The sequence below is a fragment of the Topomyia yanbarensis genome, chromosome 1 (genome assembly GCF_030247195.1).
Source record: "Topomyia yanbarensis strain Yona2022 chromosome 1, ASM3024719v1, whole genome shotgun sequence".
Classification (NCBI taxonomy): domain Eukaryota; kingdom Metazoa; phylum Arthropoda; class Insecta; order Diptera; family Culicidae; genus Topomyia; species Topomyia yanbarensis.
In genome coordinates, this window is record NC_080670.1 from 75,319,561 (window position 1) to 75,391,649 (window position 72,089).

The 72,089-nt window shown below is 39.2% G+C and overlaps 3 protein-coding genes and 3 long non-coding RNA genes across 10 annotated transcripts in view; 1 reads left to right on the forward strand and 5 right to left on the reverse strand.

Moving 5' to 3' along the window:
* LOC131676332 (uncharacterized) overlaps positions 1-60 on the reverse strand; it is a 2,363-nt gene extending 2,303 nt beyond the window's left edge. Inside the window, exon 1 of the long non-coding RNA XR_009303132.1 lies at positions 1-60. This exon is cut by the window's left edge and continues 62 nt beyond it. This is a non-coding gene — a long non-coding RNA (uncharacterized LOC131676332).
* A 17,446-nt stretch (positions 61-17,506) lies between these two features.
* Positions 17,507-19,068, reverse strand: LOC131677960 (SAGA-associated factor 11 homolog). The gene is made up of 2 exons (XM_058958063.1): positions 18,376-19,068; positions 17,507-18,306 (listed from the first exon to the last, which is right to left on the reverse strand). The coding sequence occupies exons 1-2, from the start codon at positions 18,734-18,736 to the stop codon at positions 18,125-18,127; spliced, it is 543 nt and encodes a 180-aa protein (XP_058814046.1). The 5' UTR covers positions 18,737-19,068; the 3' UTR covers positions 17,507-18,124.
* A 9,674-nt stretch (positions 19,069-28,742) lies between these two features.
* Positions 28,743-31,858, reverse strand: LOC131677961 (PAN2-PAN3 deadenylation complex catalytic subunit PAN2-like). 5 transcript variants are annotated; one of them, XR_009303502.1, is made up of 7 exons: positions 31,430-31,858; positions 31,299-31,367; positions 31,175-31,239; positions 30,902-31,114; positions 30,375-30,841; positions 30,083-30,243; positions 28,743-30,028 (listed from the first exon to the last, which is right to left on the reverse strand). XR_009303502.1 is itself a non-coding variant. In XM_058958064.1 (7 exons), the coding sequence occupies exons 5-7, from the start codon at positions 30,795-30,797 to the stop codon at positions 29,946-29,948; spliced, it is 663 nt and encodes a 220-aa protein (XP_058814047.1). In that variant the 5' UTR covers positions 30,798-30,841; positions 30,902-31,114; positions 31,175-31,239; positions 31,299-31,367; positions 31,430-31,858; the 3' UTR covers positions 28,743-29,945. The 5 variants fall into 5 exon arrangements, 4 of the variants coding, with proteins under 4 accessions (XP_058814047.1, XP_058814049.1, XP_058814048.1 ...); XM_058958064.1 differs by having other exon boundaries at positions 30,379-30,841; XM_058958066.1 differs by lacking the exon at positions 31,299-31,367 and having other exon boundaries at positions 30,379-30,841.
* Positions 31,859-32,038: 180 nt separating this feature from the next.
* LOC131696266 (uncharacterized) lies at positions 32,039-34,631 on the reverse strand. The gene is made up of 2 exons (XM_058984816.1): positions 32,110-34,631; positions 32,039-32,051 (listed from the first exon to the last, which is right to left on the reverse strand). The coding sequence occupies exons 1-2, from the start codon at positions 34,629-34,631 to the stop codon at positions 32,039-32,041; spliced, it is 2,535 nt and encodes an 844-aa protein (XP_058840799.1).
* Positions 34,632-38,485: 3,854 nt separating this feature from the next.
* LOC131677963 (uncharacterized) lies at positions 38,486-41,768 on the forward strand. Its single transcript, XR_009303503.1, has 2 exons — positions 38,486-39,065; positions 39,120-41,768. It is a non-coding gene; the product is annotated as an uncharacterized LOC131677963 (long non-coding RNA).
* Positions 41,632-42,131, reverse strand: LOC131677964 (uncharacterized). The gene is made up of 3 exons (XR_009303504.1): positions 41,956-42,131; positions 41,825-41,893; positions 41,632-41,765 (listed from the first exon to the last, which is right to left on the reverse strand). It is a non-coding gene; the product is annotated as an uncharacterized LOC131677964 (long non-coding RNA).
* Positions 42,132-72,089: the final 29,958 nt, after the last annotated feature.

Consider the following 72,089-nt stretch of genomic DNA (forward strand, 5'->3'; position numbering starts at 1 on the left):
GACTATAATTTAATACTAATCAAAAACAATATTAAGTTTTAACAATTTTAATATTTCGCGAATATCAATAAAACAGCATGAACATGAAGTATTGCAGTTTTATGCTGCACAAGATCTCTAGATCATGGTGGGAAAGAATCTGCAGTCATAACGGCTGATAGTCTATAGCCAGTAAAGTTCAGCCAGAAATGAGCCGGAACTCTGGCTGGTTCTAGTTAGTACTCCGACTCCTGTGACACTACCGAATCGGTTATGTCACTAGAGCCAAAGTACCCACTGAGACGTCCAAAAAATTGTTTCAAAATCGTTCAACACGGGTCCAACGATGGACGTTCGTTGAACGGTTATTTGGACGATGCCCAAATTGGTCCAACGAACGTCCTTCATTGGACGATTTTGAAACCAACCGTTCTTAGAGGGTACTGACTAGAACAAGAGGGTGACATGACGTCACATTATCGTACTCAACCAGCGATGCCACATGTTTTTGTGAAATGTCTGTATCAGAATAATTAAAATGTCTGTAAAAGTCTGTAGATGGTTGTGTAAACCCTATTTACACTAGGTTATTACTTTAAAAGTAGCTTGAAATTAGAAAACTATTGTGAAGGAATCGCTCGAATCCGGATACAATTGTTCTAGTACAATTTTGTTAAACACTATTACTCTTTTAAAAGTCTGTAGATTTCTGATTACGTCTGTAGGAGGCCATCAAAAGTCTGTAAAATACAGACATATCTGTAAATCTGGCATCGCTGTACTCAACATAAGAGTATTGATTTGGGATTTTCGATTGATTGACACTGGTGTAGTGGATTGCACTGGTTTTGCACTTTCTAGCAGAAGTGTCAATGGAACATACCCAGTTTTCTGCACTTCTGCTAGAAAGTGCAGTTTCAGTGCACTCTACTACACCGGTGTCAATTAATCGAAAACCCCAATTGTAACGAAATTTCTCGACAAACATATGATTACGGCTTAACAACCAACTGTCAGAATTCTCTTTGAAAGGAAATTCCGGACAAACGGCCAGTAACGGCTAAACACAGTTTGCAGCAGTTAATGAAAGAAAAAACTTTTCTCTTTTGTTTACTACCAACAACTGTGATTGATGAGTAACGGTTTGTCCGGAATTTCCTTTCAAAGAGAATTTTGACAGTTGGCGTTCAAGCCGTAATCATATGTTTGTCGAGATTTATTCTAAATGCGAACGAGGAGCACTTTTGTTTGCATCAAATCAAAGAAAATGTGCATTGTTTTCTATTGTTTACTGCAACAGCTGATTGTTAACGACATTTCAACCGATTTTGACGTTGTCAAACTGACCCCCATCGGGTATTTTCCCTAATAAACATCGTATGATTTAAGAGTCTAACGACCCGTTCAGGGTATCATCCAAACAATATATGGAGTAGTTGCACTATATGGGTTAAAGTTCGTGTATAATTTTTTATTAGGGTTTTTATAACTTTTAATTATTTTTTAGTAAAATTATGCAATGTCTATCCTAGAACATTTAAAATAGAACAACCATCCTATGTCATCAATGTAAGAAAATCATCATTTGTCTGGTACCAACAATGAAATCTAGTTGGCGCATCAAGCGGATATGTTTAAGAGCCAATTCTCGACAAACATATGATTACGGCCTAAAAGCCAACTGTCAAAATCCACTTTTAATGGAAATTCCGGACAAACCGTTACTAGCTGAACACAGTTCACAACAGTTTATGAAAGAGAAAACTTTTCTCTTTCGTTTACTACCAACACATCTATCTGTGATTGGCATGTAACGGTTTATCCGGAATTTCCATTCAAAGTGGATTATGACAGTTGGCTTTTAGGCCGTAATCATATGTTTGTCGAGAATTGACCTTTCTACTCCCGTTACAAAAATAAACGGTGCCGAATTATTTCGTGAGGAAAACAAAAATTGCGCTGCAAAAACCGGTTGAGGTTAGGTATTTCGTGAGGCAAACAAACCAAACTCCTTTGGTTTGACTTTGCATCTGTAGTTGTAAATGAGCTGTCAGAAATCTTAATTGTAGTGTTGTACCTTCAGCAAACTTGATGCTTAATATCTTGGTCAGTTTTTTGCCATCAAAGTAGCAGCTTGGGCAGATTTGGTCATATCTACTTAAACTTTTAAACGGGGCATTTTAGAAGGATGTTTTTATAGATATTGAGAAGTGGCAGGGTCATTAGAAAAAATCTCGACAAACATATGATTACGGCCTAAAAGCCAACTGTCAAAATCCACTTTTAATGGAAATTCCGGACAAACCGTTATTAGCTGAACACAGTTCACAGCAGTTTATGAAAGAGAAAACTTTTCTCTTTCGTTTACTACCAACATCCTTGATTGGCATGTAACGGTTTGTCCAGAATTTCCATTCAAAGTGGATTTTGACAGTTGGCTTTTAGGCCGTAATCATATGTTTGTCGAGAAATACATAATGAATTTCCGTTTAAGTGGAAAGGAATGCATTTAATTTCACTGATTTTAAAAATGCATACCAAGTGATCTGCCCCTAGCCTTCAATCCAACTTTATTTTTCCATTGCTCTATCAATACATTTGTCAATATTTTTTAGAATATTGCCACAAATATTGAACGTAGAAGCAGCGATGCCAGATTTACAGACATGTCTATATTTTACAGACGTTTGATAGCCTCCTACAGACGTAGCCAGAGATCTATAGACTTTTCAAAGAGTAACAGTGTTTAGCAAAATTGCACTAGAATAACTGTATTCGAATACGAGTGATTCCTTTTTAATAGAATTCTATTTTCAATCTACTTTTAAAGTAATATTCTAGTGTATCTAGGATTTACAAAACCATCTACAGACTTTTACAGACATTTTAATTATTCTTCTACAAACATTTAAAAAACATGTGGCATCACTGCGTAGAAGGGCCGCCGCATTTGTTGTATACAAGGTTGTATGAAATAAATCCACTTGGTTGCATAATATCAATATCAATTCTTCAAAAGGGCTAATAAGATTTTTATAAACAAACTTATTTCGCTCATTACTCCGCTGTCGAGTCGAATTTCATGAAAGATACACATGATTCAACATCTTTACCCTTGGTAGAATCAATTTCAAATGTCTTCTGGGTTGAAAATATAACAAATTAAGAGAAATCAGCAAAACAAAAGTTTGTTTACAAATCTTATTAGCCCTATTCTAATGTTGATATGTTATGTCCCCGGTTTCCTTTCCTACTATATTTGTAGCAGTATATAGAGATCTTGTGCAGCATAAACTGCAATCTTTTGTGCTGGTTTGTTTATTTTTAATCAGTATGTGTCTTCATTTTCTACGGCACTTTTTGATGATTTATTAAAATAAAATTAATTTTTTTCATATTTAGTACCTAATTTTGTTTTCTTATACAGTATTTTTCTTTTATGCTTCTCCTAATCAATCAAAAAGAAAAGAATTATTGCTTTTTTGTAATTCAAAGCAAGTGAGTACAGCCTTTCAACGAAGTACAATAAATAATACCATTTTTTTACAGTTTGTTCCGTTGTCTTGCTCCCGGTCAACGTAAAATGATTTGACGAATATCACCAGCAATTACGATAATTTGATGTATCGTTTTATGTCAGTCATGTTTTGAATGAATGCGCAGTTTAGTATTCCTACCCTCTAAGAACGGTTGGTTTCAAAATCGTCCAATGAAGGACGTTCGTTGGACCAATTTGGGCATCGTCCAAATAACCGTTCAACGAACGTCCATCGTTGGACCCGTGTTGAACGATTTTGAAACAATTTTTTGGACGTCTCAGTGGGTAATATAAGCGGATCACCACCTGAAAATTCTCCGACTTTTCCTGAGTGCTGTGGTAGGGAAAGGCAGGCTGCAAAAGGTGGGTCCGGCTCGTTTAATCGATGCGTTGACTTCAAATATGCTACACTGGATTTTAAAATCTGCATAATGTTTCAGTTATTTATCGGATTTTTGATCGATGTGCACTGGTTTTGTACTTTCTAGCAGAAGTGTCAATGAAACATACCCTGTTTTCTGCCCTTCTGCTAGAAAGTGCAAAACCAGTGCACTCCTCTACACCGGTATCAATTAATCGAAAATCCCATAAATTTTAAGCAAAATGCTATGCCACTGGTGGAACATCATAAGTTCGCTTGAAACGTTTAAAACGTATTCCAAAACACCATCTATCTAGTGTTAATTTTGCTTTGCAATGATTTGCTACAGTCCAACTTACTATATTATAGCCGCTCTTTGTAAATTGATAATAGTAGTGCGAAAGAACTTGTTAGTTTTGAAAAGAAATTCTCAGTATGTGGGATTACATTTGTGTTGATAATACCGTAAGAAAACACGAAGTATTTCTGTAGGTAGGTTTGAGATAACTTTATTTGATTCTTGTTCGTCAAGTTATATAATGCTAACATAGTTCGATATCGATTGATATTTCATGCACTGTTTATCACAGTCCCTTATTGACTGCCATACCCTGTCATACCCTCTGCCTATAGTAAACAACACATCCATGCGCGGCGTCCATATGCAAAAGCTCAAGTTACCCACTTGAAGCTTTTGTCACATGACGTTCTGTCAGATGACATCTCAGAGCTTTTTATAGCACGTTCCGTATGACAGTTCTTACTGTCAACTGCCGTCCCGTGAATGGCAAATTGTTTATATACAAAGAATATTTCGTACGTATATCACTGCGAAATATTCTTTTTCAACACTTCCCCACAATTTGTACATTCAATACACCGAATAACTTTCTGTGTATATTTTTAGGTAACCCCTTAGTGAAGGCATCTGCAGGTTGATCGACGCTTGGGATGAACTGTAGTTTTACTCTACCATTTTTGATGAGATCCCGGATGAAAAGGTATTTGATATCCAAGTGTTTCATCCGTTGATGTGATCTTGGCTCCTGTGCTATGTTGATACATGGGATGCTATCTTCCATTATGATGAATGGTGTTATGCTTACATCCAATTCATTGAGAAGTTGTGTTAACCACACTCCTTCTTTCGTAGCAGCGCAAAGTGCTATCAGTTCTGCTTCACTTGTTGATAAGCTTACAGTCGGTTGTCGTTTCGTTGACCACGAAATAAGATTACCGTATAGTAGAAATGCGTATCCTGAAACTGATTTCCTATCATCAGGATCATTTGCAAAATCTGCATCGGCAAATCCTACTAAAGCTGGATATTCGGTATTTGATGAATAAATTATTTTTGTATTGCTCGTTCCCCTCAAATATCGCAATATTCGTTTTAATCCTGACCAGTGCCAATCGGTGGCGCAGTTAGCATATTTGCTTAGGGTGTTTACCGCAGAGCAAATATCAGGTCTAGAAGTTAGTGAAAGATATTGTAAGCATCCCAGCAGTTCTCTGTATGGCTCTTCAGTGATTTTTGCCTCAGATTTTGACCATTTCGTGTTGATATCCAATGGTGTCCCCACTGGTTTACAATCAGCCATCCCAAATCTACTAAGAAGTTTCTCCACGTATATTGTTTGAGAAATTTCAATAGTCTGGCTTTCCAAATCACGATTTATCTCCATTCCCAGGAAGTGCTTAATCTCTAACATGTCTTTCATTTGGAATAACCTTCCAAGTTTCTTTTTAATCCACGTAATTGCTTCGATGTTTTTGGCAAGTAGTAAAATGTCGTCTACATATAGTATTACTATAATGCCTCTAGATTTTGACTTATAGATGCAGTTGTCATTTTTGAGAGGGACAAAACCTAATGTTTTCATTGCATCATCAAAATGTTTATTCCAAGATCTGCTTGCCTGTTTCAATCCATACAAACATTTGTGTAGACGAACAGTTTGTCTTTGCCCATTTACATTTGGTGGAAGTTTCATGTATATTTCTTCTTCTAACTTCCCATGTAGAAATGCAGTTTTGACATCCATTTGATGTACTAACAATTTATGCTCGTTAGCAAGGGCTAGTGCTAACCGAACACTCTCTAGTTTGGCGACTGGTGCAAATGTTTCACAGTAATCGAATCCAGGACGCTGTGAACACCCTTTTGCCACTAATCGTGCTTTATATCTTCCATCTTCTTTCATTGAGAAAACCCATTTTGAGTTAATTGGTTTAACTCCTTTTGGCAAACAGTTAACCACTGTCCAAGTGCCATTTTGATGTAATGCATCAAACTCTTCTTGAATAGCATGCTTCCATTCTTGCCAATCAGAAACTTTCTTCAATTCCTCAATAGTTTGCGGAATCTCTTCGTTGAAAATCATTGCTGTTTTCGCTGTATAATCGGAATACCAACCCGGTATCTTTCTCTCCCTCTTGCTGCGACGCAATGATTGACCATCATCGACGTCCTCTCTTTCGTCTGTTGGATTTTCATTTGTACTTTCATAGTCAGTTTCGCCAACTGATTCTTCAAGTGAATCTAGATTATCTTGCTCTGTTTCGATGAGTGTGCATTCTTCATGCTGTTCTTCATCAGAAGGAAGGATAGCATCATCCTCGTCTTCGTTCTGTTCTCCTTGGTTTAAGCGTGTACATCTAATTAAATCTTGACCAGATGATTCTACGAAATCCATGTTTGTGTGGTCAATATCTTGATTGGCTCTGGTAGATTCATTGAATACTACATTTCTGCCAATTTCTATTGAACGCGTATCCTTGTTCCATAATCTAAAACCATTATTTGCGTACCCCACAAATATCAAAGGTTTTGTTTTGAAATCTAATTTCTGACGCCTCTCTTTAGGTATTTGTTTAAATGCTTTACACCCAAAAACTCTTAAATGATTCAAGTTTGGTCGCTTTTTGAACCATTTTTCATACGGAGTTTTGTCCTCTTCTATCCCACTTGTTGGAGATCTATTGATTAGATATGTTGCTGCATATAATGCTTCTCCCCACATATCTTTCGCTAATCCACTTTCGTAAAGCAAAGCTCTGACCTTTTCCATTAAAGATCTGTTCATACGTTCACTTACACCATTTTGCTGCGGTGTGTATGGAACAGTGAACGTCATTCTAACACCATTTCTTTTGCAATGAGCTTGAAATTCGTTACTTGTATATTCCCCTCCATTATCACACCTTAGCATTGAAATACGTCTTTCGAAGAATGCTGTCGCCATTGCTTCGAATTCTTTAAATTTCTCGAAAACCTCCGATTTCTGTTTCATGAGGTAAACCACGAGAAAGTGCGTATAATCATCTATAAAGGTTACAAAGTAACGATAGCCATCATAGGTTTCCTGCTCCATGCTTCCACAAACATCCGAATGTATGAGTTCCAGTGGTCGTTTTGATCTTGGCAGCTGCAAGTGTTTAAATTTGGATGCAGCCTGCTTCCCCGCCATACAACCATCACATACATTTGTTTCACTAATATTTCCAGAAGTTAGATTGATACCCTCAACCATTCCCTTCTTAATTAGTTTCTCCAAACTCGTATCACTGATATGGCCAAGTCTTTTATGCCATGTTTCCAAACTCACCTTCTTTCCGAACAATGCTAAGTTTGTTCCATCTTCCGCCGACTTTTCTTCCCGAAATAGATCAAGGTGGAATAAACCATCAACGAAGATTCCTGAAGCAATTACTTCATCTTCAAATTCAAAGATAACCTCTTCATCCGTAAAAGTAACCCTTTTACCATTTTTGCTAACCCTTCTAACCGAAAGGAGATTTTCTTCAAGACCCGGAGTAAAAAGAACGTTGTACAATTTCAATTCTTTTATTGTATTGTTACCCACAACACTCTTTAATCGCATTTTTCCAACTTTTGTTGCCCGTAAATTCTGGCCCGCTTTCGCCGTCGAAATGGTGATTGGCTTCTCTAATTCTTGGACATCTTCCAGCAGCTTCTCGTCATTAACCATATGGTCGCTTGCTCCTGAGTCAATTACGAATCTGACTCTCCTACCACGATCCACTTTGGTCATCATTGCAAAGCTCTTTTTAGGCTCCATCTTTTGCTGCTTCTTGAACTTATCTTTCTCCTTCGCGTTAAACTTTTTCATTAGTGGGCATTTATTTTTAAAATGCCCAGTTTCGTTGCAACCGAAGCATCGGGTTACCTCTCTCCTTGGCTTGTACTTTGAAGACAGCGCAACGTTTTTCGTTTCTGTCTGCTTCTCTTCCCCAGCTTCAGCATCAATAAACATTCGTTTGATCTCCATGATCGGCTTGGCACACAGTTCTTCATTCGTCAGTACCATCAGAGCGCCTTTGACGTGTCGGTACTTGTCTGGCATGGAGATCAGTAGAGCATGAACTTTTTCCGATGCTGTCATTTTTGAACCCATACGATCTAGCTCGCGAATAATCAGATCGTACTCATCAAAAATCATGGACAATTTGTCGTGATGTCTTTGTTTGATGGTATACAACCGGTCCCGCATATTAACCATAGCGGCTGTACCGCCCTTTTGGTACGTTCTGACCAGAGTATCCATGGCTTCTTTCGCATAGTTGAGCCCAATGAGTTTATTCAAAACATCATTGTTGACCATCATGACAATCTCGTCCAATGCTTCGACGTCGTCATCAAGCCGTTTTCTGAGCTTAGCCTTCCTGGCTGTTTCTAGCTCTTCCGAGGCACCTACTACTGGTTCGTAGAAGTCCTCTTCTTCGGGCGTTCGTAGCAACGTGTGCTGGAGTTTCATCTTTATAAGATGATGTTCCATTCGCCATTTCCAGGCTGGGAACCGCAACTCCGAACCGTCGAATATCGATTCGCGGTTGACGCTACCGAAGTATGCCGTCGTCGGCACGGTGCGCTCGAGAGTTCCCCTCTCGTAGCCACCACCTCTTCTGTCCTCGAGAGTAACCCTCTCGGCAGATCCTCCAGCTTGCTGCTGGGTTGCCATCCTCTCGGCAGATCCTCCAGCTTGCTGCTGGGTCGCCATCCTCTGCTTGCTCCCGAAACGCTGGTGCTCGCTGGATGCCGTTTCTTCCCGAAACGCTGGTCCTCGCCGGATGTCGCTTCTGTCCGAAACGATGGTTCTCGCTGGCCGTTTCTACCCGAAACGCTGGTCCTCGCCGGATGCCGTTTCTGCCCGAAACGCTGGTCGTCGCTGGATGCCGCTGCTACCGGAACGATGGTTCTCGCCGGCCGTTTCTACCCGAAACGTGTATCTTCCAAAACAACTATTTTACAATAGTCCAGGTGGCTAGTTCCAGTTAACTACTGGGCCCATAACCTGTTGATAATACCGTAAGAAAACACGAAGTATTTCTGTAGGTAGGTTTGAGATAACTTTATTTGATTCTTGTTCGTCAAGTTATATAATGCTAACATAGTTCGATATCGATTGATATTTCATGCACTGTTTATCACAGTCCCTTATTGACTGCCATACCCTGTCATACCCTCTGCCTATAGTAAACAACACATCCATGCGCGGCGTCCATATGCAAAAGCTCAAGTTACCCACTTGAAGCTTTTGTCACATGACGTTCTGTCAGATGACATCTCAGAGCTTTTTATAGCACGTTCCGTATGACAGTTCTTACTGTCAACTGCCGTCCCGTGAATGGCAAATTGTTTATATACAAAGAATATTTCGTACGTATATCACTGCGAAATATTCTTTTTCAACAATTTGTGATAGTATCACGTACATAATTAAAATGTTTGCGGTTGCTAACCCTATATTTTACAAGAAAATTAGAGCTTTTAATCGAAACCACATATCTACAATGAGTAACACTCTTTGTTTACTTTCTCTTTCGACTATTACGATGTCACTATAGCACTTCTTATTTTACAGTACAGATCGAAAGACGGTGGTTTTGACTAGCATATTATGCAGAGTTGAGGGATAACTGTTAAAGCGGTCGAGTTATTGTAGATATGTCTTTTTGAAAAAACGCTCAAGAAATGTATTTGAGGTATATACCAAGCAGTAGAAGTTGGAGAAAAATTTTGATTTAAATATTTCATTGACTTTGGTAATATTTAATAGATTAAAATTACAACTATTAATTAATCTTTATAATAACTATAACTCATCTTTCTTCTACCATCAATATTGCTTCTTACGACATAATGAGATAAACATCGTAATATGTTCATAAATTGTTTACGAACGTCCCGTCATGTCACCCTAAACTTTGAATATTCTGGATTTTTTAGCTATTTATGAACTTCCAACTATAAGAGCACGGTGATATTTTTAGAAAGTGTTAATAAATCTGTTTGTACTGAATCACCGCAAATGGACATAAGATATATCCATAGGAAAGCCTAGCTGATTAATATTTGAAATGATATTTACTGGAGGTTTTTTTTCGAGCACAAGTCGCAGGCAGAAAATATTATCTGCCAAACGAATTGAACACATATACTTTAATAAATTTACATATATACTTACCTCGCTAAACAAACTCATCAAACGTAGTCTTTGGAACATCACTTCGAGGTAATATAACTGAAGATTAATTCGAAGCCTAACATAAAATGTTACCTCTGTTTTTTAGAAAATAAACATGGCGAGCTATCTGACGTATCCTTTTCAACTAACGAGATAGTTAAATTTGCAATTCAATTTTTATTTTCCTTTTTGCTGTCTTTATTTTTGGTCAACTGACAGCTTTTGAAAACAACAATTTTTTCAACCAACTGGTGATGCAAAAATCAACAAAAGCGCTAGTTGTATTAGCCATTTTTAGTTGAAACAGCTAAGACGAAAAACAACAACCGCAATATTATAATTTTGTGATTGCGGGGTTTTCCGTGTTTCATAAACAAAAATTAAACATGACGATTCTAGTTCGAATATGAACATAAACTTACCGAGCACACATTTTCATATGGAATATCGCGGCAGTTGTGGTCTCCTTGCCAATAGCAACTCCTTAACTTTATACAGATGCGTAGTTTTCCAGCAACAGATCATCGAATGCCTTCTGTTCCACTACATCACCACAAACGGCACCCTTAACTTTTATATTCGCCCCTCGTATAGCCGCCTTCAGCATCAATTCTTGTATGTACTGTCTAACCCGGATCCTACAGTCACAGATACCGACAGTGCACAGTGGTCCAAAACGCGAAAAACGTGATCGTTTTGAATAACTTCGAAATAGTTGTAGCGATATACTATCTTCGGAAGAATTTATGACAATAAGACGCCCCATCTTTATAAGTCAAAAGTTTGATGATGATGCAGTGGTGTTAATCGTGCATCAGACAGCAGACCGCTTCCGCCATCTGAACAAGCAAATGTTTTGTCTCGATGTCCAGTCTTCGTAGGCCCAGGCGTTACCGATATTCCAGCTTAAGTCGCCGGGTGAGGGAACCATTCGGTGAAAAACGGTGGAATCTGTTCTAGGACTTACTTGATGACTTTCAGATCCTAAGCACATTAATTAATCAAATTTTGAAAATACTGCCGAACTTCGACCAACAATCCAAGAAAAAATCGCTTTTTCTTTGTTAAGCAATAAAGCGTAACCAATGGTTCCAACGGTAACTAAAGGCTATTTCAAATAATAACAACAGATTCATCAGTGTTGCTAGGTTCGTGCATTTTCTAATCAAATGTCAATTTTGACATTACCAGTTACCAGAGTCACTGAGGGGTAGTCCGATTTGTGATACACTTTCTGAATGCAAGTGTCTAGTCGTGTCGTTGGAGTTACCCTGCCCGTTTACTCATTTTTGGGAACACTGCGGATATTTGCCACAGGGGATTTGTCGGAGTATCCACTGAACCGAACGACAGCATCGAGCAACATAATTCCGCCATCAATCCCTGGGAACTATAAAATGCCGCTTGGAATGTCATCGCGCTCTTTTACACCAAGGGATAGGCATCGAAGAAACGTCAAGATTCTGAAGAAAGCAGTGAAATGAAATATTTAAGTTTAGTTGAAAGATAGAAGAAGTTATTATAGAATTAAATATAGATGAAGTTAAAAGTGAATTAATTATAATATTATAACACTATAATTATAATATTATAATTATAATATTATAACACTTGAAGTATGTGACATATGTATTGTATACTTGAAAGTTATTGGTACCTTATTTGAAAGTTATCATTGTAGGTATGAATTTTAATTGCTGCACATGAATCTAATATGATTAATCGTTTTTAACATTTATGTGCTTTTCCACTTGAAATATATGTGATTTTTTGGATCAGTGAGTATTCATCGATGTACCTTTCACGTCCATAGTCCCACTCTAGTAGCTCAAAGTTCCTTTCTTTTGTAATCTATTGCTTTTCTTCTAAACATTCACCTTGCCATCGATTACCTTCACTAAGCCACTCATATACTAACATTTTCACCACATTTAGCGAGTGCAGTCTCTCACTGTAAATCTCATGTACTCAACAGCTCCGACAGCATTATTCCCAACCTCACCAGATGCATCCCGGAAAGCTGCTGGGCATTTTGAATCACAGAACACAGTGGTCACATATTCCGAACGGATCGTTCAGCGCAGAAGAGTTTTTTTGCTCGTTTGGTGTCTCGTGCTCCACACAATAGTTTTTTTGTCCGAACTAAGGGACCATTCATAAATTACGTAACGCAAAAATTGCTCAAAATTGACTCCCCCCTCCCCCTATGTAAGAAATTGTCACAAATTTTTCGAAACCCCCCCCCCTCCCCTGTTACGTAACAAATTCCAAGAAAAAAAATTTTTTTCTTCGATGAAAACATGTTACGTAACGATCTAGTTAACACCCCCTTCCCCCTATGTCACAACTTGTCGTACCCCCCCCCCTCCCTAAAAGCGTAATGTAATTTATGAATGGTCCCTAAGCAGCTGCGTTCACCATATCACAAACTAAAAGAAAAAATAGAAACAAACGATGAAAATAAACCGGTTGATTAGCGCGCTTTCTCGATGGGCGAATTTTGTGTGTCATTTTAAGATTTGACATCTAAGTGGAAACGTCACCGAATCGGGCCTGGTAACCGTGAGGTGGCCATGAGGCAGCCTTTGTTTCAGGCAGCCCTCCCGGGGTGCGTGTAGCATTTCACTGTAGATGTGAATTGGTTTAGTGGAATAATTCGGAAGTTTAGGTTTTTTGGTAAAATACTTTGCCCGCCTAGAGGCGTTGGGTACTTGAGCGAAAAAAAAATTTCAGACTTTAGTGATTACTTATCGTACCGAAACTAGTATTATGTGCAATTTTAGCTGAAAAAACTGATGTTTTAAAAACTTTGGGTGAATGTTGCAGTTAGAATATGGATATTCTTATCATTTAATAATATTTAGGGGAGTCTGGGGCTAGTTGGCAGAATCTTTTTTTCTCCTTTTGTATTAGACATATGGCGCTATCTCTAGTTCTGCACTTCAAGTACTGTTTAATCCATTCTCCAATGTGTTTATGTTGCATTAACCCTTTCATGCCCAACTTTTTTCTAGTGCATGTAAGGTTTCAAAATGTTTTTTCCTTGAAAATGGTGGGGTCAAGAAACATGAATAGCCCTTTTTCATAAAGATAGGTGCTTCTCCCGCAGTGCTGGAAGCTGGTCAATTTTTACCTTCCAATGCTCAATACAATTCTCCTAGAATATTAACAATAGTCCAATTGCGTGGAAAACGTAGCCAAAGACAGCCTACATTGATAAATTTTATCAGTTTTGAATAATATTGCAACATAACGAAGATATATGAAAAATTAATTACCGTCGTCAACGTAAACTGTTCCTGACAGCACTGCTTCATCGGAATCCAATTAGAATAATTACAACAACTTCAGTTCAAGAGCTGATCCTCGTAACTGTTAATACTCAAAATAAAGGCAATAGTCACATTTATTAGCCTTACTTGTTTTTGTGAGAAAATCTTGCCTCAATCAACAGTTATAGCTGTTTAAAAACGTTGTTGTCCACAAACAATATGGGCATGAATGGGTTAAATTCTGTTTCGTACACGTTGTAAGTGATATTGAGTTTTCGAGCGTATTAGAGTCAAGAGCCTACTTTAGTCGCATTAGGAAGGGTGCCTCACAATTTCATTAATTACTCGGAATACAATTGATGCAATGCGTATGAATTGGCATCAATATCTTTGCTTTCTTCTTATGAACCATTATGATATAAAAAATCGCCATTTAAACCAATACGTTGAACAAAGATGGCTAACGCCGCTCTAACCAACAGTTTTACATGGTTAAGACGAAAATAGGCTCATTACCCTAGGTAAAGTTTTTAAATTTCAGCATTTTTGTTATTTATGGCGAGTTCAAAGCTATTCCACGAATGACTAGATTTTCTATAGCGCGCGAAAAGAACTTTCCTTGGCCGTATATGTAATATACGTAACCACAAGTAGAATTTGTTTTTTTTTGTTTGTTTACTTCGGAATTTCACCTGAAAATTTTTGAAAATTTAGCTTTTGAATACAAAGTGTGCGCCGAAATTAAAATGCAGAAGCATTGAAGCTGAAAAATAACAACTATCATTGATTTGCAGTTTTATTAAAAAAAAAACATCTCACGCGATCCATACTTTATCATCAAAAGTGGCCAGGTGGCATCACTGTGCGTATAGTCGTAAATTGGCGAGATTTCCGCGTCACATATTTAAAATTCTGTAATGCAGACAACAGTCCGCTCTTTTATGCAACGCATTCACTTTTACACGATCTTCTTAAATTAAAAACATAAAACATGATAACCATCGCCAGCAGACCCTTGACTCCCCTACTATAAATTAGAAGTCAATAATTACACAACCTAAGCACTAGAGAAATACAAAGAGAATAGGAAAAGACACGAATAGTGTGAAGCCAAAAATACCTTATTGAGCAAACCAATCGTGCAATGTAAATAAACATTACTCATGCCTGAGTTGGAGGAGATAAGTATTGTAAATCTATCAAAAAAAATTTTGAATTTTCGTCAGAATTTAGTGCAATCGTGATTGTAAAGTGCATTCTAGAGTCTATGTATGAGTAAAAACAAGTTTTAGAATTATTTCATCTCTTTGTTTCGAAATGCACATCGTTTGATAAACAAATCCAACGATCGACAAAAGGTTTGTTTTCAAAATATAATAGGAGTCATTTAAAGTGCTGCCTTTGGAAACGGTTGCCAAATTCTAGTGTTGAAATCATCGTAAAGGGAGTGTTGCCGTTTTGACTGATTTTCACTCTGCGTCTCTTTCACTATTCTCTTTGGAGAAATACTCCTTACAGTTTAGGTATTTTGCGTTCTGATGGAGTCCAAAATATAAGAAACCATCTGTATTCGCTTATGTTGAAGTAACTAGAAGAAAAAAATTTTTTGTTTTTTATTCGGCCATGTGCCCAACACCGCCTCTAGGCGGCCTACTTATTTTAAGGTCTTAATGAAAAATCCATTACTTCCAAAAATTTTCAACATTATTTTCATTTTTCTCATCACGAGGCCCACCTCCAAAAGTTTTTTCAAGCCAAAAAAATTTGAGCACTAGAGGGTTAACCGAAAGGGCTAAATTAGTTTATATTATATTTATATATTTTGAAAAGATAAGTAGGTTTTTTATGCCTTTTTGAGAAGAGATTACAAAAGCAAATTTCACCCAAATTTCAAGTAATGAATAATAAATAGATACTTTCCAAACAGATATTTTCAGTATAGTTTTTACAGTTGCTACCCGTCATTCTTTGCCGCTTAACGAATGCGCTACCGAAGGATGTGCTCCTTTGTCTTTGGTGATTTCGTTTTATCTGCCATTCTCATGTCGATGCGAACAGAACGATATTCTATAATGCGCCGTGTGCATTGACCCAGTTAAGCTCAGCCGGAAATGAACCGGAATTCTGGCTGGTTCCAGTTCGTATTCCGGCTCCAGTGACACGACCGATTCTAGTTAGAATCGGTTGTGTCACTGGAGCCCGTGGACGAACTGGAACCAGCCAGAATTCCAGTTCATTTCCGGCTGAACATTACTGGGGAAGCGAAGAACAGAAAAAATAGGGGGTGTCACTCCTGTCATCTGTCATGAGATATAGACTTTGACAGTAGCGAAGACTCCATATCAAGAAGACTGGCAACTCTGTCCAGAATCCGGAGACAGTAACAGCAACGCCACTTGCGGGTAAAGGTGGTACTTTCCATAGTGATGCACACACACATATACATTTTTACACAAAGCTTCCTCCCTTCTTCCAATAGAGGCGCTGTAACCTCTGTCGCTTCTCGTTTGTATGGGGGAAGGAAAGAGATATCAGTCTTCTTGATATGGAGTCTTCGACAGTAGTCAACATATGTGGGCCTAGCCGGCTCTAGGCCCATGTCGCCCGTGCAATATCATTGGGTTGTTTTGATTTCAACAAAGGCAGATGTTGGCTAGGACAAAATGGCTGCCTAGCAGCGGCCTGGAAAAAAATGATAGCTCTCGCATATGCGCGAGCCTTGCGATACAGTCGTAATTCGTTGGGTTGGCCACAGTCTATGTCCAACTAACGAATTTAATTCGCTAGTTGATCCAGCCTCCTGCTAGACAGCCATTTTGTCCTAGCCAACATCTGCCTTTTTTAAAATCAAAACAACCCAATGCTATTGCACGGGCGACATGGGCCTAGATGCAGCTAGGCCCATCATATGTTGACTACTGTCAAAGTCCGTATATCTCCATATCGGATGACAGGAGTGACACCCTCCTGTGTTGAACCGACTGAAAAATGTCAAAAATTCTCCAATAAAGACATTAGTAGTGTTAAAGATTGTTAGGGTGCTTACAGAGTGGCGGCGAGAAGCTGAGCTGGGGCTGGTACTGACATTAGAGTGCGAGATGCGAGAAACCTGCTTGCAGCATATTAAATGGAGCCTGTCAGAGTGAAAGCGGGTAGTCGGCGCCGATCCGCTCGGCTTTCACTCTGACATCACCCATTTGGTTTGCAGCAAGCAGGTTTCTCGCATTCTAATGTCAGTACCAGCCCTAGCTCAGCTTCTCGCCGCCACTCTGTAAGCACCCTTAGATAGATTGTCAAAGTCAATTTGACATGAGATTTTGACGTTCAGATGCTTTTTAGTTGGACAATGGTCTAACTAGCGGAGGTTCAACTAAAAAGCGGCCCGGTTAAAAAGTGTCCAACCAGCGAATCACAACTTTACTCTGCTGTAGTATGAAATGAGCAGATGATTAGTTCTATGTGAACTCGTTCGATGGCGTTACTGAACTGAAGACTGAATTTTGTCAAAGTGAATAGGGTCTGCATATATGCACCCCCACTGAGAAGTCCAAAAAATTGTTTCAAAATCGTTCAATACGGGTCCAATGATGGACGTTCGTTGAACGGTTATTTGGACGATGTTCAAATTGGTCCAACGAACGTTCTTCATTGGACGATTTTGAAACCAACCGTTCTTAGAGGGCCATAGTAACCAAATAGAAAATTAGAGGTAACTGTACCGATTCTCGGTCTATGTAATAAAACTCAAGCTTATTATTATACTCTATTATGTACTATATCTGGCTACTACAGAGTTGTGTGAGTTTCAATTAAAAATATATGCATAAGGACAATTCGGATCAAATAAAGTTTTTTTCCTATAAAAAAATAGTTTTATAATAGCATTATTATATATTAATGTGTCAATTTGTTTGGTTCCTAGTTAATTGAGATAATCAGTACATTATATCCCAGTAGGTTCAACCGGAATTCTGGATAGTTCTAATCACTATACCGGCTCCAGTGACAATCGATTCCAATTAGAATCGGTTGCCACTGGAGCCGGAATACTGATTGCAACCAGCCAGATTTCCGGCTCATTTTCCGCCTGAGCTTGTCTGGGATTGAGAGTCTATGCTCTTCACAATGTATGAATTTCGTACTATTTGATAGTTATTACAATAAGATTCTTAAATTCTAATTTAAATACACGCTGCGCACAATACTTTGACAAAATTTCAGCCAGCCTGGAGTTGTTTTTATTAATATTTTCTAGTGGCCAGATGATAGCGAAAAAATCTGATCCGATCAGGAACTGTGAGTGGAATTTATTTAAACGAAAACCCTTCATCGCAAAAGCTATCTCCTTGGGTATTTTTTAATCAATGGCTCTCGTACCTTGCGAACACCGAACACACTACTTACCCGTCTGTCCCTCATGCACACTTCTCGATCTAAGTCGACGCTTCCAAGGATTAACCACGTTTCGAATAACCGTCAATTATTTTCATGACGTCTTACCATTCTTCTTGCTTCCGTTGGTTCTAATTGGTGGAATTTTCTTCTTCCGTTTCTCACCAGACCAGTCTGCATCATCTTCATCATCCTCGTCAGCTCCAAAGTAGTTACTACCGTCTCTTGTATTGGCAAGTCGACGACTTGCAATGCGGGATGAATTACGACCCATCCCTGTCAGCAAAAAAATCTCAATTTTGTGCAAATCTATCATGACAAAATAACATCGAAACTTAAACTTACCCATACATTTCTCGAGATGTGGTGCAAACCTGGATGCGGCTACAATTCTGTTACAATTGGGACAATTGCAATCAATTGCTTTCTTGCTATTGGAAGACCCAAAGACGTCCATATCGGGTAAATCAACGATGGTATAAGGTTTGCAATCTTCCGGTTGACCCTCAATTGCTACGTTGGAGCCAGTCTTACTTGCGTGATGCATTTCAAACACTACACCTAAAATAGTTTCATCGATCAAGGATTCTAGTAGGTAAATCGCGGCTTTATCCCGAATGTCGGGATCGCTCATGAAACTTCTAAATTCACTCAACAACTCAGTTTCATCTGCATATTCGATGTGCAGTTGTTCGTTTTCGCTCATAGTTATTGCTAGATAAAAGTTATACAATGATACTAGAAATTATTCTCTGCAAATTCGAAAGTAAACAACCACGACCCGCAAACTCCGATCGGGTTCGAATTGTTTACTGATTGAAAACATTGAAGGCTGGATGTTGTTGGCTCGAATCAAAACTTGTCGAAAGTAAACAAAGTTCATTTCATATCGTCAACCTGGCGCCCAGGTGGTGAAATCAACGGAGTGCTGGAGCGTTGCCAAAAAAAAATCATTTCCAGATTCAATTTTACTAAACTTCCCAGTTTAACTCAGCCGGAATTCTGGCTGGTTCTAAATCGTATTCCGGCTCCGGTGACACAACCGATTCAAGTTAGAATGCACGCAGCGAAATTTCAAACGCTTAAACCAACAAAATTCATTTTTGATTTAATTGGTCAATCAATTATTGATTCAAAACTCATTGATTGTTGAATGTACACTGTTTTATTATTGAACTAACAATATTATTGTTACTTCAACTAAAATTTATTTTATGCTGGTCTTGCATAGTAGCAAACCAGCGTGTATTGTGTATTTTGTGTGTGTGTTCTATGCACGTATTTTTCTTCTACATACATGTAAGTAAGAAAACTAAAGTAAAACGACGTAAAGTAAATTTATTTACCGAAAACATAATTTTTGTTTTCACAAACTTCGCTACTCAGTCACAGGACAGTTGCGATGCTATTGCAACAATCATATTGGCGTACAGGATGCTCTCTGGGTAAGTGCTAATATTAAAATAATTCAAATATATTGAAAGTAACATCTTTCTATCTTTCAGAACAACCCTGAAATGAGAAAAGTTTTATCTGGCAAATGAACCTGTAAGATTTTCAAACGTTTCATTATAAATAAATTTTAAACCATTAAAACATATTTTGGTTTATTTTTATTGAAAAGAAACAAACATTTCAATAGTAATTGTTTGCTGTATTATTTGTTGCTTCAACAACAGAATATTGTTGAACTAATCGTGTTCACATCATTCGATCAATAACACAATGTCGATCGTTTCAACAATTTTATTGTTGATCCAACCCATAATGCGATTTGAATCTAGAAACGTCAAAACCAGAATTTATTGTAGAAATGACAATATTATGGATTGAATCAATTAGTGAATATTATTTGCCCTGAGAACTTCGAAAGAAACTCGATGGTAAATCGTGGAAAGGTATTTTTGTCGGATACTCGAATAACGGTTATCGAGTTTTGGATCCAAGACGGAAGCAAGTTGTAGTGGCACGAGATGTAGTTTTTGTCGAGGAAAAAGGCAAAAATAGTGATTCTGAATGCAGTGTAAGATATAATGAAATTACAGCGTGTTCCGGAGAATTAGAGCATGGTGATGAAGAGAATGAAGATGTAAATGTTTTCGAAGAAGAGGAAGAGGATAACGATGGAGAGTATGAAAGTTGTGCCGATGAGACGCTTCGTGAAGCAGGAACTCAAGAAGAGGTGGAAGCAACTGGAAGTGGTCGGAAATCACAACGAAATCGGAACGCTCCTTCTTGGCATCGTGATTTTGATATGGATGTCACTGGATATGCGTTAAATGCTATGAGCTATGTGAATAATTTACCAAGTTCGCTACGTGAGATGCAAAAACGAGAGGATTGGCCAAAGTGGAAGGCAGCTGTTGACGAAGAATTCGATGCACTGAGGCGGAACCAAACATGGATATTGATGAAACTTCCTGAAGGACGTTCCCAAATATCCTGTAAGTGGGTATTCAGTGTGAAGAAAAGTGAAAACGGAGAGGAAGATCGCGGCAAGGCTTGTGGCACGGGGATTTACACAGCGTCATGGATTTGACTATTCCGAAACGTATTCCCCTGTGGCAAAATTAGATGCACTACGTGCAGTTTTGGCCATCGCAAACCAAAAGAAGATGACTGTTCACCAAATGGATGTTAAGTCAGCTTTTCTGAATGGGACGATATCGGAAGACATCTACATGACCCAACCGGAAGGCTATGAAAAAGGAAGGCACCTAGTGTGTAAATTGAATAAATCGCTCTATGGGTTAAAGCAGTCCTCAAGAGCATGGAATAAGCGTTTCCTGTGTAAGCAAAATCGGATTTCGACGAAGTGCTAGCGATCAGTGTCTGTACATAAAGGGTACGGGAGAGAATCAACTTTTTCTAGTTCTATATGTGGATGATGTTTTACTTATTGGGCGACATTTGAAATTAGTGGAAGATGTGAAGAAGCACCTTTCGGCGGAATTTGAGATGACTGATGGAGGGGAAGTGAACTGTTTTCTCGGCATGAAAATTGAACGGAACGTTGAGGACAGGATTCTGCGAATTACTCAGCGCAGTTTCCTCGAAAGATTGTTAAAACGATTCGATATGAGCGACTGCAAACAGATATCAACGCCGATAGAGTGCAGATTGCGGCTGAATAAAGGAGAAGAATCGAAACGAACTAATAAACCGTATCGAGAGCTGATTGGTTGTTTAACATACGTAACATTAACATCGCGTCCTGACCTATGTGCGGCTGTGAATTACTTCAGCCAATTTCAGAGTTGTCCCACGGAAGAGCACTGGGTGCATCTGAAGCGTATTTTGAGGTACATCCGTGGCTCTGTTAATCTTGGACTAGAGTTTCATGGAGATGATGATGTGGCAACTATGGAAGCATACTCGGACGCAGACTGGGCTAATGACCTGGTAGATCGGCGGTCGCTGACAGGATTTGTTTTTCGAGTACACGGATGTACTGTCAGCTGGTTAACAAGGAAGCAACCAACGGTTTCCCTATCATCAACTGAAGCGGAGCTGGTTGCTTTATGCGTTACTGTGTGCCATGGAATATGGATGACTCGGTTGTTGAAGGAGCTAGGATTAAAATTGGAAGAACCAATAGTCTACTTTGAAGATAACCAGTCGACCATTCGAGTGGTGGAGGAAGAACGAGATGTCGGAAGATTAAAACATATTGATGTGAAATTTCGTTTTGTGCGGGAGCTTATTCAGCAAGGACAGATAAATGTGCGGTATACTCCAAGTGCAAATCAGCTTGCAGACGTTATGACAAAAGGATTACCAGTTAAAGCATTTCTGCAACATCGAGCCAATTTGGGAATGGCAGAGTATAAAATTGAGCGAGGGTGTTGAGGTACCAATTTCCTACCCCTTATTTTGTCTTGTAGTGTTACCCCTACCTTGTACGCAGCCTCTGCTATAATATAATAAAGTTACCCCATGAATAAACTTAATACTTTATCCTCGTATTATTTATTCCGGTTGAATGTTCCGTTTTCCCATAAGTGCTGCTGTGAAATGTTACTGAAGAACGCTGAAATTGTGGTTGTTTGCTGCTGTTGCGGTTGGGATGGCTGAATTATTATCGGCGTTAAGACAGACCTGTTTTGAGGTAAAGAACTTGTAGAAACCAAGACTGGGATTTGACAAAGCTGCGTTTTTGTGTATGGCTCCGATTTTACTAAACCAGGAGAACCCCCGAAGGTAAGTCCAGCCAGCAAATGAGCCCGTAATTTTTGCTGATTCTAGTTAGTGCCCAGCTCCAGTGACACAACCTATTCTAATTAGGATCGATTGTGTCACTGGAGCTGGATACTAACTAGAAACACCCAGAATTATATAAAATATTTGAGTACTTACCATTTCTTGTTTATGCAAAACCATTTTTTCATTGTTTATAATCACTCGCGGTAACTAGGCTACTTTGGTAATGGGTGTTCGAATTTTTTTTCGAACTTTCTACGATTCGAGTACAGTTATAACTTTTATAGATAATTATAAATAAATATAGGGAGTTATAAAAAGTATAAAACCAGGTGAAATATTTTTACAAAAGAGTGTCACGCCCTCGGCCACACCTCATATCTACACTCTCGGTTGCAATACAGCACATGAAATATATCACAACTACCCAGTCAAACTCATTCCGGGACCTGTTCGGATTTCTGAATGGAGTCAGTATGGATTCCAAATCCAATGCAATAACCGATTCCGACTCAGAATCGGTCGTTGCATTTGATTTGGAATCCATACTCACTCCATTCAAGATTCCGAATCAAATCCCGAATGGTTTGACCGGGCTGGATGTTGTTGGCTCGAATCAAAACTTGTCGAAAGTAAACAAAGTTCATTTCATATCGTCAACCTGGTGCCCAGGTGGTGAAATCAACGGAGTGCTGGAGCGTTGCCATAAAAAATCATTTCCAGATTCAATTTTACTAAACTTCCCAGTTTAACTCAGCCGGAATTCTGGCTGGTTCTAATTCGTATTCCGGCTCCGGTGACACAACCGATTCAAGTTAGAATGCACGCAGCAAAATTTCAAACGCTTAAACCAACAAAATTCATTTTTGATTTAATTGGTCAATCAATTATTGATTCAAAACTCATTGATTGTTGAATGTACACTGTTTTATTATTGAACTAACAATATTATTGTTACTTCAACTAAAATTTATTTTATGCTGGTCTTGCATAGTAGCAAACCAGCGTGTATTGTGTATTTTGTGTGTGTGTTCTATGCACGTATTTTTCTTCTACATACATGTAAGTAAGAAAACTAAAGTAAAACGACGTAAAGTAAATTTATTTACCAAAAACATAATTTTTGTTTTCACAAACTTCGCTACTCAGTCACAGGACAGTTGCGATGCTATTGCAACAATCATATTGGCGTACAGGATGCTCTCTGGGTAAGTGCTAATATTAAAATAATTCAAATATATTGAAAGTAACATCTTTCTATCTTTCAGAACAACCCTGAAATGAGAAAAGTTTTATCTGGCAAATGAACCTGTAAGATTTTCAAACGTTTCATTATAAATAAATTTTAAACCATTCAAACATATTTTGGTTTATTTTTATTGAAAAGAAACAAACATTTCAATAGTAATTGTTTGCTGTATTATTTGTTGCTTCAACAACAGAATATTGTTGAACTAATCGTGTTCACATCATTCGATCAATAACACAATGTCGATCGTTTCAACAATTTTATTGTTGATCCAACCCATAATGCGATTTGAATCTAGAAACGTCAAAACCAGAATTTATTGTAGAAATGACAATATTATGGATTGAATCAATTAGTGAATATTATTAGCCCTGAGATAATAATAATTATTATTGAGTTTGAACCAGAATATTGTTATATCTACAATATATTTTTCTGCGTGTGGGGATGTGAATGTTTCAGTTCCAGTTCTAGTTTGAAACTCCTATACAAAATAAAACGCTCCTGAACATGCCCTAAAACTGGAAATTTTAAAACTGGAACTTTCTGTCCCCAGCAGCAGTTTTAGCGGGTGTTCTATTCAGTTTAAAATTCATGTCTCGCCATGCCTTCAGCGTTACTGCATTCAAATTTATTTTTTCCCAGTCTATCGGTTCTAAGTGTCTCTGCTGAAAACTTTGCATGTAATTGAAACACAGTTCTAAACGTGTTTTAAATTCAGCAACAAATGGAACGGCGTCGTATAACAGTTTTAAATTTTGAAACAAAACTGTTCGAAATAATAAAACAAAACGCTCTGCTGGGGATGTGAATGTTTCAGTTTTAGTTCTACCACAGAGAACAGACGTCCATCTTCAGCATTCAACTTGTGTAAAATCTCTAACGGTTTCGAAGGTAGTTTGGATATCTAAACCAGGTGCGCTACTGTCGTCATGTTTTTTTGTGGCTGAGTGCGACAGAATTGACAGCGGTTATTCCTCTACCCAGTCAAACTAGTCCGGAACCGATTCGAACTTCCAGCATGAATTCCACCTCAAATGCGTCAACCGGTAGAGTCGGAATCGGTTGTTTTCTTTGAGCTAGATTCCATGCAGAATTCATCCAGAATTTCGAACCGGTTCCGGAATCGATTTGACGGATAGTTGGGATAGGTTGGTGTGGCGGCGCTAGTGTTTTTAGTATATTAATTCAAATGGTTACACACGTTTTTTAAATTGAAATGTTTGTTTCATTTCAATAAAAATAAACCAAAATATGTTTTAATGGTTTAAAATTTATAATGAAACGTTTGAAAATCTTACAGGTTCATTTGCCAGATAAAACTTTTCTCATTTCAGGGTTGTTCTGAAAGATAGAAAGATGTTACTTTCAATATATTTGAATTATTTTAATATTAGCACTTACCCAGAGAGCATCCTGTACGCCAATATGATTGTTGCAATAGCATCGCAACTGTCCTGTGACTGAGTAGCGAAGCACAGAGAACAGACATCCATGATCGAACAAAAATATTTAAAAAACGTGTGTAAACATTTGAATTAATATATGAAAAACACTAGCGCCGCCACACCAACCTATCCCAACTATCCGTCAAATCGATTCTGGAACCGGTTCGATGGATTCAGCATGGAATCTAGCTCAAAGAAAACAACCGATTCCGACTCTATCGGTTGACGAATTTGAGCTGGAATTCATGCTGGAAGTCCGAATCGGTTCCGGACTAGTTTGACTGGGTAGAGACATAACCGCCCTCTAAGAACGGTTGGTTTCAAAATCGTCCAATGAAGGACGTTCGTTGGACCAATTTGGACAACGTCCAAATAACCGTTCAACAAACGTCCATCGTTGGACCCGTGTTGAACGATTTTGAAACAATTTTTTGGACGTCTCAGTGGGCGCTGTCAATTCTGTCGCACTCAGCCACAAAAAAACATGACGACAGTAGCGCACCTGGTTTAGATATCCAAACTACCTTCGAAACCGTTGGAGATTTTACACAAGTTGAATGCTGAAGATGGACGTCTGTTCTCTGTGAGCGAAGTTTGTGAAAACAAAAATTATGTTTTTGGTAAATAAATTTACTTTACGTCGTTTTACTTTAGTTTTCTTACTTACATGTATGTAGAAGAAAAATACGTGCATAGAACACACACACAAAATACACAATACCCGCTGGTTTGCTACTATGCAAGACCAGCATAAAATAAATTTTAGTTGAAGTAACAATAATATTGTTAGTTCAATAATAAACAGTGTACATTCAACAATCAATGAGTTTTGAATCAATAATTGATTGACCAATTAAATCAAAAATGAATTTTGTTGGTTTAAGCGTTTGAAATTTCGCTGCGTGTAAACAAATTTGTTGTTTCTACGGCTACTAATCATAAGCGGCCCTTACACGTTCAATATTTTTGTCAATACGCGTATTGACGATATTGTTACAATATTTCAATCCCATTTGAAATCCACATCGTCAATACAAGTTTTTTCGATTACACGTACAATACTTTTGTCAATACTGCCTAGTATTGACAAAAATATTGAACATGTAAGGGCCGCCATATACAACCAAACAGGTTGAAAACATTTTGAAAGTTTGCTGCTGTATTGATATCTATAACCAATTATTAATTGGATCGGGTAATTCAACATTAAATTGCCTACAATAACGTTTCTTTACTCAGAATGTCTAAGATTGAAACATTTGAGATAATTTTCTCCTTTCGTTTCAGGATAAAAAAGGAATGAGTTGTCCAGCTATACTATTATATTGACGGCTATCCGAAACGAAACTTTGCAGTGATTACAATAATTATGAATGAACGATTTTGCCATCAGAGCAAAGGGTATGCAGTTTTCTTGGAGTCCTACCAACTCTTAACGTTATGCAGTAACAAACAATGCATATCCCTCCGGAAGTCGCTTTCGATTTCGATGGATTTTCAGAGCGGCGAGCACTCAGTGCACAAGCACGAGTGATGGAAGGATACTTTACACAAAGAACCACATAGTTCCGAAGAACAAATAGTTACCTTAGGTTACCTTGCCATGGAAGAAAAGATTTTGCTCGGCCTTGCTAAAAACTTGCACTGGTAGTTAGTTGTCAGATAAAAGCACCTTTAACAAGGATTCCTTCATAACTATGTCCATTATCGTTCAAATTCATAAATAGTATGCCAGCACGGATATGTCGCCATAAATATTCATTTCCGGTATTCAGATGAACCAGTCATTTCAGTAGAAGGTTAAATTCAAACCTGAAGAGGTATTATGTCGGACACTGAAAATGGATGGCCTGTGTACCAATAATAATTATTAATGGTGTCTCATATGGTAATTTACGACTCCAAACACCGTCCAAATCTTCCACGGAGAGGTGTTTTGGGAGATCGTCTTTACAAACGCTATTTTGTATTTTTCATAGAATTTTTTTCATTAGATCAAATATATGCAAGAAACAACGTGCCGTATTGTTTTGTCTTCCAAAAAATACCAATATTTCAAAGTTAGTCACTCGAGTATATTTCAAAAGATATATTGCTATTACTAGCTCTTGGGCCAAAGTGCGACCTACACCAACAGGGCCGAATTTCACATATGAAAGTGTATACACTTCATGTGCGAGCATTTACGTTTGGCCGATACAGGTATCGTGCCGGACAAGTGTCCATGTACGGTACTGAACAAAAGAGGTTATAACTACTAGAGGTCGCATGTCGCTGTTAACACTGAAAATTTACCATCTCGCTCTTACATATGTTAGGCCCACATATTGCCCGGGTTTACACCTGTCAAAGTAATGGGATACAATATGCTAGAGCGAGAACCCAAGTTTCAGTCCGTGAATACATGGGGACAGTAGCGCCTTACTCCCTCTAGTAGATATAATATCTTTTTAGTGAACGGTCACTGAATATGATCGGAAAGGTATATGTTTGGTATAGGTACACGCAGAAAAAAGATTTGTAGGTTCAATAAAATTATGCATTAAATTCAATAAATTAAATTATTGGTCGGGAGACAATAAAATTATTTATTGAATTCAATAAAATTTATTTATTGTTTCAATAAAACAAAATTATCGTTCCGTTTTTCAATAATTATTTTATTGAAACTAAAAGAAAATTATTGATGCTAAAAATGTATTTATTGAAAGCAAAAATTTGTTGTTGTTCTAATAAAAAAATATTTTCAAATCAATAAGTTTGTTTGTTAAAGTGATAAACAATAAATGATTGGATTCAATAACACATATTTTTGGTTTAAATATGCTAATTTTTTCTGCGTGTATGAATGCCTAAGTAGTACAAATCTAGGATAGGATCCGCCAGCTGGCTTCTTCTTATATTTTACTAATCCCTGTTGAAAACGACATACCCCACTCGACCAATGTTGCCAAAATATTTGTTTTGTTTCGGTCGTATATTTGTTCTGATTAAAATATTCTATATTATGTACTAATTTCATGCTTCTGGAAAAATCAAAGATTTAGTCTTTATATCCGCATTTAAACGATCATAACGTTTTTTCCATCGGAATACAGAAAAACAAAATAATATATATATTCGTTGTTGGACATTACGAAAAATATCTTCATGCCTCTTCATTTTTGTAAGTTGCTTTCTGAGTCAAGCAACCTCTGTCACAAGAATAATCTTCTCTGTTCGGATTTATTTTAAATATTCTAAAACTACTTTTCTGCAAGGTTTAATTTTTGTTTTGGAGCAATGTATAGGTTTGTTCCAGTACTACATGTGATCGTTTCGGAGAAAACAGCAGTAGAAAATACACGCTCCTATTTACACCGATGATCGATTCAGTTGAAAACTGTAAAATTCAACTGTATCGATAATAGCAAAGGAAGAACAAGAAGCGACTTCCGGGATAACTTTCTCCCTGTTTGCTCAGTACTTCCAATTTACTCGGTACTGGAACAAAGACAATTTTTACATGAAGTTCAAAATATTGTCATACTTACGCTACACAGCCTGTTGATTTCGAAAAGCGGCATTTTTGCATTACCCTAATAAAAAAGAATTATACACGAACATTAACCCATATAGTGCAACGATTCCACATATTGTTTGAATGATACCCTGAACAGGTCGTTAGGCTCTTATATCATACGATGTTTATTAGGGTATTCCACACACAGAACAGAATCCACGATAACCGCGCTACCGGATCTCTCGGGAACTTCAGTTCTGGATAATATGTTTGATTTCGTCTGCCAAATAATGCCTGCACTTCATCTCGAGAAAACAAAAAAATCAACACAGTTAACAATCGTCGTTTTATGTTTGATATCACAATATGACAACACTTCCAAGCAGCCCTTTAGTACTTTTAGTTTCCAAGCCGAAGGTTTGCCTATGTCACTTTCATCCAATCACGAGCTGGTTCAGAATTGGTTCAAAAACAGGGGACAGAGCTGGCGGATCCTATCCTAGGTACAAATATCAATGATGCTAATATTATTTGTCGTTGTTTCCGATTTGAGTGATATGCTTTCTGGATCCTTTTGACTGTTCCTTTATGCTAAAGAGGGATGAATAATAAACGTGTAAAATAAAGAACCAAGATTTTTGTAATTTGTGTCCATAAACGCTGTGTATTTTCAAGCGGAAACAAAATATGCTAACAGTTGACAACGCTGCTAGAAACGTGAAGTTCATAGGATAATATTTGTTTGATCGGTTGGATTAAAGGCTGAGTGGACGAAACTGTTGAAGGATTTTGGTTCCGATTAAGCCTAAGGAGCATGTAGCAATAGTTCATTCCGTTCCTTCCCGCTGTTTCTCCATTAGTTTCTGGACAAAGTCCACCCGCATTTTGAACAGGTCCTTCGCACTTCGTTCAACTGTGTAAATTGCTTACTTCGAAATGATAGCGTATTTTTGTAGGACCTGTTCAGCGTCGTCAGTCTCTTGTTGCTAAAGTTAGCAACCAGATCGCCTGGTTCCGGATAATTTTGTCAGATAATCGACAACCTGCTCCTGAAAGGAGATGTAATCATCGACGGAGGGAACTCCTTCATGTTTACCTAGCCCGCGGATACACGTGATTCTAGCCACACTCATGTGACGAGGTTTTATGGTGGACATTTTACCATCGGACCGGACTTTCCTCCGCATCCATTGCCACCAAGTCCCCCAACAGAAAGATCTAATTTTTATCCAACGGTTTAAAATGGTTGTCCCCTCGGATTTCGCCGGAGTTTGGTTCGGCAACAGATCATTTGTGAATGGATTTACGTACTGAGTCAAACATTCCTTGTTCACTCCTTGTTCGTTCCTGAGTGCTGTACTGGTGTAAATCAGAACATGGAATCTTCCAATCCAGTGCAAACCAAACCGCTTCTTGCACGGAAACCAGGGAATACTAAAATCATTGAATATGTACCAGTCTCCTCCACTTCGATCCGTTTTGAGATCTCTCTAGCTCTTTCGTACGTGCACCAAAGCTACCATATTACACTGAGTTCTGTCATTGATGTAGCAAACGGCCGCCGACAAGCGATACTTTTCGATTTTCGGAACGGCATATCTGAAATGTAAAAGATTTCAAATGGTTGCTACTACGAAATATGCTCTGACTCACTTAGTTTGCAGCTTTCGTGAGCATCAGAGCCTTCATCAGTTTTTAACGATCCAATTTCCAAATTCTCCTTCTCATCCAACGTCATTCGGAAGCCCAGCGGGAACCATGATTTCTGCTGGCCTTGATTAGACGCATTCGAGTTGAACGACGGTGGGGGTTTTCTGTAATAACAGCGTAAAATATTAAAAGACATGTCAGAACAACATTCAGGTTCAAGGAATCTTATCCGGATGGAAAAAGTGACAATCTACCCGAGAGCAGTGCATCCCGCAACGACACATTTTCCCATTACCTACGTTTGCACCATTTCGCGAGCCCACATCGACACTTGGGCAGAGGGTCGCAGCATTTGTTTCTTTAGATATTCAAGTTCTTTGTTTATCTCCAGACTGCAGTTAACCGATAGAATTTCCGGCAGATCAGCCACACGACTCTTTTGATTAGTGAGGGTGAACTTGTTGCACTTCTCACACCAGGCCGGTGTAGTTTTTTCAACGGACATATATTTTTTCAAACATGACGCAAATGTTCCGTCGACATGTCGGTTGTTGGTATTGGTTGGATACAGTAGATTGCACACCAGAAGGATATTATTTGTGACACTTTCGGTGTTGAACTCAAGGCAACGTTGAGTAGTTTTTTGTTGAGTGCCTAACAGGCGACTGATTTCCGTTTCATCCTTGTTACTACGAGTAGGTTGTGCATCTTTTGCCATCTCAGTATAGATGTCAGTTTCGGCTGCCAACGTCGGATCGTAATCTAACGAGAAGAGGTTATATTGTGCGAGAAGAGATTATTTAAAGAAACCACCCAACTTACCACTACTGGTTACTAAGCGTTGAAACTTGTCATTGTTAGCATCATACTGCTTAACTTCGCTGTCCAAGCATTTCTGATGATCTTCCAGGTGGTGTATCTACGCCCCGGAACGAACGGTCGTGGTTAAAAGGATAGTTGTATTCTTCGCATACTGTTGGTGATAGAAACGAGACTGCCGAGTTTGTGAAGACTTTATTGAAGAATTACAAATTTCTACAACGAAGAGAAACATTGTAGGTTAGGGTTCTTGGAATAAAGGACTATTGTACTCACTGTAGTAGCCCTTCGCTATCACGCAACAATTCAATCAGCGAAATAAAGTGCTTATTCGTAGAAACCTTTGTAAATATGTTTTAAAATTAGTTTAAGTTAGGCTAAGTAGATATTTCAATTGTACCTGTCCTGATGTTTTAATTAATAAATTTAGGTTACGTTTTCCTAAAGCCTTTTAACTTTACCGTAGGTCCTATTTTAGGGCAAATTCATGTTTAATTCGACTGTATTTAGTTTAGCGTAATTAATTCTTACCGAGTAAATGTAGAGATAGTTGTACAGCGGAATGTAGTAATAAATTTTTAGGTTTAAGTTAGAATAATAAATTTTAACGATTCGCCTCGCGCAATGAATTTTTTATATATGAAGCTTCGTCACACCGGTGTGACCTTTTGATAGTCGATCCACTTGTCAGTGGTTGGGTAGGGCTGACCTTATGGTAGTCGATCCTCCTGTCAACCGTTGGGTAGGGCTGGCGTTCGCGATCGTCTCGAAGCAGGGGTGTGCACGGCGCGGTGATCGACGTTGCGCAACTAACACTCCCCCCTTCAATGCAGCGAAGATCCGCATGAGATGCATTCCTTCCTACGTCAACGTCGAGTACCGCAAGCTTAACTGTTGGTCGCTCATATATTCCGTTAGACGTTTGCAGTGTGGCCCACCTGACTTGCCCATCTGGTGAAACCTTGGTAGCAATCACCCGTCCTTTGGGCCAGCAATTGCGAGGAAGCCTTTCGTCGACGATGAGTACAATGTCGTTGATCTCGATTGGCTTCACTTTCGTGAACCACTTTGTTCTGCGGATCAGAGAAGGAAGGTAGTCACGGAGCCACTGACGCCAGAACTGGTTTGCCATGGTTTGCGCTAGTTGCCAGTTCTGTTTCAAAAATTCAGGGTTGTCGTCGAAACAAGTCCATGGAGTCAGTCCATTAGACGATCCAAAGATGAAGTGGTTCGGTGTTAATACGGGAGATTGATCATCATCAAGTGGAATATCGGTCAGAGGTCGTGAGTTCACGATGCATTCTACTTCTATGAGTGTGCTCCTTAGACTTTCATCGGTTGGCAAACGATTTGGAAGCAGCTTACTCAGATTTTGTTTGACTGTGCGAATTAGCCTTTCCCATGCTCCTCCCATATGAGGAGACAGGGGAGGGATGAAACTCCACTTCGTGTGTGGCGTGGTAAACTCTGCTACAATCTTCTCGTGGTTCAGCTCGGCGAGTGCTGGTTTTAGTTCCTTGTTAGCTCCGACAAAGTTTGTACCACGGTCGCTATATATGGTGATTGGTGCTCCTCTCCGGGCGATTACGTTGCGTAGAGCCATAATGCATGAGTCAGCTGTGAGAGAATGTGCAACTGCTAAATGGATGGCACGTACGGTGAGGCAGGTTACGAGGACACCCCAGCGTTTCTCCGTTCGACGACCAATGCGTACTGTCATTGGACCGAAGTAGTCCACCCCGATGTGGCTGATAGGGCGGCTGTAGGCTGCTAGGCGTGAGGCTGGTAGGTCGCTCATCATCGGTGCCCGCGGACGAGCGCGTTCATTTTTGTAGAACTGGCAGCTGTTGCGTACTGACTTGTAGAGGACCTTCAAACGGGGAATGTAGTAGCGTTGTTTCACCTCATTTATTATGGTCTCGTGATTTTGATGTAGAAACCTTTGATGAGCGTCCATCGCCAGAAGTTTGGTTACGCTATGTTTTCGGGGTAGAATGATTGGATTAGCTACACTACTATCAATAAACTTACAAGCGTTCGTTCGCCCGCGATTCCTTAGGACCCCCTTCTCATCTATGAACGGATGAAGACCAAAAAGCGGATTGCTTTTGCATATTTTGTTTTTCAAATGCTCTGGTTGGTTTGCGGACAAAATAGCAATCTCCTCGCTGTAAACGCTTCTCTGGGCGATCTGGTATAAGTAGGACTCGGCCTGGACTAACTCGTCGTGTGTGAGCGGTCCAGTGGATTTGGGAATATTGTGAATAGGACGCTGGAAGTTACTAATCGCTCTGAATACGTATGCTGTGGTTTTCATAAGAGCGCTCCATTGGCTAAATCTGTCTACATCGATAATCGGTTCGGGAACCTTAATGTGAAGTTGCAGGTGTGGACGTAACTCTTTGTCGATAGCTCCAAACGTTGGCAATCTGGGTGGCCACTCTTCTTTTGATTTCCATAGAAAATCGAGTCCGCGAAACCATCGACTAGAGTTGCTTAGGTCCGGAGTGCTTTTCCACTTAGTTCCATCATCTGCTAGGTTTAGTTTCGTCGGAACCCATCGCCATTCTGGTAGATTGGTCGTTTCAAGGATTTCACTAATTTGCGTTCCGACGTATTGGCTGTACCGACGATGATCCGAATAGAGCCAGCACATGACATCTCTGGAGTCTGTCCAGAAGTAGCGTTGCTGGACCTTTATAGAGAGCGACCCCATAATTGTATCCGCCAGTCTTACTCCAATAACGGCTGCTTGTAGTTCGGACCGGGGTATTGATAGAAATTTTAGTGGTGCAACCCTGGTTTTTGCCCCAACTAGTGCGCATTCAACTGTGTTCCCTTCTTGGAAGCGTAGGTAGACAACTGCTGCAAATCCATTCTCACTCGCGTCTACAAATGTATGAATTTCAACGAGGTTACTTTTTTTTACTGATGTAGTAGTCCGGAAGCATCGGGGTATTTTAATATCGGCCACTCGAGGTAGGATCTGTAACCATTTGAGCCATTTTTGAAAATGAGAGTCGTGGATTTGCTCATCCCAGTCGATGGATGCTCTCCAGATTTCTTGTAAAAGGATACGGAGGAACATCACGTAGTGGCTGATCAGGCCGAGCGGGTCAAAGACCATCATCAACGTGCGTAAGACCTCACGTTTCGTCGGTCGCTTTTTTCCGGATAGTAGGTCGGGATCATGTCTGGTAGACAGCTTGTACGTAAAACAATCTGCAGTAGTATCCCACCACATCCCAAGAACTTTCTCGGTTGTGTCTACTTCTCCAATGCTCATGCTTTTTTCCGCAGTTTCCTGTCCTTCTAAAGCAGCAACGACTGCCGGTGAATTTGAGACCCAGTTTCGCATCTCAAAGCCTCCGGATTCGTGTATTTTTTTTACCCCAGCTGCTAGTTGTACTGCTTTCTCCTCCGTTTCTGCACTGATCAGCATGTCATCAACGTAGTGCTGGTGAACGATAGCGTGAACGGCATCCGGGTCTTCGTGCTCGAATTTCCTTGCGTGGGCGTTTTTAACAAACTGTGCTGTACTGGGGGAGCAGCACGCCCCGAACGACATGACCTGCATAACATACGTGCTGGGATTTTTGTCAGCTACCTTCTCCTTCCACAGAAAACGTTGATAGTGCTGATCCGCAGGTCTCATCCGGACTTGATGATACATTTCCCGGATGTCCCCGGAAACCGCCACACGGAACTCACGAAATTGAATCAGGACGGACATTAAAGACGTTAGCTGATCGGGTCCCTTGAGAAGTACGGAATTCAATGAGACTCCGTATGAAGTAGCGGCCGCGTCTCAGACGAGTCTTATTTTGCCGGGTTTGTTAGGGTTCACTACCGGAAACATCGGAAGGTACCAAACTCGTTCACGAGATGTCTTTAGTTCCTCTTCAGTAAGTTTCCTAATATAGCTTTTGCCTAGGTAGTCGTTAATTTTTGAGGTCAGTTCCTGAGCTAGGTTGTCATCCCTCTGCATCCGCCGATCGAGGCATTCCCATCGCCGTAGCGCCATTGCCCTGCTGTCCGGGAGTCTGACGTTATCGTATCGCCATAGAAGGCCGGACTCGTAACGACCTTTCGTATATCTGGTCAACGATTGCAGCAGCTCATTCGCTCTTTGATCGTCGTTGGATAGTAGCAGTTTGTTTGGTTTACTAATTCCAAGACTATCGAGCGAGAAGTACCGTTTCATGGCTTCGTGCAGTACCTCGTCTGATGTCATCTCGCATTGACATAATTGAAAATTGTGATGATTGATTTGGCTGGTGCCATTTCTCGCGCTGGAGCAGCATCCATAAATCATCCACCCTAGCCGAGTTTTGACTGCTATGGGTTCATTCGGCTTACCTTCACGGTAGTTCATCACGTTTCCCAAGCTGGCGTGATCGAGCCCAATGAGAAGTCGGGGGCTGACTTCCTGGTACGATTCCACCGGCAAACCCACCAGATGTCGGTACTTTGCTAGCATCTCCGGCATCAGTAACGTCTGCGGCCGAAGCCCTAGACTTCCGACTGTGTGTACTTCGCGAAGCGAAAGCTTCTTGGAGGGGTTTGTGACGCTTGAAATCTGGAAGTTTACTTTCTGAGACAGATCTTCCGTTCTGTAAGCGCCACCGGTCCATCGCAGGCATAGAGACTTTGTGGGTCCTTGTACTCCCAATTCGTCAGCTAAACTCTGCTCCATCAGCGTGAGTTCAGATCCGTCGTCTATAAAGGCATAGGTTCGTACCATCTTTGATGGACCATAAAGGAGAACTGGTACGATTCTGAACAGGATCTCGGACTGCCCTTGGTGAACGTTACAACTTGTGCTGGTAGCATGATTCCTTTGAGTTTGTGGAGCTGCTCTGGCCGGGGTGGAGGATGATGTCGACGAGTGCTTTCCTTCATCGTGTAGAAGATGATGGTGCAGGTATGAGCAGCCGTCGGTACCGCACACCCTTTTCTGTTTGCACGGGCCATTGTGCTTTCGTAAGCACTTCCGACAAACTTTACACTCCCGCACTACTGCCCACTTTGAATCATAGCTAAGCTCCTTGAATCGTTTGCACTGTGCGAGCGTTAAACAGATTCCTTTGCATCCGACGCATACTTTGCCTGACTCCTTTGGAGTATAAGTTCTGCTCACCATTGGGGCGTTCGAAAGTTTTCGGTGTGACTGACAGTCCTCTTCTGCATGAAGATTCAAAAAACCATCTCTTTTTGCTGTCCTGTGTCGATTATCACCGCCGGCCAGGATTGAAACGGTGCTGGCATCCTCAGCAACGAAGCGTAGCCACATACTGAAATCCTGGAGATTTGGGTTAGGGTTGTTCCGGGAGTTTCTTGCCCAGTCCAGCTTTAACGTCGGTGGCAACCTTTCCACCAACTCGTACCTCAGGGACGCATTGTACATGAAATCTCCTATCTCACAGGCTTCTACCGTTGCAACTAGATTCTCTACGCTGAGCGCGAAATGGATCACAGTGTCTAGCTTTTCAATGACAGGCGATGGCAATGAGCGGATCTTCCTTGCTTGTATGATTGTTTCCGGTCGTCCATATAGCATCTTCAGGGTGGACATTATTCCGTGCACGTTCGATGGGTGTAGCAGGCGGCACTTTACTGCTTCCAACGCCTTTCCTTTGAGGCACTTCCGCAGCTTGAGCATGTTTTCCTCGTTCGAAAATCCGCAAAGCTGAGTCGAAGAATTGAAAATCGAAAAGAAGAGCGGCCAGTCTTCTGGATTCCCACCGAAGTCTGGTAGGTCTTTTGATACGGCCTGCCTAGCGGCTAGCTGGCTTCGATTCAGCGTATATGTGAAGTCCTCGTTGTCCATCCCAATTGCGGGGGGTATGATTCTTTGCCGCGATTGAGGTACTGGAGTAGATCCTTGTCCGGGGACGAAATCTAAACCATCCGTAAACGTTTCGGTCTCCCTCCGATTCAGACGCTGCGTACGCACATCGGAGCGGCAGTTTGGATAGCTCTGTGCTCGCGGTTGATTTCGAATTGATTCTTCGCGGAGGTTCGACGGAGGAACTGGTCGTTCGAACGTTCTGTCTTGGGCTATAGGGGGTTTAATCATTGCTGATCTCTGTGCCCACGCTTCGGAGATAGTTACCCGTTGCTCTAAAGCTCTGGGGTTCGTCAGACCACGTTCAGCAACCGAAATGCCCACGTGCATGTTACCTTGAGGGTTTCGGGAGTTTCCCATAGGGTCTGCAACCGCAGTCGGAGCTCTACGCTCTATAGTCAGTAGCTCGTTGACTAGTCGTGCTACATGATCAATGTGTTCTTGCCGCGGCTCTTGCAGAGGATCTTTCTGCCTTTGGGGTACCTGAGATTTGCGGGATAAATGTTCGTCCTCCGGGTCTACGTCAACAAGGCCTGAGTCATCACCGCAATTTTCCGTATCTTCTATCCACTGCTGTACTTTGGTCGCATTATCTAGTATAGAATCCGGATTGCTCACCTGAGATGAGTTCTCGCTCTCCAGATCTCTCAGTAGACTATACTTCTGCTCCAGATACTTCAACTGACATTTACGCTCCTCCTCAAGCTTCTGCAGCTGTAGCTCGATTTTCCTTCTATCGCTGCGTTTACTTGATTTCCCGGTCGATTTTGCCGAAACGGTGACGTCAGGCGGTAGACTTTGCTTCGAATGATTCTCACTGATCTCCTTCGTCTCAAGGGCATCTTTCGGTACCGGGATTGCGGTGTTTGTTTTGATTTTAAGCACGCTTGCACATCCAGGGCACGACCAGTTTATTTCTTCAACTGACTGGCTCACTTCGACGCACGAGAAATGGTACCAAAAATCGCATACGTCACACTGTACCATTCTATGGTTATCGGGCTCATCGCATAATCGGCAGCTATTAAGTCGGCTCTTGCGAACGCGGCGGGTTTCGCCTAACATAGCTGTTTTTTATCTTGACATAGGCCGCCTTCATATTCGTTTTGTTCGGCGCTCTAATTTGCACTTTAGGAATGGCTCCTTTTCCAACACACTTCTTTTTGGTGACGATCGTTCTGGATGGTACAAGAACTTCAACAGCCGCCTGAGACCCATTTTGGGATTGGACTACCTTTTTCGGTACTGACGACACCAGCTGAGATCTAGAATCGGCCTGGGCGTCATTCTACAACTGACTAGGCGTCTCCGGGTGAACCGGATTGTTAACGTTGTTCTTAGTCGTACCGCTTGCACGAGTCGAACTACCTTCCGCACTGATGGATCGTCGCATTTCAAAACGCAGTGTGACTATCTGCTCGCCACTCCTTCGATACAAAATTTGTAAATTTGTTGGTGATAGAAACGAGACTGCCGAGTTTGTGAAGACTTTATTGAAGAATTACAAATTTCTACAACGAAGAGAAACATTGTAGGTTAGGGTTCTTGGAATAAAGGACTATTGTACCAAATACAAATATGTTAATACGGAATGCTCGCATGATTTTTCGAGGACACGTTTTAAGCTACCCTGTACCTGGAAAGGTACAGTGTCAAAGTGACAGTGTACTTTGATGAAATATTGCTAAAACTGGCGTCACTGCAAAAATTGTTTTTGCTTTTCTGACATATTCAAATGTTTCAGTTATTTTCCTGGAGCCTTGGCTGACGAAAAGTGCTAACGTTGAAAATAAGATCTATTTTATATGGACGAACGTGTGGTATACAGTTAAAGGGCACTTTCCCAAAATGCCGAGACAATTTCACATAATAATTTTGCTACAAACTAGTTTTCGCTAGTATGCGACTGCTTGTGCCGTACCGTTTTTCATTTCAACTCACCCGTCACAACTGTTACAAGTATGCTTCTGCTCACCAGTAGTGATTAGTGTTGATCCAGATGATAACCTTCAGTGAAATGCCGGTGTTGAAGCGCCTTGTTGTTTTGGTGCATTGTTAAGCGTATTTTGCTTGACAGACAAACCAGTAAGCAGATTTGACTAACAAACGGACATCATTGGAATGACCTCAGACAGTGCCAATCAGATTTACACCACGAAAAATAGAATTTCCTGGTTTTAATCAAATCTACACTTAGTCGATAAAATTGCTGAATGCAGTTCCACCGTCAGATCTTGTATTAAAATTCTGAAAAAATGAATGCTTTTCTTGATGAACTACTGCCAAAACTGCCGTCCGAAGAAAACATTCTGTGGGAAGGTAAGTTTAAGATAAGTTTGTCGGCTAAAATATATATGCCATGTCATTTTGTAGTAAATCGCAACACCTCAGAAGAGACTCTCCAAAAGAAGTGTGAAATATCGGGAAAAATCACATTCAAGCAGCTCCGGCAACATATCAGCAGCGTTTCTAGTCGGATACAAGGAAGAAAATCAGAAACGATTTGTCACTAGCGAAAAATGCTTCGCCCGTTAGAGCGATTTCAGAAAGTTTCACGTGCCTATCCAAACCATGTTTGACGATGATTTTATGAAAGTTTGCAGGGCAGTTCAAATCAACAAGTTGAGAAGGTCTGAGGGAGGCTATGTAAAGGATGTGTTGGGAATATTCATTAAAAAGGCGGAAGGCGGTTTAATTCAATCAATTTCCTTTTGATTATATTTACTACTGTAGCTTGCAGGTGCTATAATCTAGGCTAAATCGCCAGTTACCCCAATCAATCCGATATCCATCACGAACATCTCACAAGTAGCCAAGGCCAGTGGTTATCCGGACGTTTCTATAGGTAGAACCTTGTGTGAGCACAATGAACGATTTCCTTATCCGGGATGATGCATTAGAAGAACTGCGTAATACAGGCTGATAATAATAAGGCGTAATATAAGGCTGATAGTCAAATTAATTGGCTTAACATATGTAAGTGTGACACAGTTATTCTGAGTAGTACTTTTATTTTGTAAAAACATTGCTTCAAGCGTAATTCCCACTATATTGGGCTCTACATAGGACGAAATACAACCGGAACTCGTTCGCGCGTCGGGTTTCATTTGTTGAAGGTATGTTCATAAGACCGTACTTCTCAGACAGACTTGACACGTCAGGTAACACAGTTCGCTCAGCAGCCATCTTTTTCATACGCTGATTTTTTTCTAAATAAACTGTCAACGTATTCTAAATTCTTTATACTCTAAAATAGCCAACATTCCCCAAATCAACAAAGCGAACGCCGGATTGAACAAACTAACATTTATTGATAAAACGAACTGATTAGGCTCGCAGTACAAACCGGTAGCTTAAGCGGACTTCCAATGATAATTGCACGCTTTTTTTATTTGGACAGAAATTGAATTTACTTGTACGGTTTCAGTTCATCGTGGAATATCCTTTTAAGGGCCAGTACTTCGAAGTTGCGATCATGTTGATAAACGGGTAAGATGCTGAACGAACATCAATTCGACAGTATCATTTTCAACTGACTTGTCCGGTAACGTGATCACTTATGTAAGTTCTCGCCGTGTTCTTAATTTATCGTCCATGTTTTACCCTAATATGCCTGATTCTTCCATGTCCCAATCGTTTGTGGAGTACCGAACAAATTGTTGCGTATCTACGAATTGTGTTGATTAGGTTCAACACGATGTTAATTAATTCGTGATATTTTGCACAGCAGTGAACCTCACGAGTTCAACAGAATAATCAGAGAACGCAGCGTTAATTGTCTAGTTTAGAGACTTTAGTGATAGAGGTCCAATTTTAATGCGGATTTTTGCCAAAACGGTGTATTTTAACCTGAATAAACCGAATCCGAGAGCGGAAATGTAACATTATTAACCAAAGTTTGGTAAACTGAAAAAAATAATTTGTGCTTAATAATACCCATAATAGCGACAGTGATTTAACCAATGAGCTTATGCTGGGAGCTAGTGTGATGCGGCTTGGCCGCATATCCGAGGCCAAGGATCCGAAGTGGCGCAAAGCCGCTGAGGATCTGTTGGACGAGACATTGATTAACCCGTAGTTGGAATTGCAAGCGAACCTGTGATCCTCTCGTGTACCCGGTTTACTCAAACATAGGGGCTATAGCTAGTTAAAAGCCGACTGAGCGGTAGCGTAGTAAGTGTTCGGTTGACTAATGTGGCTACGCCACATCGCTTTCTGGTGCACTGTCCGACTTCGCTACCCCAAATCCTTCGGATCCTTGGCCGCGGATATGCGGCCAAGCCGCATCACACTAGCTCCCAGCATAAGCTCATTGGTTAAAGCACTGTCGCTATTATTTTATCAGTTTACCAAACTTTGGTTAATAATTTTACATTTCCGCACTCGGATTCGGTTTATTTAGGTTAAAATTAACCTATCAATAAAGTCTCTAAACTAGACAATTACCAACGCAGCATTGAACTTCTAAAGCAGCGTTCGCTAGATTGAAGGAATACCGGTGACGATAGCAAAATGGTTTTGGTATGTCTATTGCTACAAGACTGGTTGGATCGGCTGCTATTCATCCTGCGATTGCTCCATCAATATCTACTGAAACAGGAGTAAGGTTCCATTATTACTGTCTAGTTTTGCTAGAAGATTCACAGTAAATATTTGTAACCTTATACATACTCACGATACAATCAATGCTGGCCGGCAGCAGTTTACATCGCATGGTACCAAATTTTTCACAAAAAACCTAAACAAATGTTGTCAAAAAACAGACCTAAGAACGACATGCTTTGATCGAATCTTTCAAAACGTGTTGCCATTTCGTACTGTTTTTCAGTATTGGCAACTTGTCAAACAATATTCATGCATAGGGTTCTTTAAATCTAGTTTTCGGTGAGTCATAAAATGATCACCCTTTTGTATGGAACCTTGGCGTATTTAATTTGTATTTGATTGTACTCACTGTAGTAGCCCTTCGCTATCACGCAACAATTCAAACAGCGAAATAAAGTGCTTATTCGTAGAAACCTTTGTAAATATGTTTTAAAATTAGTTTAAGTTAGGCTAAGTAGATATTTCAATTGTACCTGTCCTGATGTTTTAATTAATAAATTTAGGTTACGTTTTCCTAAAGCCTTTTAACTTTACCGTAGGTCCTATTTTAGGGCAAATTCATGTTTAATTCGACTGTATTTAGTTTAGCGTAATTAATTCTTACCGAGTAAATGTAGAGATAGTTGTACAGCGGAATGTAGTAATAAATTTTTAGGTTTAAGTTAGAATAATAAATTTTAACGATTCGCCTCGCGCAATGAATTTTTTATATATAAAGCTTCGTCACACCGGTGTGACCTTTTGATAGTCGATCCTCTTGTCAGTGGTTGGGTAGGGCTGACCTTATGGTAGTCGATCCTCCTGTCAACCGTTGGGTAGGGCTGGTGTTCGCGATCGTCTCGAAGCAGGGGTGTGCACGGCGCGGTGATCGACGTTGCGCAACTAACACATACCACTAACCGTATCGTGGGGAATTAAACTTTCCTTCTTCTTCATAGCGTCAAATAGCTCGTAGTGCATATATGGTGTAGGCTAAATTGATTCCAGTTTTGAATTAGACTGATCAGATTGATGTTAGGATTGTTTTCGACCCGAAGAAAGTATCAACCCAAGGGCAGCTGCTTCCGGAACGATCGTTGAAAATTGATGGCCTGGCAGGGTTAATTTGAGGTTCCAGCCACGACACGATTTTTTTCAGCATATGCGAAACTATATCGAACCACAAATCCCCACAGAAATATAAACAAATGTCAACAAAAAATAAACTTAAGAACGGCATGCTCTGATTGGATTTATCAAAATGTGTTGCCATTTCATATTACTTTTTAGTGTGTGTTAGTTACCAAGCAACATCCATGCATAGGGTTCATTAAATCTAGTTTTCGGAGAGCCAAAAAATGATTACCCTTTTGTATGGGACCTTGGCGTATTTAATTTGTATTTGGTTCTATAATATAAAACTGGAAATTTTAAAACTGGAACTTTCTGTCCCCAGCAGCAGTTTTAGCAGGTGTTCTATTCACTTTAAAATTCATGTCTCGCTATGCCTTCAGCGTTACTGCATTCAAATTTATTTTTCCCCAGTCTATCTGTTCTAAGTGTCTCTGCTGAAAACTTTGCATGTATTTAAAACACTGTTCTAAACGTGTTTTAAAATCAGCAACAAATAGAACGGCGTCGTATTACAGTTTTAAATTTTGAAACAAATCTGTTCACAATAATAAAACAAAACGCTCTGCTGGGGATGTGAAAGTTTCAGTTCCAGTTCTACTCTGAAACTCCTATATAAAATAAAACGCTCCTGAACATGCCCTTACGGACGTTTACTTCGAATAAACCGATTAAATTAACTATGACCGAACCGAAAGAAAACTTATGGCAACAGGAAGGCCCACTACGTCATTTGTTTGTGCTTTTCTTCTTCATATCCTCTTGTTTTTTCGGCTTCATCAAAGAAAAATGACAACCGCACTCACACATAGAAAAAAAATGTGCACACCTGTATCCGTCTTGATGTTCGTCAGCATTTTTTTGACTGGGCCGTATGGTTGTAAACACGCTTACCCGGTCAAAAAATGCGGACGAACATCCCCACTGAGAAGTCCAAAAAATTGTTTCAAAATCGTTCAACCAGAGATGCCAGATTTGCAGATAAGTCTGCAAATTCGCAGACTTTTAATTTAAGCTGCAGATTTTTTGGATGACGCAGATATTTGCAGATTTTCTAGTTTGGTTGCAGATATTTTCAGATTTTTATGTTTTGTTGCAGATATTTGCAGATTTTTGAATATAAAGGCTCTTGGTTACACTAGCTTTCCTGACATTTTTTGTACTTCCCAGACTTTTAAAATTATTATTGCAGACATTTGAAAAATGTACCTGGCATCTCTGCGTTCAACACGGGTCCAATGATGGACGTTCGTTGAACGGTTATTTGGACGATGTTCAAATTGGTCCAACGAACGTTCTTCATTGGACGATTTTGAAACCAACCGTTCTTAGAGGGTCGTCAGGCGATTTAAACGAGTTGAACCCAGAGAACAGACGTCCATCTTCAGCATTCAACTTGTGTAAAATCTCTAACGGTTTCGAAGGTAGTTTGGATATCTAAACCAGGTGCGCTACTGTCACCATGTTTTTTTGTGGCTGAGTGCGACAGAATTGACAGCGGTTATTCCTCTACCCAGTCAAACTAGTCCGGAACCGATTCGGACTTCCAGCATGAATTCCAGCTCAAATGCGTCAACCGATAGAGTCGGAATCGGTTATTTTCTTTGAGCTAGATTCCATGCAGAATCCATCCAGGATTTCGAACCGGTTCCGGAATCGATTTGACGGATAGTTGGGATAGGTTGGTGTGGCGGCGCTAGTGTTTTTAGTATATTAATTCAAATCAAATACAAATTTGTATTTGTTCAAATGTTTACACACGTTTTTTAAATATTTTTGTTCGATCATGGATGTCTGTTCTCTGTGGTTTGACGTTTGACTCAACTCACCTGGTGTTACGTGGGACGGGACCTTCGGATACGTGCTTTCTTATTATTTCTTTTTGTTTGTTATATCTTACTTCTTCGAATCACACACACTAATACATGGTGTAGTTCAAGAAATGACATCACTTTTTTAAAAAACAAGAATTCATAATGAACTTTCAATTTTTTTCGTGAATCCATTATCATGAAGTGCAAGGTACAAAATTACGGTCGTAATAAAGCGAAAAATCCGGAGATAACTTTTCACCGTTTTCCGGTGAATCCCGATTTGGGAGAACAGTGGGAGAAGTTCACAAGAATTGACGATCTCGAAATTAATGAAAGCACGAGAATTTGTAGCGTATGTATTTTAAAAGCATTGATTTAAGTTATATATTCATGTGTCGTGTTATTAAATTGTCTGAATGGATCTTTGGGTTTATTTTATTATTTATTTTATACAACATTGTTCTTATTCAATAATATTTTTGATCACTATAGAATGTTATCGAATCTAAAAAATAATACTAAAAAAGTCCTCTCTATTGCACAAGCTTCTTTTTTTGTTACTGTCATCTCCACTATCATTATTGATCTGATGAGTAATTTATTGACATATTTGAAAAAAAAAAAACAAAGTTAACATTTTCTCAATTTCAAATATAATACTCCCCATATTAATTACTCTGAGGACAACCGGTTCAATCTGACATTTGCGTGCTGGATCAATTTGACACGCTTTTTTTTCTTTCCGCAGGTCCCGTCCCAGGGTGTTACCTGCGCAATGTCGAGCAACACAAACCCCTGGGAAAACGGGGCAACAACCAGCATGAACTCAACCATGAGCCAAATTGACATTTGGAGGATTATGAAGGGAAGTGAAAAGACCCACTGAGACGTCCAAAAAATTGTTTCAAAATCGTTCAACACGGGTCCAACGATGGACGTTCGTTGAACGGTTATTTGGACGATGTCAAAATTGGTCCAACGAATGTCCTTCATTGGACGATTTTGAAACCAACCGTTCTTAGAGGGGAGCTTGAAAATCAGGCTTGCAACTACGTAGCGCTAAATGGAATTAACATATCATAAAAACAATGTTGAATGTTTTGACGTTTCTTTGAAAAAAGCTAGAATTCCAGTTCATTTCCGGCTGAACTTTACTGGATTTCGATGCACACAGAAAAAAATTTGGCAAAAGTAAGTGTTCCGCTCTTAGCAGAAAACAACCAATACCTGCTGTTAAGTTGAAAGTAAAACTTTTATGCTAAACAAGAATAATAATCAAAAAAAAGTTTTACTTTTAAGCCTTTGAACTAAAAGTACCCTCTAAGAACGGTTGGTTTCAAAATCGTCCAATGAAGGACGTTTGTAGGACCAATTTGGACAACGTCCAAATAACCGTTCAACGAACGTCCATCGTTGGACCCGTGTTGAACGATTTTGAAACAATTTTTTGAACGTCTCAGTGGGTATGTATAGGATGTTTTTTCCTACGAACGATAAACTTATTTTGACCAACATTTTTTTCTGTGTGAGCTCTTTGAAAGAAAACCAAAACATCCCAGTTAAACTCATTCCGGAACCGGTTCGGATTTCTGAATGGAGTCATTATGGATTCCAAATGAAATGCAACAACCGATTCTGACTCAGAATCGGTTGTTGCATTTGATTTGGAATCCATAATGACTCCATTCAGGATTCCGAATCAAATTCCGAATGGTTTGACCGGGATCTTTTGGTTCTCAGATAACAAGTTTCTTCGTTGCCAGTAGCCGCAATGGAACGGAAATTTTGGTTTCTTGAGTTATGGTGAGCAGATTCAGTTCCAAGAACGGATAATAGATGAAATTCGAGGTAGGGAATTGGATCTGATCAAAAACAGTAATTTAACTTTATTTTCAAAGAATTATGCTAATTCGCTTCCTTTTTTCACTTTTAGCATCATTATATACAATGAGCTGCTCGGATGAAGCATTACATATCCCTGGTGGATATATAAGATTTATCGCAATAATAACTTCGAGAATATCTCTACCAATGATTTTTTGGGCCAACTGTGATGTGCAATCATAGTCCTCTAAAATAATATATATTCAGTATATAGTTGATATACCTACAACACGAAGGACTAATGTTCCCTCTGGACCTGAATGATCTACCGTTGCTTCACGAAATGTATCTTGTGATGGACGAACAAAAACCATATCTGGCTGCTTGGTTAAGTTATGCAGCCTCAGCAGAAACATCGATATTAATTTGATCCAATAACCTGTGACGTGACTCGCGGATGTTTTCTTTTTTCTGTTTATTTTATCCTTTGTCTCACATAACATCTCATTGTCTTACAATCGTATTCGCTAAGATCGTCCGAACCACTTCGCTTACGGTTAATTTTTTTTTTACTTGGATGAAAACAGGTTTTCGCTGAAAACCGGTTTTCGGCTGATTGATCACCAGGAACCTAAAAACTTTCAGCTGGTTTTCAGAGAAAACCCGTTTTCATCCAGTGAAGAAATTGGTCGTTAGTAAAACTTATTAAGAAATGCATGAATGGTGTTTATATGCTAATCGAAAGCTTTATCCATTCCATAGACAAATATATAGTACTTATATTTTATTTTCGTGGTTTACTTTAGGTCCACATATACTAGAAAATGGAGTAATCGGTTCAAATGCTCGATTCACTCTTAAAAGTGTTTCACATTTTTACACAAGAAACACGGTTTGCACGGTCCGTTAGTCGTCTGTCACTGTAACGTAAAAAATAGTTGTTTGCAGTTTATGTAGGGACGTTAATGCACATCAATGGCAAGAAACATTTTGACGTACGAAACGTGTGAATGTGCGCATTATTGGATGTAGGGTTACTGTGCCCTAATTCATCTTAGCTCCTCTATTCATCCCACCCATTTGAATGCATTAGTTAGATCAATGTCTGCTATCTCTATTCAATGCAATAGATCAAATGGTAGGATAAATAAGGGTGCATTGTACTCGACTATTTGTTCCTCTCAAGCGCAAGTATTTTATATTTTTCAAACCAGATTTTTTATGTTACTGCTTCCTAGAAACGAAGCAAGGGTGCTGATACCTATTTTAACGCAATCCAATCACTGTAAGCCGAGTTCCAATAAAGTTAGTGTGGCATCCTGACTAATGAGATGAATAAGGGCTCGTCTACCCTATTCAGTGACGCAATGATGACGTTTTTTTCCGCTGTCGGAAGCTGATGTTTCTCATGAATCGTGCTTTTTTGCATTAAAGGTCTAACAGAGAATGGTACGAAAATTAAAAACGAAAAAAGGTTTTCTTTACACCATTTGCTAAATCTTCATGAAAATCAATCCGCAGTACTGCAGCCATACTCTGAATATGCTGATTGATTTTCTTGATGTTTTAGGGTGTTGAGTGGGAAAACTGCTTTTTTTGTTTTCGTTAAAGCCAGATTGGTTTTTGTTTAAAGAATCGTATCGTACAGTTTAGGGTAGTTAAGTAAAACCATTTGTATGAGTAGTAGTACAGTTGGGCATTTCTTAACGAGATTATTGAATAATTATTAAATTCAAAAATCTCGTTAAGAAATGCTAGAAAAACACAAGGGCAAATATGCTCGGCCTTAGGGGAGACACATTATTGATATTTTCTAAAACAGCTTGAACACGTCCAAACGTAAGTTTGTTCTCTAGTAGCGTAAACCAGACTTAGTTGTGCCGAGTGTTTATTTTTCGGGTATCCACTCGTACTCGTAAATATGTGCAAATGCAATGGTACCTACGATGTTCACACGATATTTTGCGATGTACACAGTTTGTATGGGTTTGCTTATGAGTTAGTTCGCAGGTGTGCTTGCGGTTGGCAGAGACCGGAATAAATAAAGCGAAAGCGGTGACACAATTCACTTATGGGATTTTCGATTGATGTACAGCGATGTAGTGGAGTGCACTTGTTTTGCACTTTCTAGCAGAAGTGTCAATGGAACATATCCAGTTTTCTTCACTTCTGCTAGAAAGTGCAAAAATGGTGCAGTTCCAGTGCACTCTACTACACGGTGTCAATCAATCGAAAAACCTATTAGTAGAAATCAGGACAAATCAAGCTTCTTTTTCTTGCATTACCAGGATACTAGGAGAGTCAGTTAAAAACCAGGAATAAACTGGGTCCTAGGAAACTAGGACGTCTGTAATTACGATTTACACGATACGTCAGGCTTCCGTCACCGGTACAGCACGTCAACGGAACGTTAAAATTAGTTGTATGCAATTGAATATCAATAGAAAAGTGATAGAATTTCAATAATTCGAATTTTTGCATCTAGAAACGCATTCAACTTATCCCACTTGTCCTGAAGACATCGTGCCGTTCATATTCTGTTCCGTTGACGGAAGCTGATGTATCGTCTGAATCGGACTTTAACCTCTACTGACTCTAATCACAGCGCTAAAATTGACCTGCACTTCCGCTATAGGCATAAATGTCCCACGTGCTATGGGATTCCCTATAAACATGGGAAACTTATGCGTAGAGCGGCAGTGCAGTACCCATAGGAAATGGCCGTCGTCACCAACACCGTTTTGTTTTACCAGAAATTGGCTCTGAGGGATTTCTTGCATTGGATGTGCGCTTCAGAACAGAGTTTAAAAAACCGAAATGTTCCTGCGAGTCTAACCCTTCTACTAGAACTCACAAAACCACATCACGAAACTGTCCCGATTACATATACTAATGTGGAGTTTCTACGGTATTCGGAAAGTAAATCGGTCACTTTTAACACAGCTGAGAGATTCCGATGAATCATACGAACGGCATTTTCCATTTGTTGCAAGAGCAGCGTACATGAATCAATATTTTGACTATTTTCAGATGCGCCGTCGATCAAATTGTGATTTCAAGATACAATCCGGATCGTGTGATTGGTTTGTAAGCATTTCATAACCTAAACAATTTTTAGCGGCGCTTGATTCCGCATCAACACGCAATAAGCGAATGGCAATTAGGAAAACATGAAATAAATAGGCTGTGTATCCGTGGTCCATGATAATTTAGATTTTTTTTTCGGATTTTCCAAAGATTTGTTAAAACTGAGGACCAAAAAAAGCCAACAAACAAAATTTGACAGCAAGAGATTAGTGGCCCTTATACGTTCAATACTTTTGTCAATACACGATATTGACGATACTGCGCCAGTCTCATTTGAAATACACTTCATCAATCCAATTTTTCTCATTGCACTGTCCATAATGTCTAGTATTGACATAAATTATGAATTCACTCGTTTTGTTGAGAACCATTAATGAATATTGTATCGCGATTCACCACTTCATTTACAGTGTTGCCGATAAATTTATGAGAAATATATCAAACAGTGCTGCCGAAACACATATTTGGTGTCCCACCATTCTTGATTTGGTGAAAAAAATATTCAACATTCTTGCAATTTTCAATTTTTGAAAAATCATAAAAAAATCAGGCAAGGTTTTAAAAATCTCTTTTTAGCAGATTTGTTTATAGAATTGTGAACTCTTTAAATACAAAATAAAAAAAAGTAGGGGTTAGGTCTGACAAGAAAGATCTATTACTTGTTTTGAATCCAACTTTTAAACAGTGTTGTATAGTTCATATGAACGGACCTTGAACATTTGAAGCGTAGCTAGCGCTAGTAGCATTTAGTGGTAGCTTCAGACAACGAACAGTTTTCACGGGGCTGCATAAAAACAATCAGTACCGTGAACTAATCGAGAGCGTAAAGGTAACTAAATTGGAATCTGAATTGAAATCTTAAACCTACTTATATGTACTTAAATCTACTTAAATCTATGATTTTGTTAGCATCGCAGTTTCCTGGACGGAAGAATAGGTGTAGGCCAGATAACCGATAAAATTGGCAAACAGACCGAGAATCACTAAACGTAAGTTAGCGCAGGGTCTTACTAAAAAACAATGAATTAAGATAGCCGTCCAATTTCAGGAACTTTTTATTCAATAAATCTGAATACGGAGCCGGAAATATCTCGGTCTATCATTTGTTGGATCACCAACAATATAAAAAGTTCGTTTATCTTATTACGATGCCTGACACAACCTCTAAAAGATCCAAGGATACTAACGCTGCCGAAAAAGGAGGGGATCTTAATGAACGGCGTCCTTCGAAGTCCGCGAGTTCCGACGTTGGAAGTACGAAAGACTCAAAAAGCGGACAGGGACTCGGCGCGGAAAATCCGGAAAGCAACTGTAAACTGTGCAACGAACCAGAAAATAGTGATATGGTTCAGTGTGATACCTGTGACACATGGTTTCACATTATGTGTGTTGACATCATTGGCGGTGTGGCTGATAGAGACTGGAGTTGCGGAAAGTGTGACGGCGCCAATAAACCAGTAAGTCGCTAGGATATGCAGCCCAAATCCTCTGAACAACATACAAGCAAACCCATATCGCACTCATCCCGTAGATCCGGTAAGCTAAAGCTAGAACTTCAGTTGCTTAAACTGGAAGAGGAGAAAAAACTAAAAGATTGGCAATAGAAGAAGAACTAGAACAACAATACCAAAAAAAGAAGTTTAGAGTGCTTTTTGAAGCAGCGGATAGCATATCTGGTATGAGCGACGGTGGAACAGAACGTGCAATTCCTAGAATATCAAAGTGGATCAAGGGTGTTCAAAAAATGCCAAAACCAGGTGGGTGCTATGAGCGAAAGCAGGAAAGAGAGATTTTCGGACCGAAATCAACCAGACGTTGAAGTTCAAGAAACAGCCGCCAACTCGCAGAATCGAAGCTACTCTTGCACAATAACCACACCCCGAGGGAAGGGGGTGGAACCGAACGATGATCACTTCATTCCTGGCCAACGATCTACACCTAACGATCGACGAGAGCCGAGAAGGCCGGAGCAGCAGCAGTTCCGCATGGCAGAGGTAGACTGCTTCGCATTAAATCGGAGTCAACTCGCCGCCAGACAAGCGGTTCCGAAGGATCTTCCAGAGTTTAGTGGTGATCCTGAAGACTGGCCACTTTTCCTGTCGGTATTCAGCTCGTCAACCCAGATGCGTGGATTTTCTAACGATGAAAACATGTTGCGCCTGAGAAAGAGCCTGAAAGGTCACGCATTAAACGCGGTGCGTTGCCGCCTCCTACATCCTTCCAATGTTACTGGCGTAATGTCAACGTTGAAGATGCTATACGGCAAACCGGAAACCATCATACAAGCGATCACTAATTAAATTCGAGCACTTCAACCACCGGATATCGAAAAACTGGATACCGTAATCAACTTTGCCCTATCGGTTGAGAACTTGTGCGCGACTATTGAAGCATGTGAAATAGAAGAATTTCTGTACAATGCATCCCTCCGCTACGAGCTGATCGAGAAGCTGCCATCCAGTCTAAAGCTAGACTGGGTCAACGACACGACTAGACACTGGTATTTCAACACTGTATCACAAATATGACTACCCCTCAGTGACTCAGGTAACTGGTAATATCAAATTTGACATTTCATTTGAAAATGCATGAAACTAGCAACTCTGATGAATCTGTTATTTTCTTTCAATTAGGTTTTACACCAACCGACATAACCCAACAAAATGAGTTGGATGAACTTCGTTTGACAATTCTCGGTGGTTTGTTTACATGGGAGTTACGTGAGTGCAGTGATGTACCGATGGGAAAAATTCCATCTTCCCGGGTTTTTATTTTTGGGTTTTAACCGGGTTTTTTCCCAAATCATTTTAACCCGGACGAAATATGGGTTTTTTCGTTTTATCGAATGTATGGTGTGCATTTAATGTTTTTTAACCTTTCGGCAGTCGCGCTAGTGCACTGAGTACACGCTGCTCTAGCGAAATCGTCCTAGGGCACCAGCGGTTGCTCGTTCAGTGGGCCATTTGCGCGACTTCCGGAGGGTTAAAGAAGCTTGCATTAACATTTGAGAGACCAAAAATAAAAGTCGCAAGGATAAAACATAGTTTGTAGAACCCACTCCAGATATCTTAGCATGTAAAAATCGAATATAAACATCAAGCGTAAAAATCGGACAGAGATCCTTGAGCATGATAATCGCTTAGAATATTCTCACCCGAAAAAGTCGGCAAGGATGATTCGCTCACGCGAAATTCCGTACAACGTTACATTCAAGATTAAAAGTTGTATAAATAAAAGTCCTTTGTAAGAACCGGATATACTTTTTTACGGTTTTTATTTTGTAGGACATAATCGAAAAGTTCCTGTCCGATTTTAAACTATTTTCACTTCCTAATATATTTATAATGGGTTTTACGAAGCATTTTTTGTTCCTGCGACTTTAATTTCGGTCCATTCCATATTTCAACTTGTTTCATATAATACTGGGAACAATAGTCATTGTTACTCTAACTAGTGAAAATTAGAATAATCGTGTGATGCCCAAACTACTTTTATTCTGCTTGTTACTCATTTTAGGGGTTGCTATACTTTTAGCGAAATGAGGTAGGTATTCACACAAAATTCAGAAAATACCTATTTAGTTCGGTGAAAAGTAAAAGTAATATGCAGAAAGCGAGTGGCCTTGACATTCGTCATTAGTATGAACCGTAATCAGAACTCTCACAAATCGCAATTCGAATTATTTTGGCTCAACTACATCAGCAACAGTAGAAAAATTGTTTAATACGTTTAGGTGGATTCACAGTAAGAAACACAATCGACTTAGCCCAAAACGTGTTGAAAAGTTTTATCACTTATTTAACCACAATATTTGTGAAGAAATGTTGAATCACCGCTATAACAATGATTCAATCGAGGAAAAACATTTAGAATTCATACACATGCAAAACTTTATGACAATAATGCTTATAAATAAAATGAAAATGTTTGGATAACAATACATTAATGTTCAATTACTAAAATATCACAAAATTGCAAAAAACCCAATCTTCCCGCGAAAAAACAGTTTTAACCGGGAAAAAACCTTGGGTTTTTTCCCCAAAATTATAAAAACCCGATTTGGTACATCACTGCGTGAGTGCAGATGCAACAGATGAGCACCCGTTGCACTCGAACTCACGCAACTGACAAAGTAAACAAACCACCGAGAATTGTCAAACATGAACTTAATTCATCATGAGTTCATTCGTGTCGTCATCTTGTAGAACTCAATAATTCAAATGCTCCTATAGTTACCGTTGCGCTCCGTGGTTACGAAACCGGTAAGTGTGACAACAACAGTTCAGTTACTAATATTATTCATGCCATTAAATATTCAATTTCTTGATTTTGGATGAAAATAAAAATGCTGTCCCAATCAATGATAACATCGAAAGCTACCGTGAGTACTATTTCAATGTATAAGCCGCTATTACCCTAATTACAATAAACACCTTTGTAGATCTCAATCAAACAAACGACGCACAGAGGAACAAATTCTTGGCCAAAAACCAAAATATTTTTTTTCGATTTTTTTGTTTCGTTATATTTTTTTACATAGGGTGATGAGCCTATTTTGGCACCATTATGGAGAGGGTCGCACTATTTTTTGAACAACTTAAAAAGAAGCCATATTACCTATAACCTTTTTCAGAATAAAGTATCAGTGTACTGTTTCTTAAACATCTGTATAATGCTTATTTGGCAGAATTGTCTCAATTTTCAGCATAAATGAAAATAAATGTTCTATTCTGTGCATCTATTCCCACCTGAACGTTCCAATTATCGCCTCATGGGTGTGCCGATTTCCACCTCATCGAAAAACAATCTAGTTGAAACGCAATGCCTCATATTTCATTTGCGTCGATTCTAACTAGGTATCCAGATCATGGACGCCAACGCGTGATTTGTAAAACGAATTATTCTGCTTTTTTCAGCCGATCAAAACAAACGTAAACATTACGCACACGAAAGAAACTCATCAGCTGTTAGTAGAAGAGCGCCCAGAACTGCGCATGCAGGAAATAACCATGCGAAAGTTAACAACTGGAATATAAAATTCACATCACACATTACTTCCTCCCGATCCAAATTGTATGTGCAGATGAAAATAAAATATCTGCAATCAACAATTAGTTGAATAACTTGAAATAATTGATTACTTATACCTGAAATTGCATAACATTATGTTTTCAAGTTCATGTTTTGGTTTGGCCGCACTGGTGATTCTTTTCTGTATGATGGATGCAAAAAGTTGGTTTTGATTGTGGTAGTATATCAGTAAAACATGCCAATAATAGGAACCCCCGTATTTAGTTTTATCCTATTATAACACTAGGCCTATTCTAGTGTTTGACGAGTGCTTTTAAAGTGAAATAATCGTAAAAAGGTTCTCCAGCTAAAATAAAGGTATGTATCCGTGCAATATTTAATATATTTGTGCCGAAATAACGAGATATGAGGCGGTAAATGCTGGCTCGAAAGTGTTTATTTTGCTAAGCGCCGTTGCGTCCTGTTTCGGTTCACTACGCGAGTGAGGCGGATCAGCAGATATTTCAATAAGGTGATTTTGTTTTAATTAAAAGTTGGATTTAGTGGATAGTTCTGAATACGTATGTGCACAACAAATAAAGAATATAACTTGAGCTTTTTTGCACACCTGTTTTAGCCAAATCGATATTGTCATTATCTCATATGCTTGGTTCGAAACCAAGGGGTACGAAATAGGGTCACAATAGGCTCTACTGCCATAATAGGCACATCACCCTACCTAAGAACCTACTGTATAGCGTGGCAAAATTAGGAGTATATCAAAAATTGTTAAAGAATTTTTGCATGTATGCCCAATGGTGATATTTTAAGGGATATTTTAATCGTTTTCGTTATATATTCAGCAAAATCGCTTTCTAGTGATGATGACTGTATTAAATAAGATAATATTATTACAAACGTAGTTCAACACAACCGTTTGTTTAACCTTAGCTTAAAACTAACTAAAAAAAGTAAACTTGTTGTGTATTGCACCAACTTTAAAAAATACCTCGTTTTAACATTTTATTCCAAATTTGAATTATAAAAAAGTTACATTATACGGCTAGATCCGGCAAAGTTGCTGAAGCAGTATTACAATACAAGATTCGAATTCTTCCGATCCTGTCCGATCCACCAATCCCAAGCGATTTGAAAATATTGAAATTTTGACTAATTTGAGGTACACCGAAATGCTGTAGGGCCAAATATTATGTTTGCCAACATGTATCTCTATGAAAATATGCACAGGCGTCCCTTTTCTTCTCCCTTTCCCACTGATCAAATGTTTATGCAACTGGAAAAATAAATGTATTCACAAAGATCACCTAGAAATTACTAGTATTTGAAAGGATATAGAAAATTGGCCTCTGCACTGGTAGGTGGGTAGATGCCAAATTGTTCCAAAAACTAGTAATTGTCTATTTTTAGTTCATTAAGGCATAATAACAACAATTGCAGCAGCAAATAATTTTGGCCAGGATTCGACCCCAATTACTCCTCTGTGCGACGGTTATTGTGCTTTTCATCGAAGATTAGCATGCGACGGAATCAATTCAAAATAGCGAAAGAATTGAAAATATACCCTGTTAGCTCCATCTGCCCAGTTTAAAACAAACATCTAGCAATATATAGGCCCTGTTGGTCAGGTATCGGACGGTCATGAATTGACAGTTCAAGGATTTATTCACCTCTTCACTACCTGTTGAGCGAAAATCGGAAATTATTTGTTACTATTTTTGGTACCCATTTAATTTATTGTTTAGTGTGCCTTTTTGATGCCTAACTCGATTCTTTTGCATCCTCCTAAGTTTTTCCTTGGTTCAAGAGCAATAGTCGCTCGAACACTTCATATAAAAATCAATTCAAATTACATTTTTGTAGTCTTGCGGAATTGAAAAGGTTAAATCTTAAAAATGGCGTTTTCGCAATCTTGTCGCGATCTTGTCGCTATCTTGTTTTTTCGCTATTTTTGCTAATTTCCAGTGATAACCACAATAATCAGATGGTATTCCAAAACGAAACAAATATGTGCCAGTATATTCCAGGTATATATGATATTTTTCGCGGACGGTCCGTGCTCCAGAGACAATTCTTCGAATTTCATCAACTGGCTACCGCACCATAAAGACTATTGTGATATTAAAGTCATAGATTTGCTCGGAAAATTGTCAAAGGGTTGTGTGAGAGCACAGATACATTGCTGCTCATCCTGCCGTGGTGACATCAATATGGATCACGGTATCATTCCCTACAGAATATGGTTCAAATGCATAATACTGGGAAAGGATAAGATGAGAACAGTGTTATGCAGTTGCGAAAGCATATAGGTGAAAACAATGACTTGACATTTCTTATATTTTCAGAAAACAGCCGAGTTATCAGTGCAGATAGCTTATCGCGCACCGACGTGAATTCCTACCGTTATTAGGATGAAAAAGTAATTGAATTAAAGAATTTTATACTCGAACTGCTGTCGTACTGACTGGGAAAGAACAGTGCATCGCCTCTTCCCCCATCTCCTCATAACCAATCAGTCGATGTGAATTTTTTTGGAAACTGTTGGACAATATTACAATTTTCTATGCTTATGCTCAACTAAGTATTGTCGAATCATACGTATTCCACTGTATAACAGTTTGCGTTTATTACCTATCGTGTGTAAAGCATTACGCAGGCGAGGCAATAAGACACACACCATAAAAATATTCGCAGCAACGTTGGAATAACTAGAACGAAAGTCCATAGTCAATATTTTTGTGGTGTGTGTTCTGTTGCCTCGTCTACAGATAGCTTACTGCTTGGTAAGAAATCAATACATTTTTAGAAAGCGATAAGTTTCCGAATGTCGTGGATAGTCCTCTACTTGCAATTGAACATTATTTAACCCGTAAGGCGATGATACTCGTTGAAATTCCAGCCGAATTAAACATTGGTGACTATGGGCAGCTCAGTGGCGAAAATACGTACTGGAAACCCTAGTTGTCTATGGTTTTATAGAAACATTTAATGTAACTATTTATATCAGAACTGATTCGATACGAAATCGTCTTCAATTCAACAACATTGCCTATTGTACTGAGTTATGTATAAGGTAAGGTGTTTCAGAAACTTCCGAATCTAGGAACAATTGTAGCTGAAAAAATATGAGATCAAATTCATTACAATAAAATAAATCAACTCAAATTTGCTTCACTATTTGATCCATGTTCGCTTTTATGATAAAACTATGATTGAGGTACAAAATAAGAACAAGAAAACAAAGTCTATTGTGAAGAATAAAATATCTATCTATATATATATATATATATATATATATATATATATATATATATATATATATATATATATATATATATATATATATATATATATATATATATATATATATATATATATATATATATATATATATATATATATATATATATATATATATATATATATATATATATATATATATATATATATATATATATATATATATATATATATATATATATATATATATATATATATATATATATATATATATATATATATATATATATATATATATATATATAAAAGTCAATGTTTGTATGTATATGAATTATGGACTGCCAAACGGCTTAACCGATTGCCATAAAAATTTATACATAGTAGGCATTTGTTATGGAGCGTGTTTTTGTGCTATTGTTTGGGGATTATCTGCCCGCCAGATGGGTTGGTGCGGTGACTAGCACAGAACTAGCATCTTCTGCTGTGGAGTACAACCACGCACTGAAGTCGGACAGTTTGAGAATGCGCAAACTTCTGGTGTGCTTGGCCCAGTCAACGACACGACCAGAAACTTAATGAAAAATGTTGAAGAAAACACATCCGAGTAATTCACTGCCAGTTACCAGTACATTGAGTCACCCCTCGCTGCGCTCAAAAATTAAAGCTTCCTTGTTTATTTAATATTTTTCAGTTGCTGTGCATAGCAACGTTAAAAATATAAACAAATAAGAAAAGAACCAGGCTCATCAGAAATCTGAAAACTGTTTTTCTGGGTAACAAATTTCACATTTTTAACCAGAAAAATCAATTCAAACGTACAGTTCTATTTTCACAGATGCTGTAAATATACATATTCAAAATGAGTCACATTTCATTCAACTGGAATTGCGCTTGCTCGCGTGTTACTTATTCAATATGACCAAATTGCTACGGAATCTATTGCTGTCCAGAGAAAATTGCAATATTGAACGGAAACATTTTAAACGAGGCCCGCAGTTCAACCATCAGTTTGTGTGCAACAACCGCCAGTATGCGCAGCGCAAAACCCAAATAAATAGCCTTGGAACATTTGTGAGGGTGTTCGTAGCAGTTGCTGTTGAAGAATTTGTTTATTGGACACTACAACTCTTATTGAATACGTCAAATACCGACCTACTGCTCTAATATTTTGGTTTCCTGATCACCAGTTTTGGTGTGATTCTTTCCCCGAATCGTGTCGGAATCCAGTCCTACATTTTATGAGTGTTGTGGTCGTGTCCCGGTGATTAAAACTAGCGGCCATACACAATGTATTTGGAGCAGCCAGTACTTCCGATGATAATACAGAGTAAGGCGATGGTCAGAGATCGAGATCGCTTAATACCGTGATATCAACACAGGTAGAAATCGAACTCAGTCAAACACGTCATGCCAACGAATGGATTTTATTCGACTGATCACAATTCGACACAGATCTTTCATTAGGGCCTAAGTCGCAATGTACTCAAATGGAGAAAAATCAGTTTCAATATTCGGCGAAGGTTTTCTAAATGTAGTTTTTATTGTAGGTATAAATTACTTTATGACCGTGTTTTTCCGGAAGCATTTTTCGTTAAACCTTATGACAATATAACAAAGAATTTAATTCCTATGTGCTTTTAGTGGGTAGAAACTAAAAAAATGCTTACGCCCAATTTGCATCCCAGTCGTGATTTCGCCCTTCAGCAACCACCATTTGCGGAAGGGCTAAACCGTGTACATAATTTTCAGAAGGGCGCGGTAAATGGGCTAAACTGACTCTGTCTTGCTGGGTAGGGCTGGGTAAATGGGCGAGCTTGACAGTATAGCTTTTAATAGGGCTCAGCAAATGGGCGCATAGAAATCCAATGTAAAAGAAAGGGCGCGTGAATCTTTTCTTCAAATTTCATGAAAATATCGAAATATTCGAATGTTTATGTGCAACAACTATCGAGTAGACATGATCATAGTAGATATTGCTTATCATTTATATAACAGAATCGCCGTTTATTCTTTTATTTGTGAATAATAACCGTACGCCCGCTTCTGTCTAAAAATGTAAGTTTGGCCTTTATATTCCATATGAGAAGAAGGGCCTAAGTCGAAATTTCGAAGAAAATGCATGTTTCGCCGTTTTGTTTTCTCTAATTATACATCGAACTAAAAACCATTTTAACTAATTTTCACCTCAATCTTGTAGTATTTTTGTTGCATAATGTCGTAATAGCGAAAACGCAGTTTGTTTACATTTGCAATTTAAGCCCTAATGAAAAATCTATGTCGAATTATCTTTATTCGCATATAATAGGTGCATTGATAACACTGAAGCACGATTCACACACTACCGCATTATGTATTCGGGTTCCAGCTTGTAGCCCCCCTTACGCATGTTTGGATGTATCAGAATAAAAAGAAAAAAAACTATGCAATTTATTCTCTATTTTTTTCGGCAGTATAAGGCGTTGCACAGTTTACTCTGAATCGAATCTGCACCAGATTGATTAGGAAAATCTAACAAAACTCAGTAATAGACCAGCGAGGTACCTTTAATCGAGCCAAAAAAGCATGGCGTCACACAATTCAAACAAGGATACATGTTGAGATTATTTTATAAAAATACTAGCTGATACCCATCGCGCGTTGCTGCGACTTTCAACGAAATAGTAGAAAAACACAATTTGTTCTGAAGCGCCATCTGGCGGGCAGATAATCCCCAAACAATAGCACAAAAACACGCTCCATAACAAATGCCTACTATGTATAAATTTTTATGGCAATCGGTTAAGCCGTTTGGCAGTCCATAATTCATATACATACAAACATTGACTTTTATATATATATTATATATATATATATATATATATATATATATATATATATATATATATATATATATATATATATATATATATATATATATATATATATATATATATATATATATATATATATATATATATATATATATATATATATATATATATATATATATATATATATATATATATATATATATATATATATATATATATAAAAGTCAATGTTTGTATGTATATGAATTATGGACTGCCAAACGGCTTAACCGATTGCCATAAAAATTTATACATAGTAGGCATTTGTTATGGAGCGTGTTTTTGTGCTATTGTTTGGGGATTATCTGCCCGCCAGATGGCGCTTCAGAACAAATTGTGTTTTTCTACTATTTCGTTGAAAGTCGCAGCAACGCGCGATGGGTATCAGCTAGTATTTTTATAAAATAATCTCAACATGTATCCTTGTTTGAATTGTGTGACGCCATGCTTTTTTGGCTCGATTAAAGGTACCTCGCTGGTCTATTACTGAGTTTTGTTAGATTTTCCTAATCAATCTGGTGCAGATTCGATTCAGAGTAAACTGTGCAACGCCTTATACTGCCGAAAAAAATAGAGAATAAATTGCATAGTTTTTTTTCTTTTTATTCTGATACATCCAAACATGCGTAAGGGGGGCTACAAGCTGGAACCCGAATACATAATGCGGTAGTGTGTGAATCGTGCTTCAGTGTTATCAATGCACCTATTATATGCGAATAAAGATAATTCGACATAGATTTTTCATTAGGGCTTAAATTGCAAATGTAAACAAACTGCGTTTTCGCTATTACGACATTATGCAACAAAAATACTACAAGATTGAGGTGAAAATTAGTTAAAATGGTTTTTAGTTCGATGTATAATTAGAGAAAACAAAACGGCGAAACATGCATTTTCTTCGAAATTTCGACTTAGGCCCTTCTTCTCATATGGAATATAAAGGCCAAACTTACATTTTTAGACAGAAGCGGGCGTACGGTTATTATTCACAAATAAAAGAATAAACGGCGATTCTGTTATATAAATGATAAGCAATATCTACTATGATCATGTCTACTCGATAGTTGTTGCACATAAACATTCGAATATTTCGATATTTTCATGAAATTTGAAGAAAAGATTCACGCGCCCTTTCTTTTACATTGGATTTCTATGCGCCCATTTGCTGAGCCCTATTAAAAGCTATACTGTCAAGCTCGCCCATTTACCCAGCCCTACCCAGCAAGACAGAGTCAGTTTAGCCCATTTACCGCGCCCTTCTGAAAATTATGTACACGGTTTAGCCCTTCCGCAAATGGTGGTTGCTGAAGGGCGAAATCACGACTGGGATGCAAATTGGGCGTAAGCATTTTTTTAGTTTCTACCCACTAAAAGCACATAGGAATTAAATTCTTTGTTATATTGTCATAAGGTTTAACGAAAAATGCTTCCGGAAAAACACGGTCATAAAGTAATTTATACCTACAATAAAAACTACATTTAGAAAACCTTCGCCGAATATTGAAACTGATTTTTCTCCATTTGAGTACATTGCGACTTAGGCCCTAATGAAAGATCTGTGTCGAATTGTGATCAGTCGAATAAAATCCATTCGTTGGCATGACGTGTTTGACTGAGTTCGATTTCTACCTGTGTTGATATCACGGTATTAAGCGATCTCGATCTCTGACCATCGCCTTACTCTGTATTATCATCGGAAGTACTGGCTGCTCCAAATACATTGTGTATGGCCGCTAGTTTTAATCACCGGGACACGACCACAACACTCATAAAATGTAGGACTGGATTCCGACACGATTCGGGGAAAGAATCACACCAAAACTGGTGATCAGGAAACCAAAATATTAGAGCAGTAGGTCGGTATTTGACGTATTCAATAAGAGTTGTAGTGTCCAATAAACAAATTCTTCAACAGCAACTGCTACGAACACCCTCACAAATGTTCCAAGGCTATTTATTTGGGTTTTGCGCTGCGCATACTGGCGGTTGTTGCACACAAACTGATGGTTGAACTGCGGGCCTCGTTTAAAATGTTTCCGTTCAATATTGCAATTTTCTCTGGACAGCAATAGATTCCGTAGCAATTTGGTCATATTGAATAAGTAACACGCGAGCAAGCGCAATTCCAGTTGAATGAAATGTGACTCATTTTGAATATGTATATTTACAGCATCTGTGAAAATAGAACTGTACGTTTGAATTGATTTTTCTGGTTAAAAATGTGAAATTTGTTACCCAGAAAAACAGTTTTCAGATTTCTGATGAGCCTGGTTCTTTTCTTATTTGTTTATATTTTTAACGTTGCTATGCACAGCAACTGAAAAATATTAAATAAACAAGGAAGCTTTAATTTTTGAGCGCAGCGAGGGGTGACTCAATGTACTGGTAACTGGCAGTGAATTACTCGGATGTGTTTTCTTCAACATTTTTCATTAAGTTTCTGGTCGTGTCGTTGACTGGGCCAAGCACACCAGAAGTTTGCGCATTCTCAAACTGTCCGACTTCAGTGCGTGGTTGTACTCCACAGCAGAAGATGCTAGTTCTGTGCTAGTCACCGCACCAACCCATCACCGATCTCGTGGAAGTAAGAATCATCGTTTTGTGAACCTCCACGGTGACAGTCGCTCTTCGTCACCATCCTCATCGGTGAAATCAAAACAGCAACCGTTCCACTCAACTAGCGGTACTCAACAGTGTGGAGTCTGTAGGGGAAGCTGCGTATCTATCGTAAAGTGCAAGGTTTTTAACGAGTTGAGTCATGACGCGAAGTGGGCAGTAGTGAAAGACCAATGTCTGTGCAAAAGGTGTTTTCGCCGTCACAATGGTAACTGCCGGCAGCAGAAGGAATGTGGGCAAAATGGTTGTTAGAGGAATTCCACGAAGATCCGTCCGAAAATCTTTAAAATCGTGATCGATAAGATTATTTTGACTAATAATAATAAGATTATTTTGACTCAAGAGCAACTTTTCAAAAGGGCGTAAACGTTTCTACGTGTACGAATTTCAATTTTTTTTTTGTTCGATTACTGTATTTTATACAGCAAAATTATCTGAGAACGAGTTACAGGGAATCAAAGAAAATAGTGAAAGAGACGAAGAGTGAAAATCAGTCAAAACGGCAACACTCTCTTTATGATGATTTCAACACTAGAATTTTGGCAACCGCTTCTACAGGCAGCACTTTAAATGACTCCTATTATATTTTGAAAACAAACCGTATGTCGATCGATGGATTTGTTTATCAAACGACGTGCATTTCGAAACAAAGAGATGAAATAATTCTAAAGCTTATTTTTACTCATACATATACTCTAGAATGCACCTTACAATCACGATTGAACTAAATTCTGACGAAAATTCAAATTTCTTTTTTGATAGAAGTACAATACTTATCTCCTCCAACTCAGGCATGAGTAATGTTTATTTACATTGCACGATTGGTCTGCTCAATAAGGTATTTTTGGCTTCACACTATTCGTCTCTTTCCCTATTCTCTTTGCAGGGAATGAATACTTCTGTCTCAAAAAAATATACACTGAAAAAAATGTTGTGTCATTTTTCAAAAAAACAAAAATTTATGATAAAAATTTAAATTGCGAAAAAACCCATTTTTTTAAATTTTTTATATTTTGTTACCAAAAACCTAAAGAGAAAAGAAACATTTTGAATGTGATTGCATGATGGAGAAAAAATCGGTAAATTTTTTTTTCTGACAATAACTTCGCACTTGTTTTTAAATTTTATACTAATTGACTTACAAAATTGTAATTTTATTACAGAATATAATTCTAAGCACCATTTAAAATCAAAATGTATTTAACAAAAATCTTTCAAAATGCAATAGTTTTCGAGATATTTGAAATTTTGCTTCTTCAAAAACAATTAATTCGTGTAATTATGCTCTTTTTAAAAGTTATTCGCGTTACCCCACCATAAAATGTCAAAAATTTAATGTTAATCGTTTTAAAGACGTAAAACCAACTTTTTAGTGTATTTGTATCATGGAGAAGCTTTCAATAAAAAAAAATTCCTAACAACTTTTGACATATTTTTATAATTCTTACTATTTGCAGTCAAAAATACAATTTTCTTTTTGAATATGATTCTAAACGCCATTTTAAATCGAAACGCTTTTAACAAAAAATTTCTAAAATGTAGTAGTTCTCGAGATATTTTAACTTTTGTTTTAACAACACAATTATTTTGTTTTATTACGACCTTTTCATAAATTAGTCGCGTATCTCCATCAACAATAATAGGTTTTTCAAAAGGCCCGTAAATTTTCCTGCAACTTTCTTTTTGACATCAAGGCGATATTGTGAAACATTTGAAAGTTACATGAAAACAATCAAAATATGATTCAACTATATAGTTTAATCATCAGCCCCTGTGGTTGAAATATATTTTGGTTGCTTTCATGTAACTTTCAAATGGTTTACAATATCGCCTTGATGTCAAAGAGAAAGTTGCAGGAAAGTTTACGGGCCTTTTGAAAAACCTATTATTGTTGATGGAGAAACGCGACTAACTTATGAAAAGGTCGTAATAAAACAAAATAATTGTGTTGTTAAAACAAAAGTTAAAATATCTCGAGAACTACTACATTTTAGAAAATTTTTGTTATGAGCGTTTCGATTTAAAATGGCGTTTAGAATCATATTCAAAAAGAAAATTGTATTTTTGACTGCAAATAGTATGAATCACAAAAATATGTCAAAAGTTGTTGTTAGGAAAACTTTTTTATTGAAAGCTTCTCCATGATCCAAATACACTAACAAGTTGCTTTTACGTCTTTAAAACGATAAACATTAAATTTTTGACATTTTATGATGGGGTAACGCGAATAACTTTTAAAAAGGGCATAATTACACGAATTAATTGTTTTTGAAGAAGCAAAATTTCAAATATCTCGAAAACTATTGCATTTTGGAAGATTTTTGTTAAATGCATTTTGATTTTAAATGGTGCTTAGAATTATATTCTGTAATAAAATTACAATTTTGTAAGTCAATTAGTATGAAATTTAAAAACATGTACGAAGTTATTGTTAGAAAAACTTTTTTACCGATTTTTTCTCCATCATGCAATCACATTCAAAATGTTTCTTTTCTATTTAGATTTTTGGTAACAAAATATAAAAAATTTAAAAAATGGATTTTTTGCAATTTAATTTTTTATCATAAATTTTTGTTTTTTTGAAAAATGACACAACATTTTTTTCAGTGTATATTTTTTTCGGACAGAAATATTCATTCCCTGTAACTTGTTCTCAGACAGTTTTGCTGTATAAAATACAGTAATCGAACAAAAAAATTTGAAATTCATGCACGTAGAAACGTTTACGCCCTTTTGAAAAATTACTCTTGTATCAAAATATTCCAATTGCCAGAGAATATCATGGAGATTTATACAGCGAACACACTTTTTTATCTTAAATGCGTTTATTTAGGCCCAAATGCTGTAGCTTAACGAGGCCGATAATTCATTTTTTTTATTACATGTCACATGTTAGTGGGGGAAGGGAAAGCCATATTTAGGGGCGGCTTGCTCCCCTCTTATGTAAGTAAAGGAAAAAGGGTAGGAAGTGGGATACATATTGTGTAATTGACATCGTCGTTTGCTGATTGATCATTGTGGCGGATATGCACACTTTGTTGTAGTGTTGTAGTTTCCAGCCTGTAATCGCAGGGGCGAGGGGAGGGTCGATATTTCGGATAATTATTGGCACTCTATATCATCTGCATGTGAGGTATGTCATGATGTTCTGGATAGACGGTTATCAAGAAGGGTATGCACCGAAGAATCGTGAAGCAGTGCCATATTGTAGATACAGGGATAGGTTGGTGAGATTCTACTGTGAATGAGAGAGGGGAAAATGTATTAAACTTGGACATCAATAGTTTTCAAAAAGATATAGATAAAAAAAATATAGGGGTGGTCACGGCTTGCCCGGACTGGCACATAGGGTGATCTACCTCGGGCCCGAAGGGAATCTATTAGTTGGGACCTGGCAACACAGTACTCTGCGCACAGCCAAACAACCTGCTCGATGTCGTGATAGCCGTTCTCACAAACACAATGATTACTTTCAGCAAGCCCTATACGACGGAGATGCGCATCAAACGAGTAATGGTTGGACATGATCCTTGACATCGTACGAATAAAGTCCCGGTTCACATCCAACCCTTTAAACCAAGCATTCGTTGATACCTTCGGGATAATGGAATGAAGCCACCGTCCCAGATGCCCATTGCTCCATGAGGTTTGCCACCTTGGCTAAAGAGTCCGCCTTCTCATTGCCCGCAATAGAACAATGTGACGGGATCCAAACCAAGGTAATCTGGTAAGATTTTTCAGATAAAGCACTCAGATATTCCCGTATTTTCCCCAGAAAATACGGTGAGTGCTTTCCAGCCTTCGCCGCATGACTATCCGAAACGATGCAGTAATGGTCTGAGGGCAGGGTGTCAATGATCCCGAGAGTATACTGAATGGCAGCTAATTCTGCGACGTAAATTGAAGCAGGATCATTGAGTTTGAATGAGGCAGCAAGATTTTCGTTGAAGATACCGAAGCCTGTGGACCCGTCGAGAATTGATCCGTCAGTGTAGAACATTTTGGCGCAGTCGATTTGATGGTATTTGTTATAGAAAATATCTGGGACCACTTGTGGGCGAATATGATCCGGAATCAAATCTCTTCCTTATTGGATGTATCGAAAAATACAGTTGAATCAGAAGTATCTAAGAGATGAGCACGGTTGACGTTATACGTAGATGAATTGATGTACTGTGCCATGTAATCGAAGTACAAGAACATGAATCGGGTCTGAGAATTAAGCTCGACAAGCCTTTCGCAATTTGCAATCACCAATGGGTTCAGAATATCGCATCGAATGAGCAATCGATATGAGAGGTCCCAGAATCGATTTTTCAGCGGAAGAACGCCCGCCAGCACTTCGAGACTCATCGTATGGGTCGAGTGCATGCAACCCAAGGCAATACGCAAGCAACGATACTGGATTCTCTCCAGTTTGATGAAGTGTATGTTCGCAGCGGAGCGAAAGCAGAAACATCCGTACTTCAACACTGATAATATCGTTGTTTGGTACAGCCTGATTAGGTCTCCTGGATGGGCACCCCACCATGTTCCAGTTATTTTACGGAAAAAGTTGATCCTTTGTTGGCACTTTTGTTTCAGATACCTAATGTGACATCCCCAGGTACCTTTAGAGTCGAACCATACCCCGAGATATTTGAATGTTGAAGCCTGAGCAATAGTTTGATCCATTAATTGAAGCTGTAGTTGCGCTGGTTCACGCTTTCTAGAAAATACGACTAGCTCAGTTTTCTCCGTGGAGAACTCGATACCCAGCTGGAGAGCCCAAGCAGACAAATTGTCCAAGGTATCTTGCAGTGGTCCTTGCACGGCGACGGCTTTAGGACTTTAGGTAATAGAGACAACACCGTCATCTGCAAGCTGCCTTAGCGTGCAGGAATTGACAAGACATTCGTCAATGTCATTCACGTAAAAATTGTAGAGGAGGGGCTTAGTCATGAGCCCTGGGGAAGGCCCATGTAGCTAAATCGTGATGTCGATAAATCGCCATGCGAGAAATGCATTTGTTTTTCAGACAACAGGTTTAGCAAAAAGTTATTTAAAATTGGCGAAAGACCATGCTGGTGCAACTTCTCATAAAGAATGTTGATCGAAACTGAATCGAAAGCCCCCTTAATATCCAAGAATACTGATGCCATCTGTTCTTTGTTAGCATATGCCATTTGAATTTCTGTTGAGAGCAACGCAAGGCAATCGTTCGTCCCTTTGCCTTTGCGGAAGCCAAATTGTGTATCTGACAGTAAGCCATTTGTTACGACCCAATTATCGAGGCGAAACAAGATCATTTTTTCGAATAACTTCCGGATACAGGACAGCATTGCAATCGGACGATACGAATTGTGGTCGGAGGCTGGTTTTTGGATGGCGATGACCCTCACCTGTCTCCAGTCATGTGGGACAATGCTACCCTCAAGAAACCTAACCTATGATTCTATCTGGCCCCGGGGCTTTATTGTTACATGATAAGAGAGCAAGTGAAAACTCCACCATCGTAAACGGTGTTTTGTTCGCGGTATTGTAAGGCGACGCGGCGCGATAGATTTTCTGTGCCGAGGCGGAATCCGGACAAACCTTCTTGGCGAAAGCGAACACACTTGCAAAGTTTCGTTCGAATCGACGATGGTCATATTTTGCGGTCGGCCGGTTTCTCATGGAATCTCTCTGTAAATACAAACATCACCCACTTCTACACAATTGGAATCAAACGACAGGCCAAACAAACCCCCAACTGAACGCGATACATCCACAAACCGAGCAGGTCTGCAATCTACATCAGGCACACTCTAATGAAGTCCTCTTTAGGATCGTTCCAGTAACATTGTACGGGCCCTACGCGAAAGTGGAAACGTATGCCTTCCTGGACGATGGATCAGAGATAACCCTGATCGAGGAAGGACTGGCTAGGTAAAGTTTGGAAGGACCTCAGAGATCTTTTTGCCTCAAGTGGACAGGAGGAACGCGACGCTTCGAAGAGAATTCTCGTAAAGTCGATTTCGATATCTCAGCAGCCGCCAACTCACACTCTAAGCACCGGCTTTCTGGTGTACGTACCGTGAAGGAACTTAAACTACCTTTCCAGACGATGATAATAGAGGAACTACAACAGAAGTACGAGCATCTTGGGGGGTTGCCTATAACAACGTACCGTCATGCAATCCCACGAATCCTCATAGGCCTGGATCACACCAGCCTTGGTCATGTGATGAAAAGTCGAGAAGGTACACAGAACCAACCGGTAGCGGTCAAAACACGACTCGGATGGACAGTGTATGGAAGCTGCAGTGATAGCCATACCCCCAACTACTTGGTGAACCACCACTCCATTCGTGTAAATAAGTGCGCTTGCGAGAAGGACGATGAACTCCACAGGGCTATGAAGTATTACTTCTCGCTGGACAGCATGGGCGTGAGAGAGCCTACCACTATTCTACAATCAGCAGAGAACCAACGAGCCCAGGATCTACTAAAACAATTGTCGGTTGAGAAAGAAGGACGTTACGAGACAGGGCTCCTGTGGAGGTATTAGGACGTTAGGCTGCCGGATAGTAAAGCGATGCCATTGAGAAGGTGGAAATGTTTGGAGCAGAGACTAGCTAAAAATGAGTCGTTAGCTAGGGTTTTAGATGCTAAGATCCAGGAGTACTTGGATAAAAACTATATCCGCAAGCTTTCTACTGCAGAGCTTTCTATTAAACGTTCCCGTGTTTGGTACTTACCAACGTTCCCTGTATTCAATCATAACAAACCGAATAAGGTCCGTATAATTTGGGATGCAGCAGCAACGTCTTATGGTATCTCACTAAATTCCATGCTACTGGTTGGACCAGACCAACTAGCATCACTTCCGTCAGTCTTGCACAAGTTTCGAGAATTTCAGATCGGTATCAGCAGCGACATTCGCTACATGTACCACCAGGGTTTAATTCGGGAGGAGGATCAGCACTGCCAGCGCTTCTTTTGGAAGGATGATAAATCCCAAACCGAACCCAGTGTGTTTTTAATACGTGTCATGACATTCGGAGCCTGCTGTTCGCCGAGTAGTGCGCAGTTTATTAAGAACATGAACGCCATGGAGTACGAGTCGCAATACCCACTGGCGGCCGACGCGATCATTCGAAGACATTATGTAGACGACATGCTAACGAGCATTGAAACAAAAGCGAAGCTATTCAACTCGCTCGTGTTGGTTAAAAGATTATCAGCCTAGGAGGATTTGAGATGAGGAACTGGCTGTCAAATTCATCTTTAGTACTCGAAACGCTGCGCGGAGAGAAAGTAGTGGACAAAAACTTGGACCTTGGCTCCGGAATGACAACTGAAAAGTTTTTGGGAATGTATTGGTGTACAGCGTCTGACAAATTCACATTCCGGCTATCGTCTCAACATGATCCTGACTTGCTAACTGGTACACGAAGACCGACCAAAGGAGAAGTACTTCGAACCCTCATGATGCTCTATGATCCACAGGGCCTAATTGGACACGTGCTCATGTATCTCAAGGTGCTATTGCAAGAGATATGGAGATCGGGAATCGGATGGGATGAGATGATCGACGGCGAGCTACTACGCAAATGGTTTCTGTGGTTGAAGATCCTTCCGAGTGTGGAAAAGGTCCAGATTCCCAGATGTTTTCGAACCTCGATACCCATATCTAATGACACCCAAATTGAAATGCACACATTTGTTGATGCAAGCGAAAGCGGCTTTTCAGCAGTAGTATATCTACGATTTGAGCATGCTGGAATTGTGGAATGCACTCTTGCCGGCTCTAAAACGCGCGTGGCCCCGCTAAAACGTAGCAGATGACGGTACGAAATGGCAACGATTTCCTGACGTGTCAGAGACTAGCAGGTGGTTTTAAGGTTTTATATCGACCAACAAATGAGTGGTCTGCAATGCCAGCGGGTTTGGGTAGCACTGATGAAGAAATTCGACCTCATTTGCTGCTGCATGCAAAAGCAACCATACGGATCATTGACGTCACAAAATTCTCCAGCTGGGTACGATTACTTAGAGTGACAGCCCTCATACTACGTGCGGTCAATCGGTTCAAAGCTCTTGTGGACAGGTGCCAGTCGAGGAGCAACAAGAAGCGGCAGAAAGTTTGCAGAATTTATCCACTTACGCAGGAAGAGTTGTTGCAAGCCGAGAATGTTCTATTTCGACAAGTTCAAAAAGAAGCCAGAGAAATTCGCAGTCCTACCACCCAAATCTCCTCCATCGCAATCACGAGACAGCCATCAATAAGCTTCGGCTTCGTTTTTACATACCGAAACTTCGAACAATGTACAGGAAACTTCGAGGAAACTGCCAACGCTGTAAGTTAGAACGTGCCGCCCCGTGTGCTCCCGCGATGGGAGATCTTCCTGCAGCCAGACTCGCAGCATTCACTAGGCCATTTGCTTACGTATGAGCAGACTACTTTGGCCCAATGACTGTATCACTAGGACGACGAACGGAAAAAAGATGGGGAGTACTGATAACCTGCTTAACGGTTTGTGCGATTCACATCGAACTCGCCCACTCGTTGAGTACCGACTCGTGCATCATGGCCCTAAGATGCTTCATGGCCAGACGTGGTGTTCCTGTAGAAATTCATAGCGACAGAGGTACAAACTTCCAAGGTGCATCCAAGGAACTCACCAGTGAATTGCAAAAAATAAACAAGGAAAAACTAATAACCGAAATAGTATCTCCAAACACAGCATGGAAATTCATTCCCCCAGCCTCTCCGCCTATGGGTGGTGCGTGGGAGAGGATGATTCGAACAGTAAAAAATAACCTTCAACAGATGAAATTACCTACATTACCAACCGACGAGGTGTTGAGGAACGCGTTGGTATAAATAGAGAACACTATCAACTCAAGGCCGCTAACGCACATCCCACTCGATGATGAAAATGCATCCGTTCTCACGCCAAATCATTTTCTAATGGGGTCTTCTGATGGACTAAAGCCTCTCGCTCTCTTCGACTTCGACGATACTTCCACTGTACTGAAGCGTTGCTGGCAGATGTCGCAAACGATGGCCAATATATTCTGGCACCGTTGGCTTGCCGATTATCTTCCAACTCTGACTCGAAGGACCAAGTGGTTTAACCTCGTTAAACCGATTGCAGTTGGCGACATGGTGATTATTGTTGACTCGAAGTCTCCAAGGAACAGCT

What these genes read in the sequence shown, in the direction of transcription:
- LOC131696266 (XM_058984816.1), bottom strand. Translation starts at nt 34,631, where the DNA reads ATGTCCGTCCTGATTCAATTTCGTGAGTTCCGTGTGGCGGTTTCCGGG.
- LOC131677960 (XM_058958063.1), bottom strand. Translation starts at nt 18,736, where the DNA reads ATGAGCGAAAACGAACAACTGCACATCGAATATGCAGATGAAACTGAG. An exon ending in ACATCTCGAGAAATGTATGG is followed by an intron (nt 18,307 to 18,375) that starts GTAAGTTTAAGT and finishes TTTTGCTGACAG; the next exon opens with GGATGGGTCGTAATTCATCC.
- LOC131677961 (XM_058958066.1), bottom strand. Translation starts at nt 30,797, where the DNA reads ATGGCAAAAGATGCACAACCTACTCGTAGTAACAAGGATGAAACGGAA. An exon ending in GCTCGCGAAATGGTGCAAAC is followed by an intron (nt 30,244 to 30,378) that starts GTAGGTAATGGG and finishes CTGTTATTACAG; the next exon opens with AAAACCCCCACCGTCGTTCA. An exon ending in TCACGAAAGCTGCAAACTAA is followed by an intron (nt 30,029 to 30,082) that starts GTGAGTCAGAGC and finishes TTTACATTTCAG; the next exon opens with ATATGCCGTTCCGAAAATCG.